Raw genomic sequence first — 71306 nt, forward strand, 5'->3', positions numbered from 1 at the left:
AAAAAAAGGTGTTTTCGGAAATGAACTTCCGAAAACGTGTTTTTTTTAATATAAAATATTGATTTCGGAGATGCATCTCCGAAATAAAGTTACATTTTCAGAAAATGTGGTGTTTCGGAAGTTCATCTCCGAACGCACCCCCCTTGGAGAATTCGGAAATGAACCTCCGAAAATATGTCTGGACAGAATAAAATGAAAAACAACAACAATTCGCTTTATTTAATCGGGTGAAGATTACAACGATAATAATACATAAAATTAAAGTTACATATTGTTGAACACGGGTAGGTGGGGATGAGAGAGTGGTGGGGAGAAAAAAAGGCTTCCAAATTTCAAAAGGTGTACTACTGTAAGTAACAAATGACAGAGGAGGTGTAACCGGGGTGGAACATATGACGGAGGAGGTGGATGTCCGGAGGAAGAAGAACCGGAGGTACGTCCACCGCGAGACAAAGGAGCCAATCAATGTAAGCTATAATTTATCATTATCATCAGGGGACGTCATTACAAAAAATTGGGAAAAAAATCTTATTATTTTTAATCTTGATTTTTTAGAAATGACGTCCCCAGATGATAATGATAAACTATAGCTTACAATGATTGGCTCCTTTGTCTCGCGGTGGACGTACCTCCGGTTCTTCTTCCTCCGGACATCCACCTCCTCCGTCATATGTTCCGGCCCCGGTTACACCTCCTCCGTCATTTGTTACTTACAGTAGTACGTATTTTTATTAACATGATAAATCCAATACAAAAACACTGTGCGATACAATCCGAAATCCGAACAAAACAAAACAAAACACGTCAAACAAAACAAAAACATGTTATTCTGCCCGACGAGCGTTACAAAATACACATCAAACAAAATAAAAACACGTTATTCTTCTCGACGAGCGAACTCCTCCGAATGAAGATAATTATACCAATCTTCATCCCACTCAGTATCAGAACCATCAGCGTTGATCACGCCTGAAGGCTGAGCCTGCGCGTCCGAGCCATGGACTCCTAGGGGACGAGAAGCAGAACCAGTCAAAAGCTTCTTCTTCTCCTTCACCACCTTCACCTCCTTCACCTCCTTCACCTCTTTCACCTCCTTCTTTGAAGAACCCTTTCTTCCCTTAGCGCCCTCTTTAGAAGACGCAGTCCTGCGTGCTTGTTGGTTGCCTGACATGTTCCTGTAAACAGTTGAAATCGATTAACATGCGAGACAAAATAAAAAACAAAAAAATTTGAACTTCTGATACAATTCGGAAGTTCATTTCCGAAAACTGGAAGGGAGGTGTTTTCGGAAATGAACTTCCGAAACACCCCTGCGATGGACTTTTCTGCAACTTCCATGGCAGACCCCTAAACCAAACTTCAAACCAAATCAAAATGCTTCTAAACAACCTAAATACTACTAACAACCTAACCATATATCATTTATGCAATTAAAACCCTAAATAACATGCATTTGAATAATAGATCTAAAAATTTCAAAACTTACAAAGTGTTAGGATTGAGGGCTTTTGAATGTTGTTTAGCAGTGTGATTGGAGCCTTGATGCAGCTTTGGAATTCTGTTTGCACAAATTTTCGCCTTTGCCACTTTTTGTTTTGATTTAGGGTAAATGATTGGGGGAGGGGGAGTGTTTTGATAAATCTGCAGAAACCGCAGTATTTCGGAAGTTCACTTCCGAAACCCCTGCTTCGGAAATGAACTTCTGAAATAAGTCAATTTTTTCAAAAAAAAAGCGCTTCGGAAGTTCATTTCCGAAGCAGGGGTATTTTGGTATTTTCGCTGGGGGTGACCCCCATAGGGAGATGGCCAAAGAAATTTTCTTAAATATTTATGAACTGCAAAACAAATTTTAAAATTGACAAAAGCGATATCGTAACGTGTAATATAAATTCAGACGGAATTCATGCGATAATACAAATATCTTAATAGAGTTATGTTAAAGGTTGAAGGACAACAAATTACACTTTTCTCTGTAAATGTTACTCTCATTTGATAAAAAGCAGTAACATTCGTGGCATAACAGTTACACTTTTAACTGAATGAATTTTTTAAAAATATTTTATAGATCGACACACATTCAATATTTATTTGTGATTTTTTTTTATTAAAAGTTACATACGTTATGAGAAATTTAACTTTAATTTCAACTTTTTGTTGTTATTAATATAAAAAAAAAAACCTCCTCTAAGTACTTTTAATTTTATCATTTACCATGCATGTTAACATACACGTACTAGCAGGACCATATTTAAGAATGTATAAAACAGATTATTGTATAGAATTTTAAAATTTTTAAAATTAAACTATAGGTGATAAGACCTCATGAATTATTTTTCAAATTAAATCATAATTAAATAGAAACTCTATTTATTTTTTCCAAAATATCCGGTCAATATCTGTTTGAAGTTTCAAACCAAATACTTTCATTCACCAATTCTGGCGGGCGAGAATGAAATCCCCAATTATGGCGGGCGAGAATGAAATCAAACTAGGTAGGTACTAGTGCTTTTCTATAACTTGATTATTTCACCTATAATTGCAATAATTGATTCGGTTTCATACCCCACACACAAAAGTCATATTAATCCACCTTGTTAATCCAATCAAATCCAATATTTCATTTCATAACCACACAAATTCAATACGGTTAGTAATCAAAAAAAAAAAATTCAATAAGGTTCTGATTAGGATTGCCAAAGGCCTATCATATTGTATAAAGTTCTTTGATCAAATTAAGATTATATTCGCAAAGGTAAAAATTTTAGTTTTATAAGTTTATATAATTTTAATAGATTTGTTTGACAATAATTCTTTTTAATTTATAAATTTATATGATGGTTTTACTACTTTACATTCCATTGGTTATAAATGAATATTCTATTTGAATATTTCACATAAGTTTAAAAATATGTATATATACAAGAGAAAATAACAATTTTATAAAATTATTTTATCAGGTATTAATATATACTGGCCCAATCAATTCAGATGTCATCTTCTAATTTAAAAGATAGTCTTAAATTAAAAAAAAAATACAATTTTAATAGTTAAAAAAATGCATTATATATATATATATATATATATATATATATATATATATATATATATATATATATATATATATATATATATATATATATATATATATATATATATATATATATATATATATATATATATATATATATATATATATATATATATATATAGGGGACGACTCAAGTGAGAACACTTGGTTATTATGAGAAATGAGAACAATGAATCACGACCATTAGATTTGATTTTAATGGACTGGATTGGTTTCTCTTTCCATGATCCTTAATATTTATTTTAAATCAACACAGAAAGAGAAACTAATCCAGTCCATTAAAATCAAATCTAACGGTCGTGATTCATTGTTCTCATTTCTCATAATAACCAAGTGTTCTCACTTGAGTCGTCCCCTATATATATATATATATATATATATATATATATATATATATATATATATATATATATATATATATATATATATATATATATATATATATATATATATATATATATATGGACGACTCAAGTGAGAATACTTGGTTATTATGAGAAATGAGAACAATGAATCACAACCATTAAATTTTGATTTTGTTGATTTTAATGGACTTGATTGGTTTCTCTTTCTATGTTGATTTAAAATAAATACTAGGATCATAGAAAGAGAAACTAATACAGTCCATTAAAATCAACAAAATCAAAATTTCTATTTTTATGTTGATTTAAAATAAATACTAGGATCCACTAGTACAAAAATGTTAATTTACACCCGTTTTTTATTAAATTTACACCCATTATTTTTAATAAAAATCGGGTGTATATCCACAGGGTGAGAAATGTCTAACGAATTTACACCCGTTATTTTTAACAAAAATCGGGTGTAATTGGGCGTAATTACGTTTTTAATTACACCCTGTTTTATCAAAAATCGGGTGTAATTGGGCGTAATTACGTTTTTAATTACACCCTGTTTTAATAAAAATCGGGTGTAATTGGGCGTAATTACGTTTTTAATTACACCCTGTTTTAATAAAAATCGGGTGTAATTGGGCGTAATTACGTTTTTAATTACACCCTATTTTAATAAAAATCGTGTGTAATTGAGCGTAATTACGTTTTAATTACACCTTGTTTTAATAAAAATCGGGTGTAATTTGGCTTAATTACATTTTAATTACACCCTATTTTAATAAAAATTGGGTGTAATTGAGTTTAATTATGTTTTAATTACACCCTATTTTAATAAAAAACAGGTGTAAATATGTTCTTAATTATCCCCTATTTTAGTAAAAATCGGGTGTAAATACGCCATTTATAAATGAACAATTATATCTATTTACACCCTATTTCATAAACACCATTTAGTTATATTTTATTTTCAGTCATAATATTGTAAATACTATAAAATCATACGCATAAAAATCATATTTTAACTAAGTCAAAATATTTTTAATATTAACCAAAAAAGTATACAAAATCATGGACAGTCATAATATTTCAAGTATTATAAAATCATACACATAAAAATTATATTTTAACTAAGTCATAACACTTTCTTCATATATAATTTTACGCCATGCTTGACGGTTAGCTTCGGTGCTCTAGAATCTTTGTTTTTCATCTGAACCCCATGATTACCACTTTCCTTAAGCAATTTCCCAAGTTTACCGCATTTCTTAGAAGTAAACTCCTTCAATACATCTACAACCAACAACCAAAGTTAATGTACACCATCATTTTCAATTATTATAAAAATAAAAATAAAAATAAAATGAAAACATTATTAGCATTATTGTACCTTCAAAGCTGATCATATCTTGTATGCACATTCCGCTATGAAACAGGGTAGTCCCCAAAGCAAGATGAGCTTCATTGTTCTCTGCATAATAGAAACAAATGTATTTTGTTATGTTTTTCTATTTCAGATAAAAGGTGTTAGCTTTTTCAATGATGTAACTTAAAACTACATTTGAATATTGACCATGTAATTACTCTTACAATTCCTAACAATAAGAGAATGGAAAGAAAACACATCAGAACTATTATACAATTGCCAAAAATCAATATTGTGCTCTCTTTCTCAAGGCAGGTTTTGCAGCTCAATTTTTAGTTCATGGCTCATAAATAAGAGTCATAACTCTTGAATTTGGACGGTCTTTAGTCAGAACTCTCACTCATTCGTTGCATTAGTGACTATTGTATCAAGATTGGATTGTCAATATTTCAAATTCGGTTTTGACTTTTTTTGTAAAACTATAAAGAGAGCTTACTCGGAACAGATGACCAAAAGGCCTGACCAATATCAGCATGGTTTTCCATAAGGTATGCAGCTTGACCCAAATAACCCAATAGCAGGCATGGCAAAACAAGAAAGATAAACGTAAGATGCAAAGTAGCACCATCAGTATCACATATTAGTACACAGGAAATATTATCGCTTACAGTTCTTTATGTTTTGACTAAATGAATGAACCAAAGGTTTAATTAAGGGACAGGTAAAACAAGGAAAAAAATTGAAAATTTATCTCAAACTAATTATAAGTATAATATTAAATCTTGTCAATATGATAAATCTTATACAAGCATCATACTAGTAGTTTCGTAAGACAATACCACAGCATTAATTTAACTGAAAGGGTTTTCTCCTATAAATTATAATACTAAATAAGACCTTGGTATTACCGGTTCTTTGTATTACTGTTTATAGCTCTTTGTATTTGACTGAATGAAAAAGTTTAATTAAAGGAAAGGTAAAACAAGAAAAAATATTTTGTAATCTTGTCAACATGATAAATCATATATCAGTATCATAGTTTCATAAGACAATAACAAAGCATTAGTTTAATTGAAAGGGGTTTCTTCTATCAATTATAATACTAAAAAAAACTTGGTGTTATCTAATTTCTGACAATGAAATTCTATAATTTATAACAGGGAAACAGTAGGGAAAGAAAATACCAGTTCTTTTACATCCTTCTTCTGTTGTCTTGTAGGATTGTCTGGATACTGAAATAGAAACTAGGTTGTTAGAACTGTGTAATTAAAAATGTCAAATATTTCAATTTCTTGTTTCAGTTGTGTGATAAATTGTAACTATATTTTCCCTTTACTCCTCAGATACAAAATTGAAAAAGAAATTATGTGCATCATAAAATAATAAACCAAATTTGAAGAAAAACTTAAAAGCATGTAAAGATTTTGGGAAGTTGAGAGCCGGCCTATGAAGCGCAGACTCCGACACGGACACTCCAACACCAATAATGTAAAGAAAATGAGTAGAGAGAGTGAAGGGCATGTGATAGTAGATATGATAGTAGATTTAAGGTTCTTAGTTCTTACCATCAAAGACATCAATTCAGATTGCAACTTGTTCAACACATGGATCAAATTGCCCCAACACAAAACAAAACAAATAAAGTGCCTCAATAACACGAGTACTTTAGCATTAATAATGTCTATAATAAAAGTTAATAGGTTATCTTTATATTTAATTTAATTCTTATGCATAGTACCGAATCTATATTATTGATGCATGATAGATTTAATTTGTCCTAATTTAATGTGTATGCAACTTCATCAAAACGTATTACAATTTCTTGACTGCAGGGATTTACAGTCAGTTTATACTAGCTATAACATATCAACAAATACAAGACAGTATGTAGACAATTTAGTTTTCAATAGACACTACATGATATCATATCATATACCTTATGAAAGCATAAGTGCTGTAACTGTGGACTTGCATGGATTATTTTTCAAGATAAATATATGACAACCTAACAGGAAGCATGTGATTACAAATCAAGGGAACTTTCTATGAGATGTATAATGAACTTATCTTTTCGGCCTTGCCAAATGTTGACTGGTCCATCATTCTAAGGGAATGGATTTATTACTTCTAAACTTCATGGATATGGACCACACTCATCATAACTTGCTCTGTCAAAACGTGTATTCATCAAGTTTTGCAGAAAATCAAATTAATTTTTAAAAGAGAAGAAATAGAAAAACATAAATAAGATACTATAATAATATATTATTTATTACATTGACATAATATTAATAAAAAATAATAATGATAACAATTAAAATAATAATAATAATAATAATTAGTCAACTCTTTTTGAAAATGATTTTGAGCTAAAATAATAATATGGATTGGATGAATATTGTTAAGACAAAACATATTATTATTAATTTAAACAATAATAGTTTACCTTGCCATATTGTACTTTAGCAGCATCTAGAAATGTTTGAGGAAGGTTGGGGTATCTGATTTTAAGCAACTGTAATAGTGTTTCGGCACGGTCCAATAATAACTCTATTTTATCAATTTCAGACACAGGGCCCTTCACAAATGACCATGAAGTTCTAACGGGTGATTTTCCTGTGACTTGTTCTATAGTTCTCTCTTTCAATGAGAATATAACAGCTTCCAGTTTATTAATAGTCTCGAGAGCCATATGTTAGGATCATGCGATTCATCAACATCCATTTGATCAATAGCTCCAACAACCTAAGTTCACATGAGTCAAGACAAAACCCCTTATCATCATATTACCATCCTCTTCCTCAAATGAATAAATCACCATCACCAATAAGAACCACAGCAAAACTACAAAAAATTAAAAATTAAAAAAAAAATAATAATAATAAAAAGGGTAATGAAGACATTACAGAAGGAAACCCGGCCTTGGGAGCATCTTCTCCGTCATAACCAGCTTTACACGTATGTGAACCCAGATCAATTACTATAGCTGAAACTTCATCTGTGAATTCAACAAAAATGAAGAATGCTGAGAAATAGAAGAAAAATAAGAAAGTAAGAACTAAACATAACTTGTTTTTGCACTCACCGCCGTCGTACATGACTGTAACAGTCCCGTGAACTCGGCGGAAGAATTGAATTTCTCTCCTTTTTTATCAATCTCGTTCAGAAGCATCGTTTTTCCCTTCTCCAACCACTCTTCTAGTTTTGCCTGAGATCTACATCAATAGATGCAAGAAATTAGCAAAATATACAAGACTCGAGTTTTAAATCCTGTGTATTGTTTGTTAGAAAAGAAAATGTAAAAGTTTACACAAACAGCTCTTTAAGCAGAACAAAAACCTTGTACAAAGAAAGGGAGAACAAAGTATTCCATTTTGTACTCATAACTAACACTAAGAGAATGAGGTAAAAATGAGATGGTAGCATGACCCATAGTATTGAGTAATGCAGTGCTCTCGAGGGCAAATGGAAGACCGGTGAAAAGTAAAAAATCCACCATAAACTCCAAAAAAAATCCAGCCGCTATTCAAAACCACAGCGCAGTGGTGTTTGGTGTGGCAATTACAACTAGGGGCTGCTGCGTTAACTCATCCTTATGAGACTAGCTTAACTTATCCCTATGAAACTGACATATAAAGTGATGGATGTCACTCTTTATACACTCTAATCAAGTGAAAGCATATTTATCAACAACACCTTTTCCCTTTTCATACTTTTCATTATAACAACTTGTCAAATTTATCTAAATTTCTCGGTCAATGGTGTCAATGAGGGCCTGTTACAAATGGTCAATAGCACCGTGAGTAAATCTTTGTACAACCAAAGTTCAAAACCAAAAAAGTGAAAAATAAAGAGGTTGTTTAGAGTTGTTTAGTAGAGTTAGTAATAATAACCTTCAAAAGAATACCCACTGGAAGCATGTATTCTCTTCCTTGTATCCTGCAAAATGATGTTATGATGAAATGTCTGCTTAAACCTAAAACCATATCCACTTTTTATGAGGTAAGAATGGGGGCATAGAAGATTATTTGTGTTAGGGTCTTTTACAAAAACTATACTTACTAGAAACCAAGCCTTGCACTCCCATTATGAAGGTAATATAATTGAACTGTTAACGAGGTTTGATCAGCTCTTACACACCTGAAAAATTGAAATACAAAATCTTTAGAAAATAAAAACATGAAGTATTCAAAATTGAGGAATGAAACATCATAATAATCAATATGCATAACATGTTGGACACGACATAAACTAATTGCTATAGGACATGATAAACAAAACAGTTAAGTTTCCATGCATATATAAAATTTAAATCTGAATAGAATATCTGACTGGACAACCATTCTTCATCAAGTACAAGTACAACTATTTCTTATAAGTGGAAAGAAATATCTTGCTAAGCACTCTTTTGTTAATGGTACAACGGGTTTAAAGTTATAATTACCATATTCTTATAAATGGAAAGTAAGCAAGAGGGGAACATTGTAGGGGGAAAAGACAACCAAATAAAATGAAATTAACCATTGGCAATCATATAAGTTTTACAAATGAAGAAAATCTAACTTTTGGCTCACGAGCTGTATGTGCGGTTAAGTTCTTCCAGCTATAACATCAATACTTAATGAGTTCAAATAAAATTCCGAAGAAGTAAACGGCGAGGTGGCGTGACCGAGGCGAGAAGTATGGATCTAATAATGTTCAAATAAAATAAATTGTGATTACAACCCAAAGTTTGTAGCTTATATGTTTTACATCCACGAATTGAGTCCAAAAAATTGGTTTGCCTCTAATAATGTTGTAACAGATTATGAACTAGATTGGTTAATTTTCTCCAGCACTTGAAAAAAAATCAAAAGAATCTTGTAATAAGTAATAAACATGAGGTTTCTGCATAGCTTTTAATATAGATTGAAATATCTTCTGCATTTCCATTTATTTCAAAACTAACATCATTTACTTCTCCATAAACATCTATAAGCACACAAGAACTATTTCAGTAGTACAGAACCATACAATTAATATAATTGAGATTCTCCCTTAAGGCTTAAACTAGAAGCTAATCCAAACAGGGCATATATCTCTCTTTTTCTTTGTACTTTTGATACGTACTTGTGCTTAATTAACGTAAGTGTAGTAAAAAAAAGGAATATCGTGTACTAAGACTTAATTCTCTCAATCACTGCCAAGTTTTTTTGAAGAAACTGTGACAAACAGAATCTGAGATTTCAGAGAAAACAATATGGCCTTCCTACAATGAAAGCACAATAGTATCAAATATAGATATAATTTGAGAATTCATAAGAGTACATGTCGAGCTTCAAGGTTTGAAATAGCCATCGCAACAACATATGGGAGACTCTCAATTACAGCATATGTCAAGTCTAAAATGAAAGTGGGTTCACATCCGAGAGCAGGAACACGACTCCATTTTTCTATCCAGATTCTAGTGCCAGTTCTTTGTACTCAACATCAATTTCTTCTAGTGTTTCAATATGTTCACTGACAAAGCTGTGAATAAAGAAGTTAAACCGAGTACGAGCGTGAAGTGTCACTTACTCTAGAGCAGGTCAGAGAGAGAGAGTTCAACAACTCTACATTAGTAAAAGGGAATGGAGGTTCATGTTACCTAATTGGTACAGCCAGCAAACTTTTTACTCCTTTTTTCACAAACAGCTTTCGCAGAAGCACATTGTCACATATCTGAGCTGGACTTGCTTCCAGTTCCACAGACTCATGATTCTCTGAAGTTTTAATTATCTTTTCCACCTCTTGATCTGCAACTATAGTAACCTACAAAAAAAAAGCATAAAAAAATCCAAAGTTTCTCACCCAAATCAGTAAGAAAATTCAATTCGATATAAAATCAATAAAAACATAAGGAAAAAACATTTTTTTTAAAAAAATTAGAAGAAGCCAAACACAGAATAAGACGTACACTTGAATCCCCATAGTCCATCATCAACATCATCAACTTCGTCGATTTCTTCTCTTCCATCACTTCCCAAGCAGCTATATCCAAAACGCCGTCGCTTTGCATCACCATAAATTCAGATTGGTGCGATGGCGAAACCAGAGAATAATCGATACCGTTCAAAATGACGTCGTTAGGTGCAAGCTTTGCCTCTCAGTTTCGTAGGTCCTTTTCCACGATTCTGAGACTCAGATCTTGATTGGCTTCTTCATCGTCATCATAGCTGCTGAACATGGTTTTCGTTTCAAAGGAAGATTTGGGATTTCGATTAAGGGAATATTTGGGAAGACTTCGTTTCAGAGAAGGTTAGGGTTTCAGTGTTTGAGAAGGAGAATGGAAGATTTGAGAAGAATAAACCTGATGAAATATAAAATTTATGTTTTCATCGGTGAAATTTGATGAAAACTGGGTTTAGAAAGTTTTGTTGAAAATCGGGTTTAGAAGAGCTTCATTGCATTTCACTGCTATGAAATTAGATTAAACATTCAGTTTCCCGGGAGTTTTGTTCAATCCTATAAGATTAGATTATTTTATTCAGTCTAATATATTAATATTTATGTTAATAATGTTTAAATTATTTTATTCACTTAAGAAATTTAGACTCATTATTTTGTTAATAATATTTAAATTCTTTGTTAATATATCATATAGATTGAGTAATAAAATTAAACAAATTTTTTAGTTTATATAAATTTACACCCGTTTTTTAGTTTAAAGGATGTAATTGAGATTTGATTATAGTAATATTTTTAATTTAAACCCATTTTTAAAAAATAGGGTGTATATTGTCACCTGATAATGCTTAAAATGACATTTTATTTATAAAATTACCACTATGTTACTCTTTTACACCCATTTTTAGTATATTGGGTGTAAATTTTAAAATTATATTAATCTTTTTGTACTAGTGATCATAGAAAGAGAAACTAATTCAGTCCATATATATATATATATATATATATATATATATATATATATATATATATATATATATATATATATATATATATATATATTCTACACAAGCACACCTCTTCAAAAGTTTCCTTGACCGGCTTCATCCTGAAAACATAATAGTTGTAATTAAACAGATGTGAAATAACATCTACAAATTGCTAAAAGTAGTAGCATATTGAGTGTTTGCTGCATTTAGTCCATGAAAATATAAACTTGGTTATATAAATATGCTTATTGGGACATGTAGAAACAAATAGGGTGTCAAGTAAAGTGTAAACTCTTTAATCTATATATATAGTGTTGACTCAAATATTTTTTATACTAAAAAAATATTAAACACCAATTTATTCACTCTTTAAAAAATTTGTACAAATATATAGGTAACACACCAGTACCGTTTGAACGCACGGATAATACATCAGTACCGTGTAAACGCACGAGTAACATACCATTTCCGTGTGAATGTAAGGATAAAACACCAGTACTATGTAAATGCACATGTAATTATTTTTTAAAAAGAATATTTAGAAAAGTAAAATATATATTATTGATATCAAACCATGATAATACAATACTGTTTTTTTAATTAATTATCCATTTTGGTTTAGTAATTTTGTTTTTATTACATTTTAATTATATTTTGAAAACAAAACCGTGCGTACCACACCAGTACTCTGCAGTCGCACGGGTAACCTGTTTTAAAAAATACATTTCATTTTTATCTATTTTTGTAAATGATACCTAAACAAAAATGAAGTCTTTATACGGGAAAAAATCTATTATTGACCTAAATATTTTTATATACGAGAAATTATATTTATAATCAAAAAATGGTATACGGGAAAAAAATATATTATTGATCTAAATATTTTAATATACGAAAATTTAATATTGATCCAAATATTTTTGTAAATGATACCTAAACAAAAATAATATTTGTATACGGAAAAAAATCTATTATTTACGAAAAATGGTATTTATGACCCAAATATTTTTTATTTAAAAATGATATACGGGAAAAAATTTATTATTGATCTAAATATTTTTATATACGAAATTTACTATTGGTCCAAATATTTTTGTAAATGATACTTAAACAAAAATGAAGTCTGTATACGGGAAAAAAAATCTATTATTGATTTAAATATTTTTATATATGAGAAATGATATTTATGATTAAATATTTTTAATTCAAAAATGGTATACGGGAAAAATCTATTATTGATATAAATATTTTTATATATGAAATAATCAATTATTTATCTAATTTTTTTTCCTTTTTTAACATTTTTATTTAAAATAAATGATGTATCCAAATTCGCGTAACCGAACAGAACTCGTGCGTATACATGGGTTTTTTACTAGTTAATATACAAACAAGTGGATTTAAAGAAACACATATAACAATGGAATAGACACATGCATACAACACTCAGGACATGACAATGTAATGAATGTTGTACACTATGCTACAATGCATGATATTTACAACACAAATCACAAATTTTAACATCACATATCATCACCGATTAGCAATAAAAACACAAAACATAGTAAAAATCATATTTCAATGATCAATTTCACAAACAAACAATAAACGCATTCCAACCCTAACCTAATTTCATGCATAAATCCCTCTAAAAACTATATGAACTAAGAACACGACTTTAGGAAAAAGATTGATGATAAAATTGAGTTGATTTTTCTTCTTGATCCAAGCTTTCTTTTCTTCTCCAAGTTTTTCCTCTTTTTCCTCTTCTTTCTCTTTCTCTTCTATTTTCTTCTCTTTTTCTCCTTGTTACTTACAAGTTGCACACATGTGTTGGTAAAGAGAGATATAAAAATATCTTAAAAAAATATATTTCTTCTAGTGACCAATTGATCATTCATTAATGTTACCAAAATTTCATTTCTTTTACTTATTAATAAAGGTCAATTGAATTGAGTAAGAATTAAGTTCAACTGAGTTCACTAGTTACTCTATTGTCTCAACTGACAACAAATAGAGCATATAAGAGCTTATTTTATCTCAACTGACAATAAATAGAACTTATAGGAGCTAAATTATTTCTAACCGACAACAAATAGAGTATTTAAGAGGGTATAGGATATTACAGGTCTTGTTAATCATCGCTAATCGGATCAAGTTTTCCACCAATTTTATTACACTTTTATTTTATCAAATTAAATCTGAAAAACCCACAATTTTAATTTCAATAGCATGAGAATCACTTTGTTAAAATAGCACAATCTCGGTGGAGACGAACTTATACATTTTTATTACTTTGATACGTTTAGAACATTTGTTAAATTATCATCAATTAGCCAAAAATATTTAGAGTATGATATTACTAACCATCCGTGATCCAAGATGCTAAGGAATATGTGAAGAAGTGTTATCGATGTCAGTGGTACATAGACATTAATAGAGCTTCATTGACAAAGTTTCATATGTTAATGTCTTCCTGGCCTTTTTCATAGTGGGTATACACATCCTCAGTCCACCACTGCAATGTTATTTAAGTGTAGCCAAAGAGAATTTGACGAAGTTCAATATGTAACAACACCCTTATAAACCCCAGATACATTTTACGAATAATTTTTGTTAAACAACAACATAAGGGTGCCACACGTCATAAAAACATACATAAATCAATTCTGCTCCGTAACACCGATTTTCGTAAAAATTAAACTAAACATTTTAATTTAACTAGGATGTTACACGACATACAAAACACATATGATAACTTACCTGAGATATTACACGACATCCAAAGCACATTTGATAGCTTACCTGGAATGTTACACGACATCCAAAACACATTTGATAACTTACCTGGAATGTTACACGACATCCAAAACACATCTGATTAGCAACGCCGCGAAATACGATTAAAATATATAATCCAACCTATAAGTAAATATGTCATTGGTCTCATAAACTCTTTTCAATTTCGATCAACATAAATAAGAGAGTTATAAATGTTCTACTCTCAACATCATAAAACATAAGTTCAACAAATGATTAACAAAGTAAATAACACAAAACAATTCTCATCCCGATGTTACATGATTAGAGTAAGACCCTTCTAAAAATAAACGACACTAAATGGAAGACACTTCAAGAGTTATCCTTCCACTTGCTTTAGCAATGCTACTTTTGAAAATCTGCATGTTATCCACGTAGAGACAACATTCAAACAAAAGGGATGAGTAATCATATTAAACTATAAACAGTATAAGAGGAAGGTAAACTTCCACAAGTATAGTCTATAATTCAACAGGATTGATACAACATATACTCACACCTTCATTCATCATGAATAACACACATACAACTATCAGCCTAAAATTCGTCATTCAAGCACATAGCAGCTTAATATTCATCAGAACACACATCATCAACAAGATTATGCAATGTCACATAAAATGTTATACAATGACACTGACTCGATGCATTTGGTATCAATTATGAACATCTGGTTCATTTCTCTCCATGATCCCCACCATAGGATCGATTCCCTCTTGGAACCGGAGCACATCACAAATCGCTACCATCACCATAGTAACGCTTCTCTAAAATTCCTGGGCAAGAAGTTTTAGCTACTCGCACTTGAACCATCACCATAGGAAACGAGGCCACATCCTAAACAGAAAGCATACAACAACAACATACATAAGTTCGACCACGCACCTCAGCTAGTCAAGTGTGTCCTCAAAACACAATCATCATCAACATATCATATATATATTTAAACATGCAACATCATTAAGACATCGTCACAATATCATCATAACAACATCATTAACATTAACACCATAACAACAACATTATGCTTCATCATAACAAGTCATCATAACATAACATTATCACAATAGTTCAATAACTCATTAACAGACCATATAAACGGCCAACTTCACAAACTTATTCAACATTTATATTGTTAATCAATTATAATTAACATTCTCACATAAAAAGTTAAGGGTTAAATATGTTGTTGGTCCCTATAAATATCTCTATTTTGACTTTTAGACCCTATAAAAAAAAGTCGACTATTAGTACCTATAAAATTACCTTTGTATGCAGTTTTAGTCCCTAGGGACTAGTACAAAAGTAATTTTATAGGGACTAAAAAAAGTCGACCTTTTTTATAGGAACAAAAAATCACTTTTGGTAATTTTATAAGGACTAAAAATCGACTTTTTTAAATAGGGATTAAACACCATTTTTGGTAATTTTATGGAAACTAAAAACATATTTAACCCAAAAATTAATAACATCAATTAAAATTATTTTTAATAATTTAAATAACGCCAAACATTCTCTAACACTACCCAATGGTAACCAACAGTTCCGAAAATTCAAAAGAATAAAAAATAACATTTTTAAGAATTCAAAATATCTCAACATAGTATTTTTATTAATTTATTTTATACTCTTAACTTGTAAAAGTTATAAAAATATATATAATTATAACTTAACAGAGTTCCCGACAAACTCTAAACAACTCTACAACAATCCCTACAACTGTAAAATGCTAAAAATATTCTACTGACAACTCTTGCATATAAAGATAACTCTTATAAACTTAATTGGCTGACAATCTAACTCAATTAATGATTAAAACAACTCTAAAGAGTTAAATACCTTCAGTTTTAATTATAAGACTCATCAAATCCAACTCTAAATAACTCGAAAATAACTCTGACAATTCTAAACATGTCATAGTTATTCAAAACAAATAAAAATATGACTTTTAATAACTCATAACAACCTGATAACTTTATTGACAACTCTAACAACTCTAAGAACTCTATTGACAACTATAACAAAATTCAAAATAACTTAAATTAGCCAATTAACCCAAATATTTATCTCTAACATAAAACTCCTAAAAGTTATTTTGCAAATAATATTAAATTATTATTATTATTATAATTATCACTTTTATAAAACAAGTGATATGAAATAATAAGGAAAACTCTTAATCTACCTCTTGGGTTTCTTACGCATCATGCGCGTTGCCAAAATGCTCTCTGTTTTCGTAGATGTATCTCCGGAAGCACCTTTTTTTTTTGTTTCTAAGCTGTTTTGTTCCTTAGGTGCATCTACAGAAGACTTTTCTATATGCATCTACAGAAGCATTTGATGTTATATTTGCGTCAGACTCTTCTCCTCCCTCATTCTTCTCATTCCAACTTCCACTCTCTCAATCTCTCTAAACCTCTAAAATCAAAGTTCCACCAAACATCGTTGTTTTTTAACGAGTTCGTCAGGGACCATCAACATCAACTATCAACAGTCTCTGTCTCATTCAAAACTCAATTTAATCGGTAAGTTTTCTACTTTTCGAGTTATTTTCGAGTTTTCCCATAATAGATTTAGAATTCAATTTTTAGGTGTAGAAATGATTGGATAGTTTTAGAAACATAGTTTAGAGACAATGTATGTATTTTTGGATGTGTAAAATAGACGATCAAGCCACCAAAATGGGGATTTTAAGCCCAAGAAACAGTGATTGACGCCATTGTTGCGTTCTTGGAGTTTCAGAATGTTCTGTAGGTACATCTATAGAACAAATGAAACATTAGGTAGTTCTGTAGATGCAACGACGTAACAACCCCTGTTTTTTGAAATGCTGGATGCTTCCATAGATGTATCTACGGAAGTCTTCTGTATTTGCACATACAAAATTAAATTTGATTTTTTTTAATTTTCTTTTATAAGTTAATTGTATCTAACCCGATTTTATTTGTAATACAATGCAAACATTATGGCCGACCAGTCATACCGCATTATACATGGGAGGATCGCACAACATGCCTCCGTGCGACACGCACGAATGCAGGTAGTCTCACAAGTGACAGATGAAGCATCTGTTCCAACAGATGCACTTGATACCCCTGTTCCAACAGAGGTAACTATTAAAGTTGTTTTAGCAGAGGGGCCTTCCACAACTACTACCTAATCCCAGAGGCCTCAAGATGATGGAGAGGGTTCCTCACAGACACCCTCCGCCCGCAGACGCCGCTAGGACACTTCTACTACTCCTTTGCCACCTCCAGAGAGGGATGTTGGATCTCCGGTGCCACCTTTTGCGCTGCACGAAGAGCCTGTCGTCTACCTAGGGGGTCCCTTAAGATATATCTCTATTGACAGGGTATGCCGATCATTCAGCCGGACATATCTAGGACGAAGAGGTAAAATTTCTTAAACTTATTACTTATTACTTTTTTGTACTCAGCTTCTGATTTATTATTTCTAACTTTCTGTGTTATTAACAGTATTTTCTTTGGAAATTTTCAGGATAGGGCTTCCTAGAAGTTCTACAATCACGATCGGAAGATTGCCTCTCTCGTGCAGTCTACCGAGCCTTGGTTCTAGGATATCCTCACAGCTTCTGAGTTGAAGGACCTCTGTCAAATTGGGTACAACATAATACATAATGGAATGCTAATGGCTTTTGCAGAGAGGTGGTACCCAGAGACTTCGTTATTCCATCTTCCAAATGGTGAGATTATCATCACTCTTGACGACGTTGCATGCCTTCTGCATATACCTATCATGGGAATCCTTCTTGGTCACAATAGGCTGATGAAGGAGGAGGCGAGATAGGTTCTGGTTGCTGAGCTCGAGGCTGCTCTTGAGGACGTGCTTGAGGAGTTGGAGAGGACCCACGACGCGTATGTGGGGTTTTCCTTCTTGACGCGGCAGTACGAGGCCGAGCTCCTTGCGGCACAGTAGGTTGCTGGTGACCCAGTAGAGGAGGACATACACAGGCAGTGAGTGCTGAGATGTTACTTCCTATTTTTTTAGGCACTCAGCTGTTTGTGGACACCATATCCTCGTACATAGATGTCATTTACACGAGGTACTTATCGAATACCGCACGTATCTATGAATACAACTGGGGAGCGGCTACACTGGCGTACAACTACCATATACTCGGAGAGGGATGCCTGTGGAAGGAAAGGACTGTGGCTGGAAGCTATTCCCTCTTATTGGTAAGAATCTTATATCATTCCACTTTTTCTCATGGTTGTTCATTATATATTTGTGATAATGTTTGATCTCCGTATTTTTTATTCATTTCAGGGTTGGACATTACTGCACTTCCCCACGATCATTGGCTGGGAAGAGGTGCCTAGCTACACTGAGGTCATGTCTCATGCTCGTGTCTTCATCCCTCGCAGAGGGAACTAGGTGCCAGATCCTTACAACCGCTATCTTGACCGCATGACTGCCGATGATGTCCTGTACGATTGCTATGCTGAGCACCATGTGATAGTTCCATTTGATAACATTGCCTTGTATTCTAGATGGTTGGCTGTGATTTCCACCATCACTGTTTGTTATCTTCTGAAACGCGTCATGCGGCAGTTCAGATACTGTTAGACGATACCTCGCCACCTTTATGTCTCGGCTCCCATCGCCATGACCTAGTTGGCAGATAGATGAGATCTTTGCAGACTTTGTGCATCACATGGTTTTTGACGAGGCTCTGGCGACCTGATCAAAGAGGGACTAGAGCTGCGCATATGGGCAGATCATGATCACTACATTTTAATGCACATTCCTCTATGTTTGTACTTAGGCATTTCCATGTTTTTTTTTTGTTTATTTTTCTATTCTATGATGTTTTTATAATTTAGTTTATTTTTGCCTTTATTTGATTTTTGTATGTTATTTTCCAGCATTGACCGCTTTCAATAAAAAATTTATAATGGAAGCTACGAGAATCAGATTGACGCATTCTAGTATTCATCGGAAAGCTAAGAGAAAGAGATACGACTTTCATGTTGGAATCAAAGAAAAATTCGGAGTGCATAATTCCTAGAATTTCGTTGAAGTTTCAGTCATTAGAATAATTTATTTTTGGGTCATTATTTTATGGGCTTGGTTTGTACTCTCCGACTCGGTTCATTTTGTAATTGTAACCCTTAATCTGTTAAAAGGGTTTGGGAGTCGCTACGGTTGAGAATCACGTTTTACTATTCAAAAAAAATATTCAAAAGCTTTGTACGAATTGGAATGGCGAACTAATTTCCCAAGAATCAAATCGCTATAATCGAATTTCGCTTTGAGGTTCTTTTATAAATTTCATGTTAATTTCTTTTTTCTTTCTATAATTTCAATTGATTGCTTAATTTGATTGTTGTTATATGATAGAGTTTTTAAATTCCATCGTTTGTATGACCTTGAATCAAATTCGCGTTAACATAGCTTTTGCATTATCGCGTTCGATCAAGTTGAGTTAATTCGCAACAATTTTAATCTGTTTTCTTAATCTGGAATTGATGAACATAAATCATATAATTTCTATTGCCCTTGTCAGTGGTTATTGTAATCGAATAAGGATTGGAAATTTTATAGGAATTTTACAGGAATCGATGATAAGTCGGAAATCGATACAATGAGTTTATTCGTTTTAGCTTATTTTGATAATCACTTATTTACTCTTTTTTTTAATCAAAACTCAAACCAAACCCCCTAAATCGATTTTCAGTTGGTTAATAATAATACAAGAATCTCTGCGATACGATATTCGAGTTGTCGTTATCGTTATTATATTTTCAAAAGTTACTCGTTTTTTATCTGTGTGCGACAACGGATCAAATTGGTTCCGTTGTCGGAGATTCTTATTGTTATTAACTGATATTAGAGTCATAGGTATAATATTATTGTTAGCATTTTTCTTGTTTTTTTTGTTGTGTTTGTTGATTTTCAGGGTTGTAGAACAATGGTAAGTATTTCAGCCTATGAGGTAAGCTACTGTTTTGATTTGCTTCAAATTTTTTTCCAGAAAATCAGAAGAAAAAAAATTGACGAACAATACTCCTCTTTTTTTATTTTTAATTAATTTTTAACTGTTTTTGCAGTTTCGAAAAAAATCAAAAAAATCACAAAATTCTTATTTGTCTTAATTAGATGAAATTTCGTGTTTTTGTATTTTTATGAATTTATTTTAATCATATTTCTTCTTTCGTGTCAAATAAAATCTAAAAAAAATGGGAGACTCATTGGATCAGTTGGCTTATCTTATTAATTTGATGGAAGCAAGAGAACAACAATCGTGCTATCAAAATCACATTCCACTTGTGATTTGCAATATTTGTTCTTCAAATTTTCATGGTAATGATGCATGTCCTATGTTGTTAGATACTAATTTTTGTGGTGAGGCCCAAATGGTAGGTGATCTTCAATGACAATACCCACATCTTAAAGAGCACCTTATTTGGCCATATCAACAATTTCAACAAAATGCATCATTGGAAGCTGACACACAATCATATTTGGAAGAAATTATCAAGCAAATGGCTGAAAATAATAAGCAAATCATTGAAAATAATTTATAATTTCAACAACATATGCAATCTACGCTTTCAGTTATAAAAGTCCAAGTTGAACAAATAATCTCAAGTGTCCATCTAATTCAAGAGAACAGGATGTTTTATGATGATGTACAACATGTTGCATTATTAGAAGTAGCACGATGTGATACCAGTCTTGATGAATTTCCAGGTGAGCCCATTAAAACAGTGTTTGTTTCATCTGATGAACACATAGTAAGAAACAAAAATTCAAGTGAATGCTTGAAAGATACTATACCACAAAATTTTTTGAAATCTGATCTGGATGAATTATATATTTCTCTTGAAATAGATAACTCTCTTGAAAAATTTCTATTAGACGACAATGTAAAATAGTGATAAATTTCTATTAGACGACAATGTAAAATTGTTTTACACTATTAGTATATATTTATTAAACTTAATATATATATATATATATATATATATATATATATATATATATATATATATATATATATATATATATATATATATATATATATATATATATATATAGGGGACGACTCAAGTGAGAACACTTGGTTATTATGAGAAATGAGAACAATGAATCACGACTATTAAATTTTGATTTTGTTGATTTTAATATATATATATATATATATATATATTATTTAAATTAATTATGTAAAGTGTATATAATTTGCATATGTATTTGTTTGTTGTTTCATTTCACACATCATTTTAGTTAGATTTGTTAACTCATTCAACACATGGTAAAAAAATAGTACATAAATTCACACTGGATGATGAAATTATTGTCCAACAGCGAATGATGCAATAACGAAGCTCATGGTTTCAAGGCATGCAGGCTTTTTGAGATTTTAAACCTACCCACTCAGTAAACCTGACTAATATTTTTGATAAATAATAACCCCTGACTAAATTTGATACACCTTGACATCTTCAAATGTGCGTCAGGTTATATATAAGCCTAAGTTTATTAGTATTATTACAAGTCTTGGTAAACGGCTTCACAGGATAATCTTCACTTAATTTCAAGGTTTTTAACCCAATAATCAAGTTGCTCAACAACACAAAGAACATATTGCGTGACCCGACAAACTCCAAAAATGCTCAACTATAAGCAATATCGAAAGATTAGCAAACAATAGTTATTTATGATAAGCAAGCTTAACAGTTGCAACCAAACCATAAACACATTATAGACTTTACATTAAAATAGTCATTCTAGATTTCAGTCTCCTCCACAGTTAAGTCAGCAAATGCGAACGTAAATTTTATAGCAATTCGACAGTTATTCACCATAGCTCACAAAAACGAGCAGACAATGAGACACACTAACAAACACAATATTTCAAAGGTCTTCTTTTATTAAAAATCGAGTGACTGAGAAAGAAAAATAAGAGTTTGTTTGATGAATATATAGATTATGTGTACCGTAGTTGTACGTTGATTAATAGTGGCACAATCACCACGAGCGTAGACGTCGTCACACCCTTCCACCCTCAGCCATTCATCAGTCACCAATGCGCGCCTGTTAATATGTCATACAAACAATTCAAATATAAAAATTGAAATACTTTCTTTGAGACTAACTTTTGAATACAAATTCGCGCAAAAACAAACCTGGCCAATCCCATGAGGTAGAGTTACAACTTCACCTCTTCCTCTTTCTTTCGATGAGATTTCGTTTTCACCAACTTTTCCGTATACAAATATTATTTTTATTTAGGTATTATTTACAAAAATATTTGGATGAATATTAAATTTTCGTATATAAAAATATTTAGATCAATAATAAATTGTTTGAATAAATTTTTCCCGTATATCAAGTTTTTACTAAAAAATATTTCGATCATAAATACCATTTTTCGTATATAAAAAAATCTATATCAATAATAGATTTTTTTTTGAAAGAAAGAAGTGAGAAAGTGATGAAAGAGAAAAAAAATAGAGAATAAAGAGAGACTTGTTAAGTTTGATAAAATATAAGAGTTGTATTACTTTAATAATAAAATTAAGAACTTTATGGTACAAAGACCAAAAAACCACAATTTTAATATGGTGGCAAAAAATCAAATAAGAGTATTTTGGACTTTTCGACAACCATTAATTTTCTTATATTATAGATTGATAAATTTTTTTTTTTGGAAGAAAGAAGTGAGAAAGTGATGAAAGAGAAAAAAAGTAGAGAATAGATAGAGATTTGATAAGTTTGATAAAATATAAGAGTTGTATTATTTTAATAATAAAATTAAGAACTTTATGGTACAAAGACCAAAAAACTATAATTTTAATGTGGTGGCAAAAAATAAAATAGGGGTATTTTGGACTTTTCCACAACCATTAATTTTCTTATATTATAGATTATAGATTGATATATTTTTTTTGGAAGAAAGAAGTGAGAAAGTGATGAAAGAGAAAAAAAATAGAGAATAGAGAGAGATTTGATAAGTTTGATAAAATATATGAGTTATATTATTTTAATAATAAAATTAATAACTATATGGTACAAAGACCAAAAAACTACAATTTTAATGTGGTGGCAAAAAATCAAATAGGGGTATTTTGGACTTTTCCACAACCATTAATTTTCTTATTTTATAGATTTGTTGTGTGTAATATGAATGTGATTGATGTATTTGGAATAAAGCTTGTGTATGTATACAGTGTTTGCATAGTAATTGTAACTGATTGTTAAGTACTATAATAATAACAATTACAATATAATATTATGACGAATTAACAAGCCCACTGTACCCAATTTTTTGATGTACAACTCACTAATTTATACAATAATTCCCTAATTCCTTAGGCCAATTCAGAGTTAAATTAGACGTTCTACGTTTGTTAATTCAAAATTAAATATGTGCAAGAAAAGTGGTCATAACAAGGTAACTTGTAAAGTTCCATCTCAAGCAAGTCAGGACCAGTCTACTAAAGCAACACAGGGTCAACCTCATCCAAGTCAATCACAAGCAACACAAGGTCAACCTCATCCTAGTTAACCTTGGTCAACTCAGGCAAGTAACGCAAATGGACCAAGACCTATTAAGACAAAAGGACCAAGTCCTACGCATGCTAGTGGATCAAGACATGCTAAGGCAAGTCCTATAAAAAAGTTAAGCATAAGGAGACCAGACATCAGGTTATATAACCAGATTAAGTGCAATAAGAAATTTCTAAGGTCCTACCACTATACTCAGTTCATCTAAAAAAAGAAGAAGACTAAATAGATGCCCTTAGGAACTCTATTTTGGTTTAGGGTTGCTATTTTGGTTTATGAATGTGGTAATGGTGTCTTTTGGAACTTTGTTAAGTTATATGTCTTTTGGAGTTTATGCTATGATATATTGGTACTTTATTGAGTTAGATGCCTTTTTGGTGTATAAATATACCTTATGGTACTTTGTCCTTTATGAGCTTGTTAATTAATAAATGAAGTTTATAGATATATGTTTACTAATTGTCATTTGCTGATATAAAATTATTTACTAATTTATTATTCACTGATACAATAAAGATGCATCCAATAAAAGAATGATGCATCCAGTTCAACCAAATTGATGTCAAATTGATGTTCAAATAAAATTAGAACCATATTTGCTCTGCCAAATTAATGTCAACTTGATGTCCCAAAAAATAGTATATCATAAACATGTATTAACAAATAAAGATTAAAACTTGAATTCCATTTCATTCATCTAAAATTTCATTACAAAATCAACTCACACACAACATGAACTTTAGTTCCATTTCATTCATCTAAAATTACATTAATAATTTGTACATAAAAAAACTTATAACTAAGAAACATATATTTTTCCACAAATTCTTTCACTTGATTGTGTTCTTTAGAGCCAGTTGAGGTCTTCTAACTCTTGCTTTTGATCATCAATTTTGCCTCTTTGATCTTCATTTTCTTTTGCTAACATTTCCAATATCCTTTTTTATTTCATGATAAATATGTCCTTATCATCTTTCACTTCATCGTAATACCTAGCAAAATAATCACATCCATTTTTAGTAGACCCTTGTCTGAATTTACGAAATTATTACACATAAATAGTTAAGTGTGGACATCAAAAATACTGTGCCAAATTTATATTGAAAGATTAAAAGAGAAATCATACCTTATAGTGTGGACATCCCCAAAATTGCTTCCCAAAATTTTCAAGTGTTGTTGCCTTTCTTAATACAACCAAATTTCCACAGAAACAGCTAGGACCCCATTGTTTCTTCGAAGAAGATGAATAAGCCCTGGATTCGGAAATGTTACTATCTTCTCCACCATTACCAGAATCTTTTGGAAATGGATACTAATTTGAATACATCATATTTTTACTTTGTTTTGGAAATGGAGATGCCCTAATTCGTACTATGAATCCTTAATCGTAAAGTTGAAGAAGAAAAATTTCAGTTGCATAAGGTGTATTTGATAGGGTTGTGGAAGAAGAAGGACGAACGAAAGGACCTTACTTCATAGGTTGAGAAAGAAGAACATTCAATTTGACTCAGAAGGATTTCAATGTGAGCTTCCAATATTAATAACGTGTGATCTTACGTGGTAGTCAAGTCCTACCGACCAAGACAAAACATTAAAAAAATTAACAGTATTTAAGAAAAATGATTCAGAAGAATAAATTTGAAACAATTAGTAAATTTAAGGGACCAAACTAGTCGTTTTTAAAATTAAGGGACCAATATGAATTTCGACCTAAAGATAAATGGTAAAAAGACTATTAAATTATTTTATAGAAATAATGTTTAACATTTCTTATGTTTTATTCAAAATACATTTATTTTATTTTAAATTATAATAAATTATAAATGAATATAAAAAAAACTTTTTGTTAAAATAATAAAAATATAAATGAAAAAAAGTAATAAGGTAAAACTATCGGCTCAAAAGCTAATTTAAATATAGACAATATCTCAATGCATCTCATGGATCTCTTACACCGCGCGAAAAATCCAATTTCGCTCCAAGCTTCCGTAGATGCACTTTCAGAAGCACTCTTATTTTGGAAAAAAAATGTGTTTCCTTCTGTATGTACATCTACAGAAGCCAATGACTTCAGTTGAGGAAGCCTTTCGTAGATGCATCTACGGAAGGTGGTGAAAATAGAGTGTTTCGTAGATGCACCTACGGAATAGTCAGCTAAATTTTCAAATCATGTTCATTTCACTCCAAAACTCAATTTTGGTTACAATAATATTTTAAAATACAAATGTAAAACTAAAGAAACATATTTTAAATACAATAGTAGGTAAATAAAAAAATACATCGTATAAATAATGTCGGTCATAATGTCGAATACATCATCAAAATAACATAAGTAACATACATACATCATCAAAGAAAATACAAACATAAAAATAGACCACAGGCATCACTACAGTATGTGCTCGACATCATCCTGATGCTCTCCATCACGGCCTCCGCCTCTGCGTCCACCACGGCCTCTCCTGGCTCTGCCTCTACCGACCAAGGCCCCACTAGTCATGGTACGATTTCTACAGTATAGAAATGCCTCAAGTGCCAGCCTAATCATAATATCCACCACATGCCTCTCCGTAGACTCCTAAGAGAATAAACCATCTGCAATGGCTCCCAGTCTCGTGTCAGCTATCTCATGACACCGAGGAGGGAGATCGTGAGTGTGGTCCAACTCAGCCTGATTCGCCTGTAGAATCTCCTCGTGGGCTAGTCTGGGCGGATCTCCAGGTGTAGCGGGAAGCATGTACGGGTGTGACACCCTGTAATACCAGGTGATGTACCCCTCGACGCAGCTCCAGTCGCTCTTTGCTCTCGTCGCCCGAGCCTCCTCAGGAACCATGTGATTCTCCCAGTCTGCAAAAACCTCATCTAACTGTCGACGGGTCATGGTGATAGGAGCGGAGACTATAGGGTCGCGAGGTATCGTCTGTGCGTAGCCAAACTGGCGCATGACGCGCTCCGGAAGATAACATACAAGGATGGCCGAGCTGGAGGCCAACCATCCAGAATACAGTGCTATCTCATCAAAGGGAACCGTCTCCTGGTGCTCAGCATAGCAGTCATAACGTACGTCCTCGACAGCATTGCGATCAAGTCCGCACCTGCGGGGGCTGAATCTACTAGCACGCGACATGAGCTCAGTGTAGGTCGGCATCTCTTCCCAGCCAATAATGTCTGGAAAGTGCTGTAGTATCCAAGCCTGAAAAAAAACATAGTTATTTTAATTTACTATCACAAATATATAATAGGTAGAAGGGGATAAGATTGTTACCACTAAAAGGGTACAACTGCCTGCCACCGTCCTTGCCTTCCATAGGCATCCCTCTCCCAGTCTGTAGTAATTGTACGCCAGTACAGCCGCTCCCCAGTTGTACTCATGGATACGTGCTATATCCGATAAATACATCAGGTAGACGATATTTGTGTACGACGAACTCGTGTCCACAAAGAGTTGAGTGCCTATCAAATATAGGAAGTAACATCTCAGCGCCCTCTCTCTGTGTATATCCGCCTCCACCTCGTCGCCAGCAACTTGATGTGCCGCAAGAAGCTCCGCGTCATACAACCTCTACAAGGTGTGAAACCTCACATGCACCCTGTGGGTCTTCTCCACCTCCTCAAGTGCATCATCTGGATCGCACCCCAGCTCAATAATCACATCTCTATCGCTTCCTCCTTCATCAGCCTACCATGACCAAGGAGGGTATCCCTGATAGATAGATGTAGGAGGCATGCCACATCATCTAGAGTGATGGTAATCTCGCCGTGAGGAAGATGAAATGTGGAAGTCTCTAGATGCCATCTTTCCGCAAATGTCATCAGCATCCCATTATGTATTGTCGTGTAGCCCACCTGACAGAGGTCCCTCGGGCCAGAAGCTGCTAGTACATCCTGGAACTGTGGCTCGTCAGGCCGCGCGAAACCCGCAATCTTTCGGCCGTGGTTGTAGAACCTCTGTGGATCCCTATCCTGAATTATTTTTAAAAATAAACATGAATATTAATAAGCAAATTCAGAAACTGAAGAAAAAAAGTAATTAACAAAGAAAATTTACCTCTCCATCCCATATACGCCTAGCTGCATGATCGTCATACTCTGTCAAAAGGGATGCGTCTATAGGAACACTAGTCTTTTCCTAACTTTGAGGTTAAGTTTTTAAAACGTCAAGTGCTCATTCCCTTTCAAGAACGGTCAATTCTTGAGCTAGACGTAGTGTTTTAAATTTGATTCATCTTTTTATTGAACATGTTTTATTGAATGAAATTCAGTGAATTTGTTGTCATAAAAAAAAATTACGACAATTTTATTTTTATTAATGTTACGTAAAAAAATTAAAAAGTCAAAAGTTTGTAAAAATTAACTTTTAGATCTTAGCAGCTGCCACTTATTCGTTACACTTTTCAGTTTCACTTAGTTAGCATAAGAAGCTGTACTTAAAATTTGAATGTGTAGCCACTAATTCATTGCACGAAGCTCGCGACAGATCTTACTCATCAGCCGCACGCACTCCATTCCATCACAGGAAGAAGGAGGTACCGTCATCTCTACTTTTTCTTTATTAGGATTTACTCATTTCTGATACTTTATTAGGGTTCCAATTTCAATCTGGTATTCAGATTTAGGGTTTTCAATTAAAGGTTTTGGTTTTGTTTTGTTTTGCTAAAGTTACGGTTCACTGTAACACACAACAGAGAAAGTGAAATCAAAGAATGGCGGGAACAGAGGAAGAAAGTGCAGTGAAGGAGCCTTTGGATCTCATAAGACTTAGTCTCGACGAACGTATCTATGTCAAACTTCGTTCTGATAGAGAGCTTCGTGGAAAACTTCATGTAATTTCTTCTTTTTTTTTAAATTTATTTTTATTTAACCTTTTACCCCCTTTTTTTTAGTGATTGATTTCAATTTTAATTTGCAGGCTTATGACCAGCATCTTAATATGATTCTTGGTGATGTTGAGGAAATTGTTACCACTGTCGAAATCGATGATGAGACTTACGAAGAAATTGTCAGGGTAAGTCATTATCACAACCAAACCTAAATTGTAAAACTGTTAATTGATAAGCATTATTGAGGGTAGTACCAATTTGCTAAAGTATGTTATTTTTTAAGGTTTTGATTGGGAGTTAGGAACTATGATGCACTCACTAGAGCACATACACAGGACACTATTCAACACTAACATGTTGACATGAGTAATAATTATTGAACATCACCACATATGTCTATTACCAGACACACCTTCGTTATAAAGTGTTTTTGTTACACTGAACATGATATTTTGACATTAGTAATGATTATTGAATGTAACATATGTCTACTATCGGGCACACTTTCAATCTGAATTGGTGATTCTACGTAGGTTAAGAGGGTGTAGGGAAGAGGAAAAGTAAGGGGAAGAGTGGATAATTTCCCATTTTGCATTGCACGGGGTATATTTTTCTTCATAATGATAAAACTAAAACCCCACAGATCGGGAAACTCAATAAATTAGGGGCGAGCTTTGGAAAATTCTCAACATATTGTTTCCCACATTTTAAGACTTTGACTGATAGTTAGAGGGAGAAGGGAGAAGTGGAAATGAGGATTGTCTCCAACCTTGCATGGATGTTTATTTTTTTTCATAAACTAAACAACTTTTCCAGTTTTACAAGCTCAAAAACTGAATCTAGGGAGGGGTTTGGAGGTTAGACTTTGAAAGTTTCTCCTAAATATTCCCATCAATTTATAATGCTCTCCGTAAAAATAAATAGTTATAAACTTTCACCTCAGCTTCAATCACGCTCGCTATCAAGTTAAATAATTCTCCTTTCTCTTCCTCTACCTCACTCCCCTCCTCCTAAAACCCTTCCCTTCCCAAACAAAGCCTAAGGAGAAACTTTGAGTAAAATCTGGTTGTGGAAACATCTTTTTGAAACATTTACACCCTATTGCAGTGCTTATTGATGAGCATAATAGTAAAAGCTAGACACCTGTAGCTATTTTGGATTAGATTATTGGGTTTTTCTTTCAACTTTTGGCCTTACTTTTTTATAACCATGGTATTCAACTAATTTGTGACCTCACCTGGCTATTTGCTTGACCAAGTTTCTATTGTTTTAATGAAAATTGTCTTTCCCTAAATAGCAATACGCTACAACCCAGATAAGAAGAAAATAACCTTTCAGTTTGTTCATATCTAGGGTATTTTCAATCTCCAATCTGCACCAACCATCAAAATGATCCTTTAAAGAAAAAGGAAAAGAGGCAACACTTGCTTCATTTATTTTGAAGATACTTTTCCCTGGATAATTTTCTTTCTTCTTCTGATTGCAGACTACAAAGCGGACAGTTCCTTTCCTTTTTGTCAGGGGAGATGGGGTGATATTGGTTTCACCACCACTGAGGACGGCATAAAATGCACTGATGTTGAACTATGTAATCATTTTGATGACAACTATCACAAAACTGTATATCTTCTTAACTAGTGATCTCATTATTTATGATTAGAATACTTTCAATTGGGCATGTTTTGCTAGTGTTTTCTGCAAAACATTCAATTTTTCTGTTCTCTTTTTATCATGGGAATGAGAATCATGGAATGCTCTTGAACAAGGGTTTTGGCAGCTTGAAGCTGTTGTCACAAATTAGTGGCTCCATGAGATTAAGCCAATGATTCTTGATTTAGTGTATGTTTTCTTTGGTTTTTCCTTTCACTTCTAAGTTCTAGTTACATTGAAGATCTTGAACTTGGGTGATAGGTAGGTGTCAAAATTTGGTTTAGCGTTTGCCCAACTTAACAAGGTTTTATGGAAATAGATTCTCTCATGTTGTTTTGATTCAGCCCTCTCTCCATCTTTCCATTCAATGGTGGATTATCACACTAACAACAAAATTATGTGTATGAAGGGTTTTGTAAGTCTTGATTAAATATCTCTTTAAGAACAAAGTTTGCACAACATATCTGAGGTTTGGGAGGATGCATATAATACATCTGAATTTCGAATGAAATTTTTTGCAGAATACCATCAATACCTTGTCATTCATACAAATCAAAGTTTATCTAGGACCATTCATAGAAATACTCTAGGACTTTGAGAGGTTGTAGTGCAAAAGATGGGAGAATTTTGAAAAATAGGAAGGATTAAGGGAAAAGAATAGAAAAGTCTTGGCTTGGAGGGTTTGTATTTTTTCATAGCATAAAAAATTCTCTAATTTGGAGAATTCAAAATTAGTATTGGAGGAGGGTTTTTGAAGATTTAAACAAATTGTTCAAATATAATTTGTGTTGATATAGTATTTTAAAATTAAAAATAAATTAATAATAAACATTATTTTATTATTTTAAATAAAATCTTTTTTTAAATATTAAAAATTTCTCCATATTTTAAATGAATAAAAAATTTCGAAGTCTTCATTTTCCATCCCCACACCAAACTCTCAAACATAACAAAGTGAAAACTCCACGGTGTATATTCCATACATAAGACTATATATATATATATGTAGGGGTGATCAAAACCAAACCAACCCAATAGAAAATCGCAAACCAAACCAAACCAAACCGAAACCGCAAAAAACCGCATTTGGTTCGGATTAGTTTGGGTCAATTTTTACAAAACCGCACGGTTCGGTTCGGTTTGCGGTTTGTATTTTGTAAACCGAACCAAACCGAATCAAACCGCACTATGTTACAACTTAAATTTTACTAACTCACATCCAACCCAAACTTAAACTTATTATACATTAGCATTATGATTACGAACAATTTTCTCATCCTTACAAATATAATTTCAGTCCCGATCTTCTAAAATCTCTAATAACATTATCGCACCTTCTTTGCCACATACATCTTCCCTCTTCTTCTATAATCTCTACTCTTTTATATTCTTTCTTTTTCACTTTCTCATTTTTATGTAAATGTTCCGTATTTCAGTTTCGTTTTTATCGCATATCTTCTTCTCTAATCTCTCAACACTTTTTTTCTTTTTCACTTTCACTAATTTTTCGTTTCTTCTATTTTTTTTCGTTATAATAATTTTTATATTGTTTTATGCTATTATTTTATGTTTAATATTCCACTTTTGTCTAATTTAATTTTTACATATTAAATGGAAAATTGTTGTCAAAATATGACGAGTTTTGTTGTTATTTGATAGTGTATGAATGTATAAATACAAAATTATGTTATCATCTATATGTGTATGTATGGCTCAATAAAATATTTGTAAAAAACCGAACCAACCGAACCGAACCAAACCGCATTAGTTTGGTTTGGTTTGGTTCGGATTTTTTTTAAAAGCCAACCAAACCAAACCGCACTATTTTTTCTCTTGCGGTTCGGATGATTTTTTTCTTCAAAACCGCCCAAACCGCACCGCGAGCACCCCTATATATATATGTGCCCCTATACTATATATATGGCCCCTATTTTTATTATTAAAATTTTGATTTATTAAAAAGTCTATTACAATTTTATTTTTCATTATTGTGATTGGACATTACCAGTTTAGCACCTACCCATCATAACTGGGGTTGTTGTGTTGTGTTGTGTCTGAACGTGCTACCAAACAAACATTAAAAACTCCACAGTACATGCTAAATTTAAATTTGTTATAGTTTACTTGGAATGGGAAAATCAAATGAGGTGTGCTACTCTTACACCTTTTTCATACACTTATACTAGTACACCGTATGAAACAGCAAGGGAAATTTGTTTTTGCACATAAACCAAAAAATTTAAATTATTAAAAAAATAGAATTGGTAGGTATTGTGTACAATTATACGGTGTAGTGTTAAAATTTGGTGTAAGAATATCTTTTCCCAAATCAAATTCGTGTCATTTTTATTATTTTACTCTTTTATCTCTTTCACCCTTATCATCAAGCCAACATTATCTGTCAGAAACTGTCATAAAAGCAGTATTCTTGTGTTGTGGTTTTTAGTTCTGTGGGCGGCCGTCCCTTTCCCTTCACCAAAAGACAATATTTGCTATGTTTATTTTGGAGTGGTTTGGGTGACTTATAATTTTGGTGACTTTGTCTATATCTCTAGAGATGGAAGCGAATCCAAAAATTGTACTTAAATCCACAATCCAAACTAAATTAAACTGAAAAAAAGAAACTGTTTTTATGATTTGATTCAAAAATTTAACCAATCAGATAAAAATCAATGAGGTTTGATCGGCTTTTGATGACTTTTGATTTTAATTTTTAGAAAGTGTCAAATTGATGAAGTGAATTGATGTTCTCTCTGTTTTAAAATGAGTGTCTTTTAAGGAAGGAAAATTATTTCAAAATGAATGTCATATTTACTTTTTTATGCAGAAATTATTGCTATTTTTCTAATTTACCCTTTAATTATCATTTTGTACACTACTTTGAAGACATTAATAAGGTTAGGGTGTGTTTGGATTGGCGGTTGACAAAATTGGTTCTAGTAGAATTGAGTTAGGTAGAATTGATTTTATCAAAATTGAGTTTAGCATAATTGATTTATGTTTGGATACATTTATTTAGGGGTGGCAAAACAAGCTCAGCCCGTTGGGCATGTCTGTTTTGCCCGCACTTTTATGAGGGGTAGGCTTAAGTTTTAGGCTCTCACCCTCTAGTGTGACCACCCGCCCCGTGCACGGGAATTAACATAAATTCTGTATTTTTAGAATTGAGTTAGGGTGTGTTGGCGGTTGACAGAATTGGTTCTAGTAGAATTGAGTTAGGTAGAATTGATTTTATCAGAATTGAATTTAGCATAATTGATTTATGTTTGGATACATTTATGTAGGGGTGACAAAACGGACTCAGCCCGTTGGGCATGTCCGTTTTGCCCGCACTTTTATGCGGGGTGGGCCTAAGTTTTAGGCCCTCACCCTCTAGTGTGACCGTCCCGTCCCGTCTCGTTTTTTATGTGGGCTTTTGCGGGCACGGGAATTAACATAAATTTTGTATTTTTAAGCTTAAAACGTGCAGTGCCCGCGGGCTTCGCCCGCCCTGCCTTCACTTTTTTACGGGGCGGTCCAAGGTTTTAGACCTGCACCCTTAAATTTGACCGCCCGCCCCGTTTTCTTGCGGGATTTTGCGGAGTGGGCCTATACGGGGTGGGCACGTCCGTTTGCCACCCCTACATTTATGTAAAAGTGTGTTGAACAATAAATTTCAGTGTAAAAATCATCCAGAATCAATTCTGGATGCAAAAGTTACAAATTCTACCTTCAAGTAGAATCAATTCTAGAGACAAAATCAATTTTACTTTTGCCTAACCAAACATCTTAAAACCACTCAGAATCAATTATCATCTCTAGAATTGCTTTTGGCCCTTCCAAAAGTCAAATCAAACAAACTCTTAATTTAGTAAAAGTGCAATATTATTTTATGACACTATTATTATATTTTTTAATTTATGTGCAAAAAGCTTAAACGACACTATTTTAAAACAGAAAGAGGATGATACTATCATTTGAGTGAAATAAAATAACAATTTGTTATCAATAAATGGTTTGGACAATTCTCTAAATTTTAGATGAATTGCAGTGAGTTGATCAAATAATTTTTTAGTTTTATTAATATTCACAGATTCACTAATTTTTAGATGAGTTGGATGGTGAGTTGATCAAATTACTCAATATTTTTATATTTTTCAAAACAATTAGATAACACATTTTACCTATTTTTAAAATCATAAAATAATAAATAAAAACATCAACTAATAATAACGATCATAAAATACTAATAACAAACAAAAGTTGCACGATATAAAATTGTATTAGAATCGAAATAATAAAATAATAAAATATTTAGAATAAGTTAAAATCATAATTTATTAAAATAGTAAATATTCAAGAGACTAAAATTACAACAATTAAATTAATATTCATTAAAATTATTAAAATTATAATACAAAGTATTTAATTAACGGGTCAATGGATTTTTAGGATTTGGGTCGAGTTTTATTTGAAATTCAATTTTTTAATGAGTTTTATTATTCTTAAATCTATATCTACTCAATTATCGGACTCAACCCGATTTATAAGATTTTTTTGGATGAATTTAACTTAATTTTGTGAGTTGATCCAACTCATGTACATCTTTAATAATTATCTTTATTACGTGTTTCATGTTCTCTTGATTTAGATTTCAATATTTTTAATATTTTTTATTTTTCAAAAAATTTGTTTTAATCTTATTAAAAAATAGTTTTTTTAATGTGTGTTTAAGGTGTGACATATTGATTTTGGTGTATGCCAACCTTGTGTTGTTATTGTTTTGTTTTATTCGCTACTTATTTGTATCTATTTAATACGTACTAGGGATGTCAATGAGGCGGGGGATACATTCTCATCACAATTTCCGCCCTCAAATCTATTCTCCATCCTCGCTTCGGATCTCCGCTACAGGGGGATTTTGTCCCCCATCCCCGTCCCTGCGGATCCCCGCGGTCCCCACCGATCCCCAAGGTTTATACGGAGATCTATAAACATTATTTTTTATTTTTTATTTTAAAACAAATTAATAGTAAAAGCTTTAAAAACTAACCACAAGTAATTTAGAAATAATTCCATTACGATAAATATATTGTTTTAACAATATTTAATCTATAATATTGAGTGTCATGACCACCAAAATTCTAAACTAAAAAATTTGAAATAATCATTTAGATCTCACTCTTTTAATAACAATACATTTATATTTTAAATTTGTGTATAAGATTAATTATATGAAATGACAAATAAACTTAAATAATAATTTAAAATTATATATAAATTAAGGATATTATGCTATTTTAGGCGGGGCGGGGATATTTACGTCACTCCCGTCTCGGAAGTACCTTTGGAGAGACTTTGTTCCTCATCCCTGTCCCCACGAGGGAAAATTCCCCGTCTTTGGAGCCCCAAACAGAAAATCCCCACGGGGATCCCCGCTAATGGAGGCAAGTTGACATCCCTAAGACTATGTACAATGGTTTAGTTATTCAACACCCTACTTTTTCACTTTTTATGTTTCACTTCATCTTCTCTCTTTCACCTCATCATTCAACACACATTCAAATTTTACTCACTACAACGGTTTTGTTTAATAAAATTCAACATCCTACGCCACTACTTTTATTTCTTATTCTTATATTCTTTTATATATTTGTTTTTATGATTATATATTTCTACATCTCAATTATCAATTGAAACTAAATTAAAATAATTAAGATTTAAATATTTTATTTTAATTTTTTTCTAATTTAGTAATTTATTTAATTTTTTTCTTCCAATTTTATATTTTTAATTTTTTTTCTTGCAAGTAATAAATAAGAGATGTAAAAATAGTTATTATTAAAACAGATAAAATTACAAAACAAACTAAAAATATAATACAATATACTAAACACACACCACACTTAAAATGAAACACACATAATTTAATTAGTACAATAGACTCAGCTTACAAACAATTTATTTAATCATGAAACATTCCGAACTTTGTCCATATGTGTTTGACTAGATATGCTTGCAATTCGTGATGTACATTTGAATCACGCATCACAGATCAAGCACGCACATGATTCGCAAATGCAGGTAGCACCTAGGTCGAGAATGACTCTGGTGTACTAGATTCACTTGCCTCAGATTGATCATAATCTTAAAAGGATTATTGTTGGGATCCATTTCACTACAAAGATGTCTAGAGCTACAAACAAGAATTTTTTGAAGGCTAAATAGAAAAAATTGAGAGAAAAAAGTGAATTTTTTGTGTGTGTCCAAATCAAATGAAACAAGTCTCTATTTATAGACAAAAAAAAGAGATGAATTTTGATGAAAATAAAAATAAATAAAAAATTGATTTACTACAAAATAATTTACATTAAATCATTATTATGAAATAAAAATCTAAACATACACAACAACCAATAATATTTGAAAATTTCTTTAGCCACCTCCCTATGGGGGTCACCCCCAGCGAAAATCCCAAAATACCCCTGCTTCGGAAATGAACTTCCGAAGCGCTTTTTTTTTTTAAAAAATTTCCATAATTCGGAAGTGCATCTCCGAAAACACCTCATGGGGGGTGTCTTCGGAGATGAACTTCCGAAAAGCATATTCAAACAGAAAAACCAGTAAGCAGCGGCAATAGAGTTAGCCAGAAGAGAAGGCAGAGTTGAGGAACATCTCATCTTCATGCTCAATATGTAGATTCTTGGATTCCATTAGAAAATCAATTTCTTCGCTTTTAAAATCAATATGTAGATTCTTGGATTTCATCGCCGCGAACACTATCCATCTTCTGGATTATAAACATAGAACTTTGACTTTCCCAGCGCACCCCTTTGTTTGATTTTTTTGTAATGACGTCCCCTGATGATAATGATAAACTATAGCTTACATTGATTGGCTCCTTTGTCTCGCGGAAACTCAAGTTGACAAGACTTTGAACAGCTTCATGTCTCTTACTTTGTTCCATTTTCAGGCTACAACACGCAAGAAAACCAAGAATAAGCTTAACCAACCCCCTTAAGTTGAGAATATTATTTGGATCAACATGCTCGAGTTCAACATCATCATTCACAACAGATGATTCTTCTTTGGATAGTGACTCAGAGATATTTCTAGCACCAACTTTTCTGTAAATATCAGATAGTTTACTCTTGAACAATGGTGTCATGTTATGCTTAGGATACCATACAAAAACTTTCTCGCTCTCAAAAAGCTTCTTCATATGAAGGTTATCTGGAGTAAAAACATCTTCCTTATCGGCCAGAAGTATATCATTATTTCCTGATGTCGTAGGTAGTTTCTTCAAACTGTCAGCTCGAGTACCGCTCGCCATCGCTTAACGACGAGGGAGGGTTGATGATCACACCTTTTGAGATCAAGAACGACGAAGATTTAGCGGTTATGTGGACAACGTTCGACCGATTTTCTTCGAAAGGCCCGATCGAGTTGGACGTCAAACTTCAAAGATCGGCGGACGACGTTATCAAAATGTTGACTCATCCCCACCTACCCGTGTTCAACAATATGTAACTTTAATTTGCAGTAATATTATCGTTGTAATCTTCACCAGATTAAATAAAGCGAATCGTTGTTGTTTTTCATTTTTCTTCTGTCCAGACATAAATTCGGAGGTTCATTTCCGAATTCCATCATGGGGGGTGAGTTCGAAGATGAACTTCCGAAACACCACATTTTCTGAAAATGTAACTTTATTTCGGAGATGCATCTCCGAAATCAATATTTTATATTAAAAAAAACACGTTTTCGGAAGTTCATTTCCGAAAATACCTTTTTTTCAAAAAAAAGTACCGTTTCGGAAATGAACTTCCGAAACAAGGGGTAATGTTGTAATTTCACCATGGGTGGGCAAGAAGGTTAGGAGGTGGGTGAAAAAAATTCTCTAATATTTTGTCACATACTTTAGGGGAATTGGATCCTCTCCAATTTTTTCTCTCATGCCCTCTCTCATGTGCTATTATGAATGGTTGGATTAATCCAACAGTTGACAACAAAAAGAAAAGAAAGCATCATTTAATTTAATGAAGAAAGAGAAATATATATTAGTTTTAATTTTCTTTTTAATCAAATATTTAAGAGATAAGAATGAGTACATTTAAAAATGAGAACTTTCTTCTAAAACAACAAATGAGAATTTTTCACATGTTATTTTTTTATTTTCGTTAATTTTTGTGGTATTTTAATTCTCCAACAATCAACTTATATAAATGTGACTAAATAAAAAATATTTCAAAATTTATTAAAGAAAATTAAAATAATTATATTATAATAACTATAATATAACTATTCTCATTTTTAATTAGAAAATATGTAAATTAGCTAATTAATTATAATTTATGGCAAACAAAATTAATGTATAATTCACGTTCAAATAAATTTTTATAAAAAATTTAAAGTTTGAAAAAATAGTAGTTGATATATTATAAAAAAAAAAAATTAGTTGACAATATGAAAAACAAGAAATTAATTTTCTTCTTAGCCACAAATACATATTTCATATATAATTTTTATAATATTTTAAATTATTCTTATTTCGATTTAAAAGATAGAAAAAAAATTTAAAATACCTGATTAAGATGGTGATAGATAATTGTCATATGTAAATTGTACACTTGACATCTATTTTTAGCAAATCATTTAAAAAAAATAATGTTTAAACTAGGGGTGTGCAAAAATATGGTTAATTGAACCATATTCCTAATCTGAATTGCACTGAACCACAAAAAACTTGAACCATTTAAATGATTTATGAACTGAACCATATATTTTAAACAATTTAGTTAACCAAATTTAAATTAAAAATCAGTTTAAACTGTTTTACTTATTGTTTTTTAAAACATAAAAAATTAAAAAAAAATCTGATTTATTATTAGAAAATTAAGTTTAAAAATAATGCTACCATATTTCAAGTACACCAATATGGTAAAATATGACAAATGTGATACCAAAAATATATAGGTAATTAATTTATATTGCATTTAAAATTATACAATTATAATCAATTATATAGATGAATTAACCCCAACAATTAAGAAAATGTATTGAATATCCATATAGATAATCTAGTATCACCAACTAGGAGAAGTTAAAAAGAAAATCTGTTACAATTAAAAAAGTGGATTCATAGTTGAAAGAAGTTTATGCAAAAGTGCTTATCAAGAAAACCAAAAAAAGTTTATGCAAAAGTGCTTATCAAGAAAACCAAAAAAAATTTATGCGAAAGTATTTATCAACACATAAACTATTGCCACATACCCTACTTGTGTTACTTGCAAAACTGGAAAAACAAAACCAAAAAAATTCACTGCAACTATTGAAAAACATAATACAAGTTAAGCTTGCATACATAATAGAAGCTAAGCTTGCATGTTATAATTAACAAACAAATTTCAGGTGGTAAATAAAATAAAAAATAAAATATGAAATGCATTAGTAATTATTTCTACATATGATTCTAATAATTGATTTTGTAGCTGGTAAGTACAACACACTAATAAATATATATATATATATATATATATATATATATATATATATATATATATATATATATATATATAAAATAAACAATTTTGAAACAATTTATAAAATAAATCTTCAATTGAAAAAGAAAAATTTAGTTTTTAACTATAAATTGGTTTTAAACTAGTTTATAACTAGATACTGATTATAAAACAGTTTATAAATACAAACTGGTTCTGAACTAATTTAAAACTGAATTGAAACTGTTTTACCAGTTAATTGGTTTTTTATTAAAATGGTTTTCAAAAACTGAACTGAACCATTAATTTGGTTCAGTTCAGTGCAGTTTATGAACCACGAACACCCCTAGTTTAAACAATGAAATATAGTACATTATAATTCATTTATTTTAATTATTTTTAAAAACTGATAATCTTATAAAATATAAAATATAAATATTTTTTACTTACATAATTTTTTCTGCTATGTTTATATAAATAAATATTATTTTGATTATTCTCATTTTTATTAAATATAAAAATTAATTTAATTGATTGATTAAATATATATAAAAATAATTTAATTATTTTAAAATAAAAATCTATAAAAATATGAATAAAATTAAAATACCACAAAAATTGAAGAAAATAAAAACAAACATGTGAAAAGTTCTTTTTTTTTTTGGTAGAAGAAAGTTTTCATTTTTGTCTCTTAAATATTTGATTAAAGAAAATTAAAATTAATATATATTTCTCTTTCTTCATTAAATGATAATGATGCTTTCTTTTCTTTTTGTTGTCAACCGTTGGATTAATCTAACCATTCATAATTGCACATGAGAGAGGGCATGAGAGAAAAAATTGGAGAGGATCCAATTCCTACTTTAGGTGGCCCCCACTCTTTTTTTATTCAACATGTTGAAAGCATTCAACACCAATTAATTCACATCACATTAAACACATGATTCAACACACCATTGTAGCTATTCAACTATTGAATAAATTATTCAACACCCAATTATAAATGGTCTATTAAGTACCATTTGAGTACAACTTGAAACTATATACTCCTCCTAATCATAAAGAATTCAACAATTTCACTCTTTTTTTGTAAAATGGGACTTCTATAATCCCACCACAAAAAAGGAAAAATGAAAAGAAAATATTAGACGTGTCATATTTAGGGAGAAGTATGGGAATTGGAAATGGAGCAGTAACCTAACTTCAAGTTCTTTTGGTAATCCCCACACGCCATTATCATCACCTTCTCCTTCCTCCACTTGACTCCATAGACAGCAGCAGACACCATGTCGAGCCTCAACTTATGCTCCATCCTCTCCGAATCCAAACGAATCATCAACGCCCACTCCCGTCACTTCCTCGCTCTCTCCGTCATCTTCCTCCTCCCTCTCTCCTTCTCCCTCATCGTCTCTCCCACCATCTTCCACCTCATCACCACTTCTTCCAACTCCCCCACCATCCACATCCTCGTCCGCCTAGCCCACACCCAAACCCAACCTCAAATCAAAACCCAAACCCAAACTACTTTCAATTTCCCCTTCCCCTTCCCAATTCTCTTACTCTCTGTTTTCCTCCTTTTGATATTCTCCCTCTCCGCCCTCGCCACCATCACCCACAGCGTCTTCCACGGCTTCTTTGGCCGTCCCGTCAAACTTCTCTCCGCCGTCACCTCTCTCTCCTCCTCCTTCCTCCCTCTCCTCCTCACTTCCATCCTCTCCCACCTCATCCTCCACTCACTCTCCCTCCCTATCCCCCTCCTCTCTCTCTTCCTTCCCCCAAATCTCTCCCTCTCCCCAATCACCCTCACCGCCTCCACTATCCTCCTCCTCGCACTCATCTTCTTCCTCTTCTACCTCCGCATCTCATGGACTCTCGCCTCAGTCATCGCAATCATCGAAAACACCTACGGAATCCAACCTCTCCGCCGCAGCGCATCCCTTATGAACGGAATGAAATACACCGGAGCTTCTTGCTTTCTGTTCTTCGTTTCTCTGGAAGGAATCATGCTGTGGAGCGGTTCACTTCTCGCTGCAGTGGCTTCTGACAGCGGTTCATGGAAGGATTGGGCTTTTGTGGCTCAGATTGTGTTGACCTCCGCCGTCTTGACTATACTCATGCTTTACAACGCCGCTGCAAACACCGTCTTGTATATGTACTGTAAGGCGGTTCACGGTGAACTCGCGTCGGAGATTGCGGAAGAGTTTGCGTGGCAGTATGTGAGTTTGCCTTTTGATGAAGGCAAAGTCCCTCATGTTGTGTCTGTCGTATCGTAAGTGTGTAGTAAAATGTAAATGTTTGGTCTTTTTGATTTTTGTATAAACCCATGTGAAGGATGAAAAAATGCATGTTATGGTTGTGCAAATATCTGTGACATATCAAATGTGTAATATGTAGATATTATCAGCAAATGTGAATTTTTTGGAATATTTCACTTGTGTTTGCTTACTACAAACTCATCTCAAACATAGTAGAATATGAACACAAGTAATTATAGAGTTCAAGAATACTAACTAGTAAAAGAAGATGATGGCTACATGATGCTGAAGTACCTCAAGCTCAAAAATTAATGAACAATTACAATCTAAATAGTCAGAATGATAGTTGTCTAATTCACACCTATGTTAGTTAAAAATTACTAGTTTCTACTATGAGTCATGTTGGATGACAATGGAGGCCTAAAAGGCCTTTCATCCTTATCATCTCTGAAAAGAACACTACTCCAATCGGCAATTCTCTGAACAACCCTACTAGGAACCTGGTCACTGTCTTCCCCGCCGGAGGCATCATACCCGTCACTTGTTGACCTTGAAAGTGGATTTTCGTTCAGAGTTGCAGCACCAGCAGATGAAAGTCTTGCACTATTTCTTATTTCGTCAGTTCCCAAAGCCTCAAAAGGGTGAATATCAGGGGAGGTGAAACTGCTTTCAGGCGATGATGGAACAATGCCAGCTGAGCTTGACATTGCTTGGCTTGTTTGAATTGCCCTACGGAAATGAGGAGGGGCAAAGCCAGACCTTCCATTGAATCCCATTTCGGTATTATTGGAAGAAACTTTTGCCATTGATTCCATAGATATATCAGGAGGAAGGTAAATGCGCTTATTATCCCGCTTTCTATTGTTCTCAATAGTGGGAACCATTCTTCGGCCAGTGCTATCAAAACTGGTGTCTCGTTCTAGCCCGGCAGCCTGATCGTGTCTTATCACAGGTTGCAGAATTTTGGACTTTTTTCGTGCTTCAGCAGCTGCCTTAGCAACTTCTTCTGCATTTAATCGCGCCAATGTCCAAGGACTAATTTTGACACCTCCAGGATTCTTTTTCTTCAATGGCTCTTCTCTCATTGACTTCTTTCCCAGTGAACTCACAGAACCTGTTTCCGTGGGCACTACATCAAACTAGAACAATGTCCCACCCCAAAAAAAAAGAACAGGTGGTGATCAGTAAGTAAATTCAAGAAAGAAAATAGAAAATAAGCGAAATAAATGAGATCATGCTATCCAATGACAGAATCCACTTTGTAGCTTAGTACCTTATCCCTTGAATACATAATAGTACTAAAAAAGTTCAAAAACAAATAAATTAAGACATAGCAGTATAACTTCAATTAGCATTCAGTTAGAGGAAGCATGTCAAATGAAAAGGCTTAGTAGATGAAGTTTTAGTTTTCCTAAGTGTAGGCAAAAGGATATTTTTTGCATGATATGTATACTGCCACAAACCATCCAACAAAGCTATGACAAGATTCCATGGTTGACACAGACTACTATTCTTGATATAGTTATCAGTAAGAATTGAAAATGTCACCTGATCCTCAAGGAACATGCGTGGAGGTGTGCACCATGCACCACGATGTAAAGCATTGAAGGAGCTTACACTGCTCAACCCAGTAAATGAACTAACAGTTGACATTTGGGGACTTTGCTGGCCTCCAACTCCTAGCTGTTCCTGCTCTTGCTCCAGCTCCCTCATAGCTACAATGTAATCATATGTGCTGAGTCCCTGAGTCAATCGCAAAAACCAGAACATTGAGCACTAATAATGTTAGTATTGTTAAATGGGAATTATGATATAAACTTATATTTTTCAACAGGAAAAACATAGTATCTCACCTTTTTAATGAGGAGGATATGAAAGAAGAAAAGCTGAACAACAGGTAAAGTAGCAATCATAGCCAGCATGGTACATGCAGACTGAAAAATTTAGAGGAACAAAAAGAGCAAAGTTAAATTCATAATAAATACGGTAACAATTAAAGCAGTATAATAACGTTATAATACACAACCACAGGGGAAGGAGGAATGCTCACCACAACAATAACAAAGGGAGCCATGGAGAAACTGCTTCCCAACTTAGAGGATATTTCTTTAGAAAATTGCTTCCTCTCAACAAAACAGCAAACCAGCACAAGGAGCCCAGTTGACCATTGAAGAATAAACTGCAATCCCCAAAGCCCAAGGTTCACAAAAGTATATCAAAATTATAATAACTTGGAGTAGGTTTAACCATGTGAATGACGAGCAAGGCATAATTGCTTACCAAGAGCATGGCAGCAACCATCAGGCTGAAAAATTGCCTATAGTTCTTTTTCCCAATACAGTTGTTGAGCCACTGCAAAACTCAGAATACACCAGTCATTCAGAACATATGCCAAACAATGAGTTAAGAAATGGTAAATCAGAAATCATACTCGGCAATGATGATCAAAGTGATTTACACACTTGTCGCAGACTCTACAGTGCTTGCTGTATTTGAAGACCTGAAACAATATTATTCTTCAATAATATAAACTTTTTTCATCATAGCAAGTATGAATATGACACTGAAGGTGATCGTAAAATTCAGCATGAACTACTGTCAAAATGGACTCCAATAGAGGGGAAATAGGTTTCAAGTTAAAAAGCTTCAACTTACCTCAACTTCACACAAACTGCAATAGAACATACCATCTTCACTGGTTTGCTTATCAGAAGATTCTTCATTTGAACCAGAGCAGCGACATATATAAGCACAAGGAGAGCAAACCACAAGGAAACGTGACAAACAAGAAGATGAATTTGCCTTCTTTACTGAATTATAAGCATCTTTCATATTTCCTTCTGTTCCAAATGCTTCACTATCTATGGAATTTCCTCCAACTGTTGAAGCAGTTGCATCGTGCATTGATGGAGTTAACTCTTCACCTAATTTCGAATTCTTTAGTCCAACAAGTTTTTTACTGTCTGGAATTTTAAGATACTTTTTGGACTTAAAAACCCCAGGATCTGCGGGATCTGCTGCAGCGCACCAAATGTAGAGTCCAAAAACAACAGTAATCTGGAAAGAGGTGAGATATCACTAAAAGATCATAATGCCCTTGTGATTTTTGTATTTATAAAAAAAGCGCAATTATTAAAACAAAGCTGTCTTTGTCCAATCTTTCTGTTGCAAACATTTTAAAATAATGTCGGGCATAATAGCCCTAGGACATTCATATATAGCAAGGGAAACCAAAATAATCATAACAAGGAAGAAACATGAAAGGATAGAAAGTGAATACCAGCATAGACTAATATGTTTCATACTTAGTTTTTCAAGTTTATATTGTGCTCCAGAGGATAGTGGGTTCATACGTAACATTACACAAGACAGCCTTTCATTTCATCCACTAAACTTAAATCCAATGGTTTACATTCCTTTATATTTCCCCATCACGGTATTTAAATTGTGAGACATGATACATGGTATGTATAGTCTCCAAGAAGTTGTTTTTCCCTAACAGAAAAATGAAGTACATTTTGAGTTCAAAAGGTCCATTCTCTCCTCTGATTGCCTTATTAGACGTAAGACACACAAACCACTCAATTACCCCTAATTGCTTGTGCAATCCATTATATTAATCATTCAAGACCCTTGATTGCTTCTCTGTGCTCTGTCCTAGAATAAATCTTAATGATGAGTTATTTCCTAACACATTCCTATTAGGGGAAGAAGAGTCTCCCTCCTATTACTTAATCCAATACTCAATCATTTTCTTGCACCTTATGGCTTTTTTAACAGACAAAATCATTATACCAAGAAGCTATAAAACTACAACAACTTTCAAACCGGTTTTTCACCAATAAAATTTTCATCAAACACCATATATTATGCTGTCTTCAACCTAGATAATACATAAACAAATATTGTGCCTAATGTGCTACCAAAATTGAGTATACCTAGGAACATTGTAGCTGAACATAAGTCCAAAAAGTGTGGAGCACAATGAAAAGGAACAAGGAAAAGAAACACAATAGACATACACAAAAAGCATCACAGATCTCATGCCATACTCCAACCAACTTAGAATAGAAAGCATCTCAAAAAATAAACAACAACAAAAAAATTGAAAGATGGAATAATAAAAAACTACCAGAGGCGTATAGAGAGCAACTGCAATATACTGAAACATCTTGTTTCCAACAAAAGGAGCGAAGAAAACATAGAAAGCAAACCCCAGAGCTAAAAACACAGCAACAGCCACAACCTGAAGAGGATGGTAAGGTAGCTGCCATCCATGCTTCCTCATAGTTCTACTTCTGAAAAAACAGTACAAAAAAGCACAATGCAAAGAGTAGAGAAAGGGAAATGTTAAGTTTTGTTTCTTTCCTCAAACATTTTCTCTCTTTTCAAATAGGTTTGAAGTTAGATGAGATGTGATGGTGGTGGTTGTGGAGTGTGATGAAGGGAAGAAAATCTTTGTCTGATTCTGGATTTTTGTTGGGTCGGGTACAAAGTGTATGTGAGTGTGAGAGAGTGAGAATGGGTTGGGTAGATGTTTCTTTTTCCGTGACTGTTAACTACTATAATTATCTTTTATTGTTTATTTATGAGACATCCTTTCTGTGTTATAAATGATGTGCAGTGTTGCCTATAAAATAGAAGCTGTGTTTGTTAACTTTTTTTTTTCAATTGGGAAATCATGTGCAAGTGACGACCGTAACTGGTGGTTGTTTGCTTCTACTTGTCTTTTACTTTTGTGAGTGAATGAATGTCAATCCAACAACCACCCCATGGATTTCTTTATGTTTAATTAATATCTCCTCTGCGGGTCTATTTGAATGGTTTTTTTTTTAAAGAATTATTTTTTAAAATTTAAAAATAATAAAATTTGTTTGATACTCTAATTTTAAGAAATTATTCTCTATTTAAAATTTTCAAACACAAAAATTAAAATAAATTTTAAAGATTTTAATTTTTGATTTTTAGTTTTAAAAATTAAAAAGCAAGAAAATATAATATGCTTTTTATTAATATTATACAAATTAAAAACAATTTTCAAAGTGAAATTGCTAAATATGTTTTCATTTAATTTTTTTTCTTCTTTAGAACTCTTTTTAAAATTAATTTACATAATACTCCCTCTGATCTTTATTATAAGAAAAACTTTATTTTTTAAGAGTTTAATTTTTATGCACTGATAGCATCCAATAGAAAATAAATAAAGTGTCTTGTCATTAAATTTTTTTTTAAATTAAAGTGTGTTGTATTCTGATATAAGGTTGTGATTGGTTGACAGTGTAAAATTATTTTATACAGTGTATAAACCTTTTTCTCATTTTTTAATACATTCAATAATTAATATATTTGATCCATATATAAATTCAATACATTTTCATTCCATAAAATTAATTAAAAAGTGAATTTTCTCTTCTAATAAAACTTGAGGGAGTACCAGTAATTTTTATAAACTAAATTTCAAAACTCATTCTTTCTAGTCTTAAATGTCGTGTACTCATTGGTAAGGGTACTAAAAAGAAGGGAATATTGGAGTTGATAAAAATATTCACTTTTAAAAAGTTGATGAGTGAGAGACTAGAGGCACTAATCAAACAGCTAAATACTACAAATGTTACTGAAACAACTCTTCAATTAATTTATTTTAGGTACAAGTGACAAAACAAACTCGGAACGATAAATATGTCTGTGTTTTTTCACATTTTTTATGAGACGAATCAAAATTTTAGTTATGCACTTTTTAACGTGTCATCCATACTCGTTCTGTTTTCTTAAGTTTTTGTGAATGCGAACATTAACATAAATATTTGTATTTTTAAATTTAAAAAGTGCAATGCCTGCGGACTTAATCGATTCCGTCCCGCCTTCAATTTTTAGTGGGGTGCTTCGTCCCGTTCTTTTGCAGGGGAAATATCCAAAGGCAATGAAATTTGTTGTCAACTACCTAAATCCTTAGAGGATGTGACACCATTTGTCCACCTAAAACCTTAAGGTTATAAGTGTGTGGGTTTTTCCACTTATAAATGCTCAAATCATCACATTTCTATCTACTGTGTGACTATTTTCCCCACGCTCATTCTTATATTCTCAACAAGAATCAAGTTGCTTTGAAGAATAGTTATCCGGTCCCTAATTTTAGTTTTGACTATAACATGTAATCAATGTTACACAACTCAACTCATTTAATGTTTAGTCCGAGATATGAAGTTAATATCCTCTGGTAGTCATTCATATGAAGATCAAGTTGGTATCCTTTGATGTTTTCCCTCTCAAAGATTTATTTTAAAATTAAGACAATTTGAAATAGTAACTTGGTACGATAATACAAGTTATATGTAAGAAGATCTGCAAAATAGTACAAGTTGTGTGTAAAATTCCTAACATTCACCACAAGTCCTAATTTCTACATACATAAACCAATCACACACATTTCCAATGCTACTTTCTACACATACCATGAATTGGACTTATAGTCCTGGATCAAAACTTTTTCCTCATACTGTATAAAAAACATCAAACCTTAAAAGCTGACTTGTGAGTTGCAGACACATGCTTCCTGTCTTATATATAATATGAACACTATACTCTATGTTCTTCCTTCAACCTTAGACGTGCCACTGCTGAAGGCTGCTGCTGCTGAACACTATACTCAGGTATGACATTTTGTGATTTTATCAGTGATGCGTTATTATTGTTTGCAAGGGTGTGGCTATTAGTCTTAGCTGCTGGCACATCATGATTATGTTTTCCTTCATATGTTGTCATTACTGCTTTAGCATCCGTTGAAACCCTCTCAATATGCTTTCTAACATTGCAACCCGGGCTGGTGCATTTGTAATAGCTCCTACAACATATCATACAATAATGCACATTATCATCTTTTCATTTTCATTAATCATTTCAAAGTTTCGTTAATTTCAAGACTAAATTATATTTCTCAACTCTTACAACTTCAAACATAAAAACCATGAAACATCATTGTCGGCCATTAATCACACTCTGATTGTACACTCATTTGTTATTATTCGATCTTTAGCTCTTTTTCCCTTAGAAATCAATGTTACAGTAGTAAAAGATTATAGAACAAATCATGTTCAAAAAAGGTCGTACTACTGTATACTTGATTTCTAAAAGGACAGAAACTAAAGTCTAGATGATAACTAATGTTGACTAATGACTGTACGATTAGAGCGTGATTAATGGCTGAGATGATATAGTGGTACAAAAATTCAGAGACCAAATCATTCGACTCTAATTAAGTAGTTGTAATTGCATAATCACCTTGGATGTGGATTTCCTTTCACAACCTTCTGCCCGTATTTGCGCCATTTATATCCATCCTCTAACAGATCCACATCACTTGTTGTTTGCACAACGATTCTAGGCTTTGAGACAGTACTCCTATGTGAAAAGTCATATAAAGAATGGTTTGTTTGTGATTAGTTGACAGTAAAAATGTTTTATCTCACAAGAACGTGATTATACAAACTTAACCCTTACCTTCTTTTGTGATCAGGTTCATAATTTTTCTCAGTTTCATGCTCTTTTTCTTCGTCACTGTCACTTGCTCCTAACAACTCTTGTTGCACATTTGAATTATCTTTTGTGAGCTTGCTTGGACGAGGACGTTCATGAATGTGCTCTCCTTTGTAAATAATTTGAGTTACATGTCCATCAACAAGATCGCGTTCGACTTTTTTCTTCACCGGACAACTCGGATGTGTACACTTGTAATAACTTCGAGGAAACTCGCAACCTTTAACTTGTTTCTGTCCATACTTTCTCCAGTTGTAGCCGTCGTCGTTAGCTTTATCGACATTCACAGAACAAGACTGGTGTGATGTTTGTTCGGAGTTTGAAGAATAATCAAGAGATTTTGCTATTGGTTCCTTAGAGTTTGGTATGTGTTGTTGAGCAATGTTGTTGAATGTAACTGCTTGAAGTTGTGTTGATGAGGTGTTTGTAGGCACTATTGATGCAGAAAATGAATGTTCAGATTGGGTTTGAACATTTGAATAGGATTGTGCTAGTGATTGCTGTTAGGAGAATAAGGAAACAGAAACAATTCAATTCAAATTCAGAGTGATCATGTTATTATTGTTAACCACAAGCAATTCATTTAAACTCCAAATTAAATATGAGATTAAGTAATCTAATCAGGCTTTACTTTTAATCTAAGATGACTTAAATTTTCCACCAACCTTCTCACCCTAAGCACTATTAAAATTCGGTGCAAAAATACAATTAAGAGACGAATTAAATTGATAAAAAAAAATAGATAAATTAACATCTACAATATAAGAAAAGAAACTGTTCTAGAAAGTACTAATATGCCCTTTTGCTTCATTATCGTGCCACGTGGAACACTGCTCCTTCAAACTTTTTTACTTTTCTACTCTTCCATTATTTTCATTACTTTCCATTGTATGTTTCAATATTTCTAATTAAAAAATTAAATAAACTTTTCTTGGAAACATAACTTATTTTTTTTCTTTTCCTACTTTACTTATGCTCACACTTCTTTTATTTTGAAATGATTGTATAATTATTTTACGTGGTACATAGTCTCAATATATTAAATCTTCATTGAGTTAATGTCAAATTTGACTAATGACTTCAATTAAAAATGAAATATAATAAATTACACTAGCCATTATATATAGTTCTCAAAATTCATTCTATATAAAATTATTTTGCAGTAATATATTAAACGAATAACAAAGATGTTTTAACGTAATATATAAATAAATTTAATTTTTGTTTAGATTTGAAATTTTTTTTGGATGAAGAAATATAGCAACAATTTTTTCCTTATTGAATTTTTTTGTGTGTGTTTGAATGCATAACATGAATGAGTAACAATATTTTTATATATTATATATTTAAAAATGATAATTTCGATGTTGAAAATAGATTTTACTAAGATGATAATTTTTATTTTTTATAACACCAAATTAAAATAATTATAACGGAAACGTGAAGTGACTGTTCAAAATATTGAATATTAACGGGACTGTCAAATTACTGATCAAAATATTGAACATTAATGGGAACATGAAGTTATTGATTAAAATATTTAATTTTTTTCACGGGTACCAGATATTTTTCTATACATTCAATTATTATTTTTTTACGGGTACCATGCATTTTTGTATACATTTAATTATTATTTTTTCACGGGTATCAGACATTTTTCTATATATTTAATTATTTTTTTTCACGGGTACCAAACATTTTTCTACACATTTAATTATTATTTTTTCACGGGTACCAGACATTTTTCTATACATTTAATTATTATTTTTTCACGGGTACCAGACATTTTTCTAGACATTTAATTATTATTTTTTCACGGGTACCAGACATCTTTTTATACATTTAATTATTATTTTTTTACGGGTACCAGACATTTTTCTATATATTTAATTATTATTTTTTCACAGGTACCAAACATTTTCTATTAAAAAATGTACATCTGCAACAAATGCGCGTCCCGTACGAGAATCCGTGCAAATGCACGGGTTTGTTACTAGTTTCTCCTAAAACATAATTTTGAGAAACAATATTACTTACTCCATTTTATATTAAATTAATGTTACACGTATTTTTACAGAAATAAGTAAGTATATCAATTTTATAATAAAAAAAATCATTATTATTTACTTTTGTGTTTCTTATAAAAAATAACTTTATTTAATAAAATATCTTTACTAGTAATATACTTGTAATTAATAAAGTAGTTAGTTGATTAAATTACAACAAAACTATATTAGGGAAAACAAAATTAATATATTGTTAATTAAGAATAGTTATAATAAATAAATAAATAAATATCAAGAAACACGACACTTAATATGAGTAGAAAGGAGAGAGTAAATATTAACAAATTCTCATTCTTAATGATTGTGATGATTATACTCCTCTCAAATTTTTATCTATTACAGGATTAATATAATTCATAAAATTTAATATTTTTATATAATTCTCTATTTTTCTTATAATACATTTAATTATTTATCATTTAGTTTCATTTATTTTATGGAAAATAGGGTTATGCACTGACAGTGTAAAATAGTTTTACACCGTCAACCAATGACGATCATGAATCAAAACAAGTCAGACTGAAAATTTAAAAAAACTTGTATGACATGGCAGAACGTTATATTCTAATTGGATGACAGTGTAAAACATTTTTACATTGTCAGTGCATAACCATTAAACTCTTATTTTATTTCTAAAAAACAGTTAAAAATATTATTAATAATAATAACTAAATAATAATAATAATTTATGTTTAATAAGTTAATAAAAAATCAAATATATCCGTAAACTATAAACTGAGATAGTTTAACAATACAACTGTAATAATTCATTTAACTATTACTCCCTCCGTTTTTTATTATAAGTCGTTTTGGAAAAAAAATTGTATTTAAATATAAGTCGCTTTACAATTCCAATGAATAATTAATGCTATTTTTCCTATTATATCCTTAAATATTTATTATTCTCTCTCCTTTCAATTATATAAATTTATCTTTCATATGTCATTAATGAAGGATAATTTTGTAAAAACCTTCATAATTTCTCATTTTCATACAATAATTATTATTTTTCTTAAACTGTGTAAAAAGTCTAAAACGATTTATAATAAAAAACGGAAGGATTACTTTGTTGAACAAATTGTGAAAAACACAGACAAAGCCATAAATGAATATTAGTGCAACATCATTTCAACCGGGCCATGAATTTTTGACTTAACCAACAAATGAAACAAAGACAGACAACAATAATTAAGCTGTTGAGGTTTATTACCTGAGGTTGAGAACTAAACATGGCCATCGGTGACAAGCCACCGCCACCTCTTCCTCCTGCATGCTCCACATCCAACATAGCACCGGCGAGAAGCTCTGAGAATGTCTTACAGTCATCGTTGTCTCCAAACAAGTTCGAAATCAGAGTCATCGGTCCCGGACTAAACCCTCCACCAGGCCACTCTCCATTTCCACCCCCAACCATTCACTTTATTGATTATTGGTAGCAGAACAAAGTCAAATGAACAAGTATTAGAAAGAAAGATAATACATCTTCTTTGTTCTGCCTGCCATTTTCTCCTCTCTCTTTCATGTATATAATAACTTTTATATTTGTAGTAATTATTCTCCTATTATCTTCATAAGTCTTGGTCTACTAATCTCTCCAAAACTAAAGTCTACTACATCAACAGTGACTCCATCATTATATATATTAAATGTCACTTTAAGTTTTTGTAAGATTTAAAAAATTGAAAAAATTAAAGATAAAAGTCTAATAGTTTTATATAATGGTTTTTATTAATTATTGTGTTAATTATTATAAATTGAATGTATAGTAGAACGTTAGAAGATTGAGAATGATGTGCATAATATTAAAAAAAGGTAATTTAAAGATAGAATTGTAATGAAATCAATATTTTTATTATGCGATAACGTTAGACCAATGTTTATTTTATATTTTGTATAATGTGTTTAAAATATGTTTAAAAAATGCGATAAAATATGCTTACAAAAATTGAATAGTTAAACTAATTGGTAGCTTATAGCTGGTAGCTGATAGCTAGCCGCTGGTAGCTTATAGCTGGGAATTTATTGCTGATGAATGATAGCTGATTAACTAACACAAGTGTTTAGTAAATTAGCTGTTTCGTTAGCTGATAGTAGGGGTGGCAAACGGGCATGCCCGCCCCGTTTAGGTCCGCCCCGCAAAAGCCCGCAAAAAAACGGGGCGGGGCGGGCTTTTTTAAGAGTGCGAGTCTAAAACATTGCCCCGTCCCGCAAAAAAGTGAGGGCGGGGCGGGGAAAGCCCGCGGGCAGTCGACTTTTTAGGCCTAAAAATAGTAAAATTCTATGAAAAAACAAATGCCCGCAAAAGCCCACAAAAAAAAAAGGGGCGGGGCGGGGCGGACACATTAAAGAGAGCGAGCCTAAAACCTTGCCCCGTCCCGCAAAAAAGTGCGGGTAAAATGGACTTTCCCCGCGGACCGGACCCGTTTTGCCACCCCTAGCTGATAGATACAAAATGACATAAAAAATTATTTTAATTAATAAGGATAATAATATTTTGTTAAAATAATGAGGGTATAAATGGAAAAAAAGTCACAAACTAAAAGCTACAAGCCCAAAAGCTACTTCAAATAGCTTTCGAAAAAAAACTAAATGCCAGTAGAAAAGCTAAAAGCTAAAATACCGTTACCAAACATAGTTTTTTGATTAATGTGAGCTGAAAAACTAAAAGCTCTTTTTTTTTGTCTTATCAAATATACCCTAAGGCTCTGTTTGATAAAACAAACTGGTAGCTGGTAGCTGATGACTTGTAGCTGGTAGCTTGTAGCTGATAGCTGATAGCTGGTAGCTGATAAGTTAATTTGAGTGTTTGGTAAATTAGCTGTTATACTTACTAATAAATACAAGATGACATAAAATGACATTCTTAATTAAGAAATTGATAATCTCATTTTATTATTATATTTTATAATTAAATTAATTTTTATAAAATAAAAATACATATATTAGCAAACACATGAAAAAAAAAAGTTAATATATATTAAAATTAAAAATAATATTAAAGTATAACGAACAATTATATATAAATTTTTAAATAAACTTATATACTAAAATTTATATATAAATTTAATGAGATATTTATAATAACATCATTACAATTTTAAAATTAATTATATTAATCTAAAATAATAATAAAAACTAATTTTATTGTCTATTTTAAGGTAAAACTCCAATATTATTACAAATCTTCGTCGTCGTAATAATCTCTTAATGTTTCACAAATTTAAAAATTAGCAACACTGTCTCTAAATTCATTACCAAACATGTAATTTTAATGTCATTAAAAATATTAAATATTGCATTTTTTTGTTAATCGACCCGAATACAATCATACAGCGCAAAAACTATTTTAAATATATATACACACATATAGGGGACGTATCAAATGAGAACTTTGGTTATTATAAGAACTAAGAACTTTTAATAACAACCATACGATTTAAAATCAATGTTTAGATCTACATTTATGTGATATGTATTTAAAGCAGAATCTATGTATTAATTATTGTCTCTTAAAATTTGATTGAAATATGAGACATTGATTTTAAATCGTATGGTTATTATTAAAAGTTCTCAGTTCTTATAATAACCAAAGTTCTCAGTTCTTGTCAAGGCTTCCAACTCTTTGAAAGAGGTTGCAAAAAAACATGGTTCTCCTTTAATTATGGTAGCTCGTGTGACTAAGATGGAGGGTTCTCTTCAGGATGTAGATAAATGGTATAAAATTACTTCTAATTCTATTTAGAGAAGACTCGCCAAGTAGAAGAGCACCAAAAAGCCCTTCTTTGGGAAATCGAGGCCCATGGATAGGCCTTAAAACTCCTCCAATACGAGGTGGCAAATCAAAAACGGGTGCTCTGTGACTCTCTTGAGCGGAACATGCAGGTTGTACTCGAAGTTCACGAGCAAGTTACGGAATGGGCGATGAAGTTCTACCCCGAGGCCATAATTTTTGCGGAGACGCTAGTTGTTGTCCCGACGCCTCAACTTCAGACGTTTAAACTTTATTTTTCTTTTATTGTACTATTTTTATTTCTTGCAATACTTCCAAGGCTTTTTTTTCCTTAGGTGTAAAAATATTTATTATTTTAATGGAATATTTTACCTCGATGATTCAAGTATTATTCACTTTAAAGATTTTTGTCTGTCTTTACTTTGTCATTATCATTGTTTACGAATTGTTGTAACTCTAGGGTTTGCTCTTTTACCCTACGAAGTTTGTGAATTAAGGTGGAACCACCAACGTTCATCAGAGCCTTAACATCTTGCTTTACAAAGAAAATAGTGCATTTTATTGTATTGAAATGGCAAATGTGCCTTTGGAATTTCCTGCTTTGTGCAACTTGGTGCCTAGATTGTTGTTAGCTACCACCATTTTTGTTGCTATACTTGTTCGATATATTTAGAATTTACTGTAGTATTGAATTGATTAGTATGACGTGCTTGGTGATTTGGTTACGTTCCCCAGGGCGAGGCATAGGATCAACAAATTCGACATCATATGGTTGTACTTTGTATTATGCTCCGCGTTACAGAGGATTGTTCCCCCACCAAGGGTATGATGTGTCGTATTGAATTGATTAGTATGATGTGTTCAGTGGAACTACTTAGCTTACATGGAGATTAATTTTTTATCCTGAACACTTCTATTCTTTAAGCGGCACCCCGGTGTAGACCTTTCGAGTAAGAACTGGACTAAGTGATAAGGGAAACACCGATTGTGGCTTGGGGTAGGCCCATCAACTGGCCAAAGATCCTTTAGCACCCATAGAAGGTGTCTCGAAATTTAATTTGTGCCCAGTGTTAACTATGAACTTGTAGTATCTTTTAGATCTCCAAAATAAGTACCCGGGTAGGGATCAGAAATATGGACAACGTTAGATCGAGGGATGGATCGTGAATTCCCGATGTGTTCATCATGGACACATCATTCACCGCTCGGAGTAGCCCTGGATTCGAATCTCAGATCCTTCATTTTGCCACTTTGTGAAGTTTCCAAAAGAATCGAAGATCTAGATTTTAGAGAATCGTGGTTGAGAAGATAATTTGTCAAATTGGCTATGATAGATCTCTGTGTTTGCTTCTGAGAGCTTTTTGATTTTGACATCAGAGAAGGTTGTGCACGATGAAACTGAAAGGTGATTGTGAATTCGGTGAATACGTAGAAATTGGAAGTCAATTTATAATTAATTCGGTGATCTAAGGAGGTTGTAAACAAGTAAATTAAAGATTTGAACCAAAAATCGTGAGAATCCAAATGGCATCATGTTGTATTCGTAATTGGCATGCTCGGTCATGAATGCAGTCTTTCTTCTATCAAGTTCAAACATTGATATTTGGTTGTAGTCAAAATAAGCATCCATGAATGACAATTGTTTGTACTCGAGTGAACTATCTACCAACTTGTCTATATTTGGCAATGGATAGGAACCCTTCAGACACACCCGGTTGAGGTCGGTATAATTGACACACATCCTCCACTTCCTAGAGGTTATTTTAACTAGCACAACGTTGGAGTGCAATTCATTGTGTTTTACTTCAAAAATAAATTTGGCGTATAACAATCCTTGAACCGTGTTAGTCGTAGCTCCGAATTTTTTCAGCGAGTGCCTTTTTCTTCACTAAGAAACATATTGCGCATTATGATCGACATTCAACTGATGTCCTACCACAGCTGGGTCGATGTCGACCAACTCATGAGGAGAGATGGTATCACACATACGCCTTATTGTCTTTAAGTCGGCATAGAGGACAATTGGATTCTCACATCACTGTGAACGTCACTTTGAGATGGACTAGTAAGGACACTACATCTAGTGATGTTAGGAAGGATCTCCCTACGATGCCGCTGAAAGCACTTTTTATGGAATTACCAGGAAATAAATAGTTAACTTTCTTTCATCTTCTCATTTTCCAAGAGATAACAACATATTCACTTCTCCATAAGGGCGAGTTGAGGACTCGTTGAACGCAAGGAGACTTTTGTCATCGTATGGATCTAGATCATGTTGGTGGAGTCCTAGTTTCAAGAGTGTATCAATGTAAAGGATGTTACACAAACTTCCATACTCTAAAATAAGACCGAATATGGTGTGGTTCGCTATGCTAGCTATTATGATCAGTTGGAACGCATCGTTTGGGATTTCGTCCATCTTCTCGTGATCTCAAAATTCTAACATTGATCTATCTTATCTTCACGATTTTGTATCGACTGTCATTTGAATGAGGTTTTGCAATAGAGGCTCTTCGTCACTCAGCGCTTCACCGAGGATCTCAACGATGGCGATAATTTGAAGCAACGTGAGATTGGGAGATTCTACAAACTTCCTTAGCGTGATGTCTGAGGTTAGCTTATCCATATTAACATGTTCTGGTAGCAATCCGACTTTTGGATCGAAGGTGATCTGGTCATGAATCTTTGCGGGAACAAATTGTCGATTTCTCCCATAGACTACACCACTATTCCACACTGAAACTAGAATTGTGATTGCTTTGTGATGATTGACTCTTAAATACGATAGTATAAATCTCTAATACATCGGCGTTGATGAATCTGCAAGAATAATACTCTAACGACCAAATCAGTTAAAGAGACTAAAATAAATAAAGTGTAAGTTTGATATGCAAAGACCTGTCGCTTCCAATAAATTTTCATAAATTCTTTTTAGTCTGAAATTATAAGTTCTTTGGAATATTATTTCCATTTTTGGCGTGTGAAAGAGAATAAAATAGAGAGGGGGTGGAGTGAAGCAACCTGCTGCTATAATGTCTATATTGCCCCTGAAGATTAGTGTGAAATTACTTAATTATTATTCGGTGCAGTGCATTACCGCAATATTGTTGCAAATGCAAACGTAGTGACGTGAGTGATAGTGGTGGGAAGGAAGAAGCCGATGTGCAGCCTCGTTCTTTTGTGTTTGTCTCTGTTACTGGATAATGACAAATCATTGAGTCAAGTCAACTAAGTTTTTTCCAATAACATCATATTTTTATACACATCAAAGCTTTGTCGTATGATAGTCTCCAAAAATGACAAATCAGATTAAAAGTAAATGGTAATTTTTTTCAAGTAAATAATGAAAAGAAACATTCATCTTTCATCCTAATCTGAGTCGTATTTAGCATAGTTCAAAATCAATTATGATTAATTAATGGTTAAAAAAGATTTAATAAAAAAATTCTCATATAAATTTTGGTTAAATATGGTCTCTTTATTTTGTCATACTTAAATTGAGTCTAATCCATACCGAACTTATAAAACCTTGAAACAACTTTGATTTTGATGTTAATTAAAAATATACATGTTGAAAAAAAATCTCAACACGATTAAATTTGCATTTGAAATTTTATATTTTCTCTTATACTAAATTATTGTGAGAAATAATTAAATATTTATTTTGTAATATGTGTACTGAGTTATTGAGATGATTGAATGATGACAATTTAGTAAGTGTACTAAATATATTGAATTAATAAACTTTATAAGTTCGTCTGCATAACGATTATGCTATTTTAACAAAGCGATTTGCGTATTATTGAAATTAAAATTGGGGATTTTCATATTTAATTAGGTAACATAAAATCATAAATAAAATTGGTGGAAAATTAGGGATGGCAAGCAGACCTGCACCCGCAGGGCCCACCCGAACCCGAGTCAACGGTGAAAACCCGCACCCGAAATCACACCCGCTTTTATATATATATATATATATATATATATATATATATATATATATATATATATATATATATATATATATATATATATATATATATATATATATATATATATATATATATATATATATATATATATATATATATATATATATATATATAAAATATTGTGGAAAGTTGTAGGAAAAATGTATTTTTTTATGTATTTTACTGCGTGTTCGGGTTTGGGTGAAAAAATTCGAACCCAACGGGTGTGGGCGTGGGTATTATTTTGCCCGAACAACATTTGGGTTTGGGTTCGGGTTCGGGTGCCGATTTCGGGTGCGGGTTTGAGTAGTGTGAAACTCGCACCCGACCAGTTGCCATCCCTATGGAAAACTTGATTAGATTAACGATGATTCAACCTTGTTTTAAGTCCCCTGTATGTGATTGTTGATGTTGTCGTCTATTTTTCCCTAAGATGATTTATCAATAATTACGACGGCTTAACTTAGCCATTATACTCAAATTTTTAGCGTATAACTCATTATTTTACATTACGCTCCCTAATTTCTTAGGACAACATGCTAGTTAAAACTGACAATGTTTCAGTGCGTTAAACCCCAAGTCACAATTATAATTTCTTATCCCCAATTAATTACTAAGTTGAACATATTAATTTAGTTCTCATTCATAGAGTTATGGTCAGTAATCACTATGAGTCTAAATTGATACACATATTCGTAAACACATCTAAAACAATTGAATAAATCAAATATGCAAATAGTACAAAGACCCAAATATATGTTCCAGCGGGTTCATACACGCTCATCTAACAAGCCCTACTCAATAAAATTTAGCTATTCATAAGAATCATAACTAAAGTAATAAAAAAATAGTACATGAATTTCCTATTAGAATTTGATTTTCGGTGATGAAAGTCTTCGCTCTAGAGCAGCAGAAATTGCTTCCCTGTCAAATTTGAGTCACAAGAATGTACACCCCTTTTTCTCCTCTATTTCTACTCAAAATAACAAAATATATATGGCAGAAAAAGCGAGACATCGCAGTGCGATGTTAAGGCATTATGGACTCGATTTTTTCAGTAGCTAGATCTCTTTAGTATACATTCATTTGCAAAAAATCTCGTCTGAATAGGAGTTACGAAATTCTAGTTATGATAAAAAAAATACTAGGCAAACGTCATCCCGTATATTATGTTGAAAATTGCTTTGTCTTCACAATTCCTTCATGATTTTTTGGTTTTGCTTTGTTTCTTCAAAATTTTCACTTTCTTCCAGTTTCTTCATAAAACTTAAATATAGTTAACCAAAAATCATCAAAAACAAATGTAAATGCTTATTTAATTTACATGATGGCAGAGTGTCATCATAACCTTAAGCTTACATTGTTACTTCTCATCAAGGAACTCATTCATAATCATGATCTTCCTCAAAACTGTGTACTTACCAAACCAATGAAAGACACCTGTCATTGACGAGTTATCACTTATGTTCCTTGCTTCAATCCAGCATAATGCAAAAAAAAAAAAACTTCAAATTTCTATATACTTAACATTCTCTAAATCTCACCGTTCACTCATATTGAAACAATAGGGTAAACACTCATTCACATAAAATTGACATCAAATATATGAATTTTTAAGATTTCTAAAAATTCGTCACTTTCAATTCGAAAACAAGCTTTTGAGGTCTTTAATAGGTTGTAACGTGGCTTATGACCAAGTGGAATATATTTGGTCACTAGGTTTAATTCCTTGGAGTTAAGTACCTGCTACCTTCCTATTTTCACATCATCCTTACATATTCTTCTTTTGTAACTGATGGGTACTATAATTTCAAATGTTTTTCTTTTTAGCATTTTTTTCAAAAGCTTTAAAATTGAACGTTATAAATACTTTTTCTAACATCTATTCATTCTTTTATTTATCTTTTTCATCATTATATTTTTCAATTATAGGATTCTAGTACCCCAGCCCCAAACTTAAATTGTTGCTTAAGCAACAAAAAACTTAACTTTTTGAATGTATCATGACAAAACATTGAAAAATAACAATCTACCTAACTCAAAGAAGAGGGTGGAAATATTTCACTTTCAGGTAAATCAGATAAATATGTGGCAAAGTCACAGAAAGAAATGGCCAAGGATCAAAGGGTTTAGCAACAAATAAAATTTATTTTCAAGTTCACCTAACAAAGGGTCTAAGTTAAAACAAACAATTTTCCTCAATGTGTAACAGAGAGACTACAATTCAGAATTAAAGCAAACAATAAGATATATACACAATCATATGCACACTCATACAAGAAAGAAGATAAATAGCGGAATTATTTAGCTCAATTCTTACTTGCCGAGGTATCTAGGGATTGAGTATAAGATCATTGAATATAACTTCTATTCATGTTTTGTCTATCTGCATTTGGAACTTCCGTAACATTGTTGCTTTCTCTTTTCTTTTCTTATGTCTTTATTATTTTTGTAATTGGTAAAGCATCATATTGTCAACCGAAGAATACAACATAAACAAATGTATTCATTAAATAAAGAACAGTCAGGTTTCAAATTGGGAAAACACACTTATAAAAAATTGAAATACAAAACAAAAGAAAAAATAACACAAATTTGTGTTTTTCCTCCCACACAGTGCTTCTTTAAGGTCCTTAGCTTGAATGTTTGGTTATTTGTTAGGGCGTCTTATATGACATAAAAAACATATCACCTTTATTCTTGCTTTTGTTTGGTAGGAATTCCATGAACTTGAGGTACTGATAATGTTACTTCCATATCGTCTTCAGCTTGATAGTAGTGAACAAGGCATAAATGGCATTCGATACTTTTTCAATTTCTTCTCTTCCATCTACCTTGTTGCTGTAATAAATTTTAGGGACATGCTTTTGATGAAGATTTTCTTGTTGGATATCCACATGTCAAAACAAATTATTAACTTAGGAGCTTCATCCAAAACTAGATCATCCTCACTTTGCAATCTTTCTCTTTTCTAATATTTATTTTTCACCTCAGATTCTTCTATTCTTGATTTAGTTTTTTCATTTGATGGCATGCATTTTTCTTCTTCTTAATCTTCTTAAACTCCTCCTTCATGGAATACTTCCCATTCATCTTTGAATTCTCTCTCAACGTTATCATCCATATGACTATCCAACGCATTCCCATTAAAACCTATACTTGATTGAGCTACCACTTGTTTAGATAACTTCTCAATTTGATTTTCAAGATTCTTCAGGGATGCTTCAATGTTCTTTTTGCTTTCTTCAATGTTTGAGTTTAACGCTTACAAGTTGTTTTGAGTTATCTTTATGAATTAGTTCTTAGTCTCTTCTAGAAGAGATGACTCCATTTTAGGTACTTCTTGAGTGACCTTTATTGCTTCAAGGTCCCTTTGAGTAAACCTCTTGAATTTGTTCAAATTCTCTTTTAGAAGGGATGACTTTCTTGGTGGTGGACCGTGAGGAACTTTTTGGTTAAAATTTTGAAATTAATTGTTACTCTAGTTAAGATTTGAATGATCATCCTACCATGGATTATAGGTGTTGAAATAAGGATTTGGCTCTTGATAATTTCATGGATAATACACCTCTACAACGTATCCCTCAGGTACACAATGGTCATTGGCGTAAGCTTCACCCTAGAAATCACATCAGGATGCCTTGACTGGATTAACATTTCATGGAACTAGGGTTGAGGCTAGGGGTGTAAGAGGATCATAAAAATTCAATTAAAACGACAATTTAAACCAAACCAAGCCGATTGTTTTTTGTTCGGTTCTAAAATCGAACTGAACTAATAAAAACCGGTGTGGTTTAGTTTGGTTCTTGGTTTTAGTTTTTAGGAACCGTCAAACCGATGAACCGAAGCAATGGAAATAATTACTCTCTAAATATTATATTCTACCCATCATTAAGCCCAAATTTTTTATCGGTCCAACCATTTTCCATATTTGTTTACACTTCCTTCCTTTTAGGTAAAACACGCTTCTAGAATCAACTCCAAAACATAGAAAATAGAAATCATAAGTCACAAAAACTTGCTTTCACTGAACTATTGCTCTCGTTGCCCGTCACCATTGTTCCTTTCAATACCGTCATTGTGATATGTTATGGTCACCATATTCGTGTTCAAGTTCTCTTCTTTATTTTTCATCTTTTTTTTTAACCTTTTTTTCTTCTTCAACAAAATTCCTTTAAGTCTTGTTCCAAATAGTTTTGACGTGTGTTTGAGATGTGAAACATGTTAATTAATATGTGTTTTGTTGTGTTCTATTTTTTAAGCTTTTAAATCCCTTTCCAAAGTTTTAACTTTTATATTTGATAGTGAACTTATTTCATGATGCAATATTTGGAAATCATGTCACTGTTTCGTATGGATTAAGAGCAACTTGTAATTTGTTTTAAAAATAGAGCATGAAATCAATTACATGAAATATATTATTTTAAAAATAATAACATAAAATACACCGAAAAACATGATAATGAAGAATATGTTGATGAATATAATGTTTGAAAAAATATTATAGAATGAACAACCAATCCAAACCAAACTGAACCAAACCAGTTAGTTTGGTTCAGTTCCATTTTTGAAAAATATTAAAAATCGAACCAAATCAAACTGATAGAAATATCATTGGTTCATACCTTCTTTTAACTAAAAACTAGTCCAAACCGATCCGATTACACCCCTAGTTGAGACAGCCAATTGTTTTGAATATGCTTCAAATTTTGCTAATACAAGTTGAACATCAAGCTTCATTATACATTTCTTCCTTTACCTCACATATACAACCAGAAGAAAAATACCTCAGTAGCACTGAACTAGATAAAACTTATTAAGAACAAAAATTGGGAAACTTAAATAAAACAAAAAATAAAAATTTAAAATAAAAAGTGTAGCATAAAAATTGCCTTGTCGAAATAATTCAACAATTCCCGGCAACGACACCAAAAACTTGATGAAAATTTAGCAAGTGTACAAAATGTATCGAAGTGAAAATATTTATAAGTTCATATCCACATGGATTGTGCTATTTTAACAAAGAGATTCACATGTTAATGAAATTAAAATTGAGGGTTTTCAAATTTAATTGGTTAAAATAAAAGAATAAATAAAAATGGTGAAAAACTTGATCAGATTAACGATGATTAAACCTTGTTTCGAATCCCCTGTATGTCATTGTTGTTGTTGGAGTTTATTTTCCCCTAAGATGATTTATCAATGATTACGACGATTTAACTTAGCTGTTATACCAAACATCTTGGTGCATAACTAACTATTCTATACTACACTCCCTAATTTCTTAGGTCAACGGGCTAGTTAAAACAAGCAATGTTTCTGTGCATTAAACCCTAAGTCACGACTTATAATTTCTTATCCCTAATATTACTAAGTTGAACAAATTAATTTAGTTCTGATTCATAGAGTTATAGTCAGTAATCACTACGAGTCTAATTCGATACACATATTCCTAAACACATATAAACAAATTAACACAAAATTAAATTGAATAACAATACTGAAGAAATCAAAGATGCAAATAGTACAAAAACCTAAACATATGTCCCAAGAGGTTCACACAATTTTACTTTTATTTAACAAGCCATAATCAATAAAATTTAGTTATTCATACTCGTAAAAATTATAGCTAAAGCAATAAAGAAACATTACAAGAATTTCCAATTTGAATTTGGCTTCCAGTGATGAAAAACTTCACTCTAGAGCTGTAGAAATTACTTTGTCGTCAAATTTGAGTCACAAAAATATCCACCCATTTTCTCCAGCCTTTTTTCTATAAATAGAAAGAAATGTGTCGGAAAAAAAGCGAGCCATCTCGGTGCAATGTAAAGGCATCGTGGCCGCAATTTTTCCAGTATCTAGATCTCTCTGTTAGGTTTCATTACAAAAAGTATTGTCTCCATAGGAATTACGAAACTCTAGTTATAATCAAAATACTGGAAATATGTCATCATGTAAATTATGCTGAAAATTGTTTTTTCTTCACCATTCCTTCACAATTTATTGGTTCTGCTTTGTTTCTTCAACTCTTTCGCTTTATTCATATTTCTTCATAAAACTTAAACATAATTAAACAAAAATCATCAAAAACATATATAAATGCTTAAACAAATTACATGATGACAAAGTGTTATCATTGATGATAGTTTATGTGTTGTAATAATTTACATGTAGTGTATTCTCTAATTGTTACTTGACAATGACTATGATTTTTTCTTCTTATGATTTTGGAGTTTTCACGTTAAATTATTGTGTTGTTAGTGTGTTCCTCTTTTTTTTCTTGCTTATTTTTTTATTACAATTGGTATCAAGAGCCTTGTTTGGTGGGGATATAAAAAATTTAGTATGCTTTATGGTTGTAGCTTTGTCTAAGCTTTCACATCATAAAGTAAATTTTATACTCTGTGTTGGTTGAGACATTTTTTGACAATGTCAAGATTTAAGTGCATTGATGTTTGACTTAGAGAAATTTGAGGGAAGAATTAGTTTTTTCCTTATGGAAAATTCAAGTTAAATATGTGGTGATACAATAAGAATTACCCAAGGCATTGTAAGAAAACATTTCCAATATGAGCAACAAGAAAAAGGAGGAACTAGAGTTGAGAGTTTCGAGTATAATTCACATGTCTTTGGTTAAGAATATTCCTGTGAATATTCTTGGTATGTTGTCAGCCAAAGAGCTTTTGGAGAAACTTAAAGGGTTAAATCAAGGAAAATTATTTCAAAATGATTGTTGTTGAAGAAGCGGTTTTATACATGGTGTATGGATGAAAATATGGAAGTATCTTATCATCTAAGTATTCTCAATGGTATTGTTTATGAATTAGAAACTATTGGAGTCAAGATTAAAGTTGAAAAATTTAATGGCACAATCAATTTTCTCCTTAAGAATAATTGAATTCAAATATGTGTTGATACAAATAAGATTACCCAAGGTGTTGAAAGAAATTTTTTTTAACATGGACAACATGAAATGGGAGAAACTAGATTTGAGAGCTTCGGGTACAATCTGCATGACTTTGGCTAAGGATATTCTTGTGAATGTTCTTGGTATGTTTTTAGTTAAAGAGCTTTGGGAGAAACTTGAAGGGCTATATCAAGGAAAGTGTATTTAAAATTGGTTGTTGTTGAATGAGCAGTTTCATAGATTGTGTATGATTGAAAATACAAAAGTATCTATTAGAGTCAAGATTGATGATGAAGATAATAATTTGAAATTTATATGGTCTCTTCAATCTTATTATGAGCATACTAAATTTGTTTTAATATATGGGAAGGAAACTTGTCCTTATTGAGTATATTCATGTTTCTTTACTGATTGAGTAAAATTTTCAAACCAAACTCTTAGGGACTGTTATAGCCCATATAAAGAGTTCTTTAGTTTGCACACCTGTTCGTAGGTGAGCAGAAATGCAGTGGAGGAAGATTTGTGGCCCTTGATTATAAGTCGCTTGAAGACCTTCACCTTTCTTTTTTGCATTAGGATACTTTATATGAAATTTCCAACAAGTCTCACGTGCGTGCCAAGGATGTTTGTAGTGTTCACACCAAGGTCGATCATATTTTTTTTACCATTTTTCCTATCTTCGGCAAGGTTTTTTGTGGTAAGTGTTGATCTAGCCGTTGTTGATTTTTCCAACATCACTTTTTGTCATGCATCTTATCTTCAGATATCAGAAAAAAATTTCCGGAGGGATGGTAATGGACTTTTTCAAAGAATCTGATCCTTAACATTATTAACCTCCTTATTCAAACTTGTAAAAAACAAATACTTGTTTTCTATCTCTTAATGAACTGAACATTGTCTTCAGTGCTCTTCCAGTTGTCATCGAAGCATATATCCAATTTTTTTCCAGAGGGTCATTAGCTCATTAGAGTATGATGTTACACTCTTTCACCTTTCCTTAAGCTCCACAACTTCGTTTCCAGACCATATATTTGAGAAGAGCTATGAACATCAAAGTAAGCATCATTTATATCATCCCACACATGTTTTATTGTACGAAATAATTTAAGTAGCTTCGCAATTCTTGATTCCATCGAGCCAATCCACCAATAATGGTTGAATTATACGATTTCTAAAACCTATGATGTAATTTTATGGTGTTTCTATACAGTGTTTAGTTTTAGATGTTTAAATGTCATTGTTTTTTTTTTATTGAGTTATTTGCGCCACAACTTATTTACATGATTTTCAGAATTGTTGGAATTTGACCTACATAAAAGTAATTGTTATTTTAGGAAAATTTAAATGATATAATAAAAAGTTAATTTGTTTAGATTTATAACTTCCTTTAAATGTTACCGCTATAGTTGGAGGAATTTATATATCACCCCTCATTTTATACATGCCACCCCCCATGTATTGCATTTTTACGAAATTATTCTTGCAAAATATCGGATTTTTCGAAATTTCCGATACCGTAGCGGAAATTTCATATAAATACCAGAAATTTTGTTGGATTTACCAATTTACCGTGCTAGATGCTTCATATCAGAAATTTTAAATTTCCGGTAATACTGAGACTTAATTTATAAAAAACGTGACTTTTTCCATTAGTATAATCGGATTGGATTGTAACAACAGCAATACCATAACTTTTTTCAATTCAACGTGCCCATTCTAGAATCTTATCTCGTGATTCAAAAATCTGACAATCACAAAAACGTATAATTAGATAACTTCATCAATTTATAAAAACATACCGTATCTGTGACGAAGTACTGCGTAAGATCAGCACATGAATTCGTAGAAGAAGTTGAAGCTGTCGGTTGAGGACCGCAAAGATTTAAAACTTCATCTGCCATACCGGAAATTTCAGATTTTAAAGAAATTTTTGATACACACCGAAAATTTGAAATTTCCGCTATTGATTTTCTACCAGAAATTCGTGAAATTTCTGGGACGGGGTAATGAATTTTGTAAAATTACCGGAATTTTTAAAATCTCCGGTAAATCGCACCTAAAATTTTGAAATTTCCGGTAAATGGATACCGGAAATTTGTAAAAAACAAAGAATTTCCGATATCGGCCAAAAAGAAGTACATGAAATTTGCTTTTTGGTGATTTTAACAACAGTAATTTTTTTTCCAAAAAAGATACAAGTTTTGAGTAAACAGTGTCAGAGATATTTTGGGATTAATGTAAAATAGGGAGTGACATATATAATTTAAGAGGTGTCATGTAGAAAGGTCCTTTAGCTGGCATTAATTTTTTTTCTCCTATTTCCGGTACAAAAGAAAAAAAATGCTGTAAGAGAGAATGCTAGGAATAAAGAATAAGGGAGAGTAAGGAAGGGCTCATGCTACCGTGAGCGGGACGGATTTTTGTTTTTTGCAAAATATATAGCAGGAGTTATTCATCTTGAAAAATTAAAAACTCCAGCAAAATAATGATGAACAGTATTTCTTTTATAAATAGTGAAAATAAATAGTGGGATTTTTTGTATGGGGTTCAAAACTGCCACAATTGCTTTGCAAACACACATAAATCTCTCACGTGAGAGACCTATGAAGGTCATGTACCCTATACGACGCCGTAAGATCCCTTCCAACGAAGATGGAACATTCAAATCTTCATTCGTGTAATCAGGATGTAGCTTCAGCCTTGAAAATGTGGCAATTAATAAACTTAGCGAAGTAACAGCAGTCATGTGAGTTTTGCACCATGAATTTATAATAATGGAAAATCAAAACTTACACTCGGTATCTAAATCTAAAACTGTTCTCTTTCAACAATTGGATCTGTGGCGCAATGGTAGCGCGTCTGACTCCAGATCAGAAGGTTGCGTGTTCGATTCACGTCAGGTTCAATTTATGTTATTTTGCTTTTGGACATAATTTTCTTTATTTTTCCTTCCTTCCAAACTTCCTCCATTATCATAAAAATCTGATTTTTTTTTTCCTCCCTTGAGAATAGAAAGAGCCCAAGGGCGAAGCCCAATACTTGTACAGCTAATTGACTCGTTATTACTTTTTTGGAAAAGTAGTAATTAATACCTTTTGAACTCATTGTTATTAAAATTTTAAAAACTGGTTCATAATTATATTTAAGATTATAATTATATTTTCAAAAATTATTTATAATATTTTAAAAAAATAATATTTGGCCATTATATATTTTTTATATTGGTATAATATTTAAGGTTGTTTCCACCAAAATGCTTCTAGAATTTTTTTTTGTTGCTATTCGCACCGGTTTCGACCCACCACAGGTGGACCACTAATTCGGCTCGTACGTAGAGGCATGTAAAGGCTCCTAGAAATTTATACCATACATTTAAATTATTATGTACTTCCAATAGGCTCCATCCAAAATTTTGATACTCTAATTCTGCAGTTGGGGTTCCCACAAAAACTTTGATGCTTAAGTCATTGACAGTCACATAATTGAGAAATGATAGAGTTAGAATAATGTCTTGAAACTAATTTCTAACAATGTCAAAATTATGTTTTATTTCTTTACAGTAAATTAATAATAATTCTTTTTACTGTTTTATAAGTAATATTTTTTGTTTCAAAATGAAACAAGAAAACAAAACAAATGGACGGCAATTCTCTATTTGGAGTTTTGACGCAATTAGCTAGCACACCAATCACAATCACTTACTCAGATGGGTTGACGAAATTGTATCTTTTTTTTCTTTTTCATTTTCTTAATATTTTTTTTTTCATTTTCTTAATATTAATGAGAGGCGAAATTGTATCTTTTTTGCTTCAACATTGATCGTTAGTTGGTCATACAAATATAAATCGCATCCTCTGACGTGAAATGTAACACACTACAAAACTCCAAAAACACTTCCCCTCTTTTTCATTGCCTTGGTGAGCCCGTTAATCAGTCACAAGTGACAGCTTGGCGGCTCCAATGCTACCACCTAGAAATATCACAACAACCCAACAAATATCAAATGAAAATCAAAACAAATTATGTTACTATTAAAATTCTCTAATGTGACACGTGTACGTCCCAAATTGATTGAGCCCCCACACGTTATTGAAATATGACTAATTAGTTTTGAAAAAATGAAACGAAGTACCTACGTCCAGCAAAGTGGGAAACGTGAAATTTGCATGTGATGATTAACTGAGTCCGTTAGAAAGTTCAGATTGATGTTTCAGTATGCGTCCAAAACTCTCACCTAATTAAAATATACCTCGAATCTTCGTCTCTTTCCTATGAATAATATGCATGCATGTGTTTGTGGCATATATTACTCCACGCCTCTACCTCTTATATATAGATCCCTTCCTTTTCTAGAAATTTGAATTTATAATATATTGACCTAACTTGAATATCATTCCATTGAAATGGCAACCACTAGATTGTTGCGACAATCTATGGTGCCATTTGATCAACTTCCTTCTTCATCTTCTTCTTTTTCTTCTCCGTTTGCGAAATGTGTCCGGTGTCAAAGCACGGCCGGTTTGGGTGGAGATAAGAAGATAACTTCAGCTGATCTGAAAAGATCGGAAAGGAAGGCTGTCGTGACGATGAAGGCATCCATGGTGACCGCCAACCGTTTAACCATATCGAAACCAGTACTGGTTCCTCAAGGATTGTCGGAATTATTAGCTGAAATCATCGCAAGTGTTCGCAATGCTATGCTAGTGATTCTTTTGAGGAATGCCGTCATAAAAAGGAAGGTTAAAAGGAGTTTACATCCACAAATGCTCATTGAAAGGGTACTGTACTTCTACAATATCTCTTTTTCTTTTTCTGAT

General features: G+C 32.1%; 9 protein-coding genes and 1 non-coding gene across 18 annotated transcripts in view; 4 read left to right on the forward strand and 6 right to left on the reverse strand.

Annotated features, from left to right (window-relative positions):
• Window positions 1-4439: 4439 nt before the first annotated feature.
• Window positions 4440-7498, reverse strand: LOC131607321 (uncharacterized). 5 transcript variants are annotated; one of them, XR_009285264.1, is made up of 6 exons: window positions 7254-7498; window positions 6373-6975; window positions 5992-6039; window positions 5304-5363; window positions 4832-4912; window positions 4444-4734 (listed from the first exon to the last, which is right to left on the reverse strand). XR_009285264.1 is itself a non-coding variant. In XM_058879338.1 (6 exons), exons 2-6 carry the CDS (start codon window positions 6382-6384, stop codon window positions 4577-4579), a joined length of 321 nt encoding a protein of 106 aa, XP_058735321.1. In that variant the 5' UTR covers window positions 6385-6975; window positions 7254-7498; the 3' UTR covers window positions 4447-4576. The 5 variants fall into 5 exon arrangements, 1 of the variants encoding a protein (XP_058735321.1); XM_058879338.1 differs by having other exon boundaries at window positions 4447-4734; window positions 5304-5325; XR_009285266.1 differs by lacking the exon at window positions 5304-5363 and having other exon boundaries at window positions 4441-4734.
• Window positions 7499-7502: 4 nt separating this feature from the next.
• Window positions 7503-11277, reverse strand: LOC131607320 (uncharacterized). 4 transcript variants are annotated; one of them, XR_009285262.1, is made up of 7 exons: window positions 10743-11277; window positions 10434-10597; window positions 8870-8947; window positions 8701-8746; window positions 7893-8022; window positions 7714-7805; window positions 7503-7552 (listed from the first exon to the last, which is right to left on the reverse strand). XR_009285262.1 is itself a non-coding variant. In XM_058879335.1 (5 exons), coding segments are annotated over exons 1-4 (351 nt in total). In that variant the 5' UTR covers window positions 10851-11277; the 3' UTR covers window positions 8029-8582; window positions 8701-8745. The 4 variants fall into 4 exon arrangements, 2 of the variants coding, with proteins under 2 accessions (XP_058735318.1, XP_058735319.1); XR_009285261.1 differs by having other exon boundaries at window positions 7503-7805; XM_058879335.1 differs by lacking the exons at window positions 7503-7552; window positions 7714-7805; window positions 7893-8022 and adding an exon at window positions 8029-8582.
• A 15379-nt stretch (window positions 11278-26656) lies between these two features.
• On the reverse strand, window positions 26657-27450 carry LOC131605426 (uncharacterized). Its single transcript, XM_058877783.1, has 2 exons — window positions 27364-27450; window positions 26657-27271 (listed from the first exon to the last, which is right to left on the reverse strand). Exons 1-2 carry the CDS (start codon window positions 27448-27450, stop codon window positions 26657-26659), a joined length of 702 nt encoding a protein of 233 aa, XP_058733766.1.
• Window positions 27451-27726: 276 nt separating this feature from the next.
• On the reverse strand, window positions 27727-28614 carry LOC131605429 (protein MAIN-LIKE 1-like). The gene is made up of 3 exons (XM_058877784.1): window positions 28609-28614; window positions 28127-28207; window positions 27727-28041 (listed from the first exon to the last, which is right to left on the reverse strand). Exons 1-3 carry the CDS (start codon window positions 28612-28614, stop codon window positions 27727-27729), a joined length of 402 nt encoding a protein of 133 aa, XP_058733767.1.
• Window positions 28447-30721, forward strand: LOC131602466 (sm-like protein LSM3A). 2 transcript variants are annotated; one of them, XM_058874587.1, is made up of 4 exons: window positions 28447-28604; window positions 28738-28901; window positions 28988-29083; window positions 30385-30721. In XM_058874587.1, the coding sequence occupies exons 2-4, from the start codon at window positions 28782-28784 to the stop codon at window positions 30463-30465; spliced, it is 297 nt and encodes a 98-aa protein (XP_058730570.1). In that variant the 5' UTR covers window positions 28447-28604; window positions 28738-28781; the 3' UTR covers window positions 30466-30721. The 2 variants fall into 2 exon arrangements, with proteins under 2 accessions (XP_058730570.1, XP_058730572.1); XM_058874589.1 differs by having other exon boundaries at window positions 28450-28604; window positions 28764-28901.
• Window positions 30722-41083: 10362 nt separating this feature from the next.
• On the forward strand, window positions 41084-42453 carry LOC131602469 (uncharacterized). Its single transcript, XM_058874592.1, has one exon. The coding sequence runs from the start codon at window positions 41314-41316 to the stop codon at window positions 42298-42300; it is 987 nt and encodes a 328-aa protein (XP_058730575.1). The 5' UTR covers window positions 41084-41313; the 3' UTR covers window positions 42301-42453.
• A 98-nt stretch (window positions 42454-42551) lies between these two features.
• On the reverse strand, window positions 42552-46965 carry LOC131602468 (probable protein S-acyltransferase 22). The gene is made up of 8 exons (XM_058874591.1): window positions 46415-46965; window positions 44938-45339; window positions 44714-44782; window positions 44563-44634; window positions 44333-44461; window positions 44136-44216; window positions 43831-44025; window positions 42552-43421 (listed from the first exon to the last, which is right to left on the reverse strand). The coding sequence occupies exons 1-8, from the start codon at window positions 46568-46570 to the stop codon at window positions 42663-42665; spliced, it is 1863 nt and encodes a 620-aa protein (XP_058730574.1). The 5' UTR covers window positions 46571-46965; the 3' UTR covers window positions 42552-42662.
• Window positions 46966-48216: 1251 nt separating this feature from the next.
• LOC131602470 (probable WRKY transcription factor 3) lies at window positions 48217-53418 on the reverse strand. The gene is made up of 4 exons (XM_058874593.1): window positions 53092-53418; window positions 49780-50315; window positions 49561-49680; window positions 48217-49123 (listed from the first exon to the last, which is right to left on the reverse strand). Exons 1-4 carry the CDS (start codon window positions 53293-53295, stop codon window positions 48859-48861), a joined length of 1125 nt encoding a protein of 374 aa, XP_058730576.1. The 5' UTR covers window positions 53296-53418; the 3' UTR covers window positions 48217-48858.
• A 15904-nt stretch (window positions 53419-69322) lies between these two features.
• Window positions 69323-69394, forward strand: TRNAW-CCA (transfer RNA tryptophan (anticodon CCA)). The gene has a single exon. It is a non-coding gene; the product is annotated as a tRNA-Trp (tRNA).
• Window positions 69395-70824: 1430 nt separating this feature from the next.
• The window catches only part of LOC131607322 (uncharacterized), a 1543-nt gene continuing 1061 nt past the window's right edge, over window positions 70825-71306 (forward strand). The window contains exon 1 of the mRNA XM_058879339.1: window positions 70825-71267. Coding sequence (XP_058735322.1) covers window positions 70893-71267 — 375 coding nt within the window. The 5' untranslated portion in view covers window positions 70825-70892. The remainder of the gene's footprint in view (window positions 71268-71306) is intronic.

Source organism: Vicia villosa, linkage group LG5 (genome assembly GCF_029867415.1).
Source record: "Vicia villosa cultivar HV-30 ecotype Madison, WI linkage group LG5, Vvil1.0, whole genome shotgun sequence".
NCBI classification, from domain to species: Eukaryota; Viridiplantae; Streptophyta; class Magnoliopsida; order Fabales; family Fabaceae; genus Vicia; species Vicia villosa.

Bases quoted from the DNA above. Each gene is read 5' to 3' on its own strand.
- LOC131607321 (XM_058879338.1), bottom strand. The intron at 5,326-5,991 runs GTATTTTCTTTC...GATATTGGTCAG, and splicing joins AGAAGGATGTAAAAGAACTG to GCCTTTTGGTCATCTGTTCC. The intron at 4,913-5,303 runs GTAAGCTCTCTT...TCTATTATGCAG, and splicing joins CTTTTGGTCATCTGTTCCGA to AGAACAATGAAGCTCATCTT.
- LOC131607320 (XM_058879335.1), bottom strand. From the start codon at position 10,850: ATGGTGATGCAAAGCGACGGCGTTTTGGATATAGCTGCTTGGGAAGTG. The intron at 10,598-10,742 runs GTACGTCTTATT...TTTTTTTTGTAG, and splicing joins TGGACTATGGGGATTCAAGT to GTTACTATAGTTGCAGATCA. The intron at 8,948-10,433 runs GTAACATGAACC...TCAATTTTTCAG, and splicing joins TTGCTGGCTGTACCAATTAG to GTGTGTAAGAGCTGATCAAA.
- LOC131605426 (XM_058877783.1), bottom strand. From the start codon at position 27,450: ATGAGTACAACTGGGGAGCGGCTGTACTGGCGTACAATTACTACAGAC. The intron at 27,272-27,363 runs GCAGTTGTACCC...GTTTTTTTTCAG, and splicing joins GAAGGCAAGGACGGTGGCAG to GCTTGGATACTACAGCACTT.
- LOC131605429 (XM_058877784.1), bottom strand. The intron at 28,042-28,126 runs GTAAATTTTCTT...AAAATAATTCAG, and splicing joins GGCGTATATGGGATGGAGAG to GATAGGGATCCACAGAGGTT.
- LOC131602466 (XM_058874587.1), top strand. From the start codon at position 28,782: ATGGCGGGAACAGAGGAAGAAAGTGCAGTGAAGGAGCCTTTGGATCTC. The intron at 28,902-28,987 runs GTAATTTCTTCT...TTTAATTTGCAG, and splicing joins AGCTTCGTGGAAAACTTCAT to GCTTATGACCAGCATCTTAA. The intron at 29,084-30,384 runs GTAAGTCATTAT...TTCTGATTGCAG, and splicing joins CTTACGAAGAAATTGTCAGG to ACTACAAAGCGGACAGTTCC.
- LOC131602469 (XM_058874592.1), top strand. From the start codon at position 41,314: ATGTCGAGCCTCAACTTATGCTCCATCCTCTCCGAATCCAAACGAATC.
- LOC131602468 (XM_058874591.1), bottom strand. From the start codon at position 46,570: ATGAGGAAGCATGGATGGCAGCTACCTTACCATCCTCTTCAGGTTGTG. The intron at 45,340-46,414 runs GTAGTTTTTTAT...ACCTCTTTCCAG, and splicing joins TTGCTCTCTATACGCCTCTG to ATTACTGTTGTTTTTGGACT. The intron at 44,462-44,562 runs GTAAGCAATTAT...TGGGGATTGCAG, and splicing joins TGGTTGCTGCCATGCTCTTG to TTTATTCTTCAATGGTCAAC.
- LOC131602470 (XM_058874593.1), bottom strand. From the start codon at position 53,295: ATGGTTGGGGGTGGAAATGGAGAGTGGCCTGGTGGAGGGTTTAGTCCG. The intron at 50,316-53,091 runs GTAATAAACCTC...TTCTCCTAACAG, and splicing joins TGTTTAGTTCTCAACCTCAG to CAATCACTAGCACAATCCTA. The intron at 49,681-49,779 runs GTAAGGGTTAAG...CTTTTCACATAG, and splicing joins GAACCTGATCACAAAAGAAG to GAGTACTGTCTCAAAGCCTA.